General features: G+C 49.9%; 3 protein-coding genes across 5 annotated transcripts; 2 read left to right on the plus strand and 1 right to left on the minus strand.

Moving 5' to 3' along the window:
• Positions 1–7,825: 7,825 nt before the first annotated feature.
• LOC122945674 (nucleoside diphosphate kinase A1) lies at positions 7,826–11,225 on the minus strand. Its single transcript, XM_044304816.1, has 5 exons — positions 11,121–11,225; positions 10,750–10,879; positions 10,346–10,447; positions 9,641–9,753; positions 7,826–8,086 (listed from the first exon to the last, which is right to left on the minus strand). Exons 2-5 carry the CDS (start codon positions 10,876–10,878, stop codon positions 7,966–7,968), a joined length of 465 nt encoding a protein of 154 aa, XP_044160751.1. The 5' UTR covers position 10,879; positions 11,121–11,225; the 3' UTR covers positions 7,826–7,965.
• Positions 11,226–26,258: 15,033 nt separating this feature from the next.
• On the plus strand, positions 26,259–34,428 carry LOC122944688 (nuclear fragile X mental retardation-interacting protein 2-like). The gene is made up of 4 exons (XM_044303235.1): positions 26,259–26,573; positions 31,734–32,729; positions 33,188–33,220; positions 33,671–34,428. Exons 1-4 carry the CDS (start codon positions 26,444–26,446, stop codon positions 33,718–33,720), a joined length of 1,209 nt encoding a protein of 402 aa, XP_044159170.1. The 5' UTR covers positions 26,259–26,443; the 3' UTR covers positions 33,721–34,428.
• Positions 34,429–48,515: 14,087 nt separating this feature from the next.
• Positions 48,516–53,685, plus strand: LOC122944865. 3 transcript variants are annotated; one of them, XM_044303558.1, is made up of 6 exons: positions 48,516–48,659; positions 49,198–49,390; positions 49,666–49,876; positions 51,851–51,989; positions 52,491–52,638; positions 53,515–53,685. In XM_044303558.1, the coding sequence occupies exons 2-6, from the start codon at positions 49,235–49,237 to the stop codon at positions 53,647–53,649; spliced, it is 789 nt and encodes a 262-aa protein (XP_044159493.1). In that variant the 5' UTR covers positions 48,516–48,659; positions 49,198–49,234; the 3' UTR covers positions 53,650–53,685. The 3 variants fall into 3 exon arrangements, with proteins under 3 accessions (XP_044159493.1, XP_044159495.1, XP_044159494.1); XM_044303560.1 differs by lacking the exon at positions 48,516–48,659 and adding an exon at positions 48,665–48,780; XM_044303559.1 differs by lacking the exon at positions 48,516–48,659 and adding an exon at positions 48,720–48,855.
• Positions 53,686–64,537: the final 10,852 nt, after the last annotated feature.

Raw genomic sequence — 64,537 nt, forward strand, 5'->3', positions numbered from 1 at the left:
GTAGAGGAAGCTACTCTAACAAAACCTTTAACATAAAAAGTGGCAGTGACTATATCCGCCATGACACAATGTGTAGAGCAGGTGCTAGTAACCGAGTAGTCAGGAAAATAGGCCTGTAAGCAATCCTCGAGTAAGGAAGGGTAATCTGATAACAAGAAGGGAAAACACAGACAGGGAGAGACAAACAGACAGGGGAAAGACGAGAGACAGACGAAAGGCCGCCTAAGAAGACCACCAAACACAAACCTGACGTGAGGTCAAATGAACCCCAAAATTCAAGTCAGAAGAATCAGGATCAGGATCTTTGACACCAGTCTTCCTCCAGTCAAAAACCTTCTCAGATGCCTGGGTACATGCCATCATAAAAGAAGGACATGCTCTGGAGGTAAAGAATTCTCTGTCTTTTTTAGGAATTTCTGCTCTAAGGCGCTATGGTCAAAGTCCCTTTACATCAAAGAGGTCGGGGTGTTTACTTCAGAGTGTTTGCCGTGCCAAAACCAGAAGGGAAATAGCATCTTATAATCGATCTCACCTACCTGAAATAATATTTTCAAAAGAAAAAAATCAGGATGGAAACCAACAATCTGTCCTGTCTCTGATGAATTGATAATTTTCTTACATCAATAAACTTATTCCAGGCTGCAAAAGTCTCATGAAATGTCTCCATATAGTGGCGGTGACTCCTCAGCAAGTGATTAATCTTCAGTTTACTTACCGTATTTACTGTTTGGGATAGCTTCAGCCCCCAGGCGTTTTACTGAAGTCGCAGAAGTCCTAGCAGCAGATCTCAGGCCCAAGGGCATTTCACTTGTTCTGTACCTAGATGACTGGCTGGTGAGAGCCTCGTGTCATCTCAGTCAAGCTGTTCTTCTATTGGAACAACACAACTTCCTCGTACGTTTGGAAAAGTCTCATCTCAGGCCCGAGCATGGTCAGAAACTCTTGGACCATATTTTGGCCATGTCTAAACCTCATCTAAAGACATAAGGATTTCCATTCATGAAGAAGTCAATCATCTCATGAGCTTCTTTCACTGTCATCAATAGATGCTGGGCCATGGCACATATCAGATCACTCCAACAGAACATATTGGTGGTTTGGGACAGAATTGCAGACCCCCTCAAGATTACTCCATCTGTCAAGAGAGATCTAAAGTGCTGGATTACAAATGTTCTTCCTCTAAAGAAAATTCTCTTTACCAGGGATTATTCTCACTTAGGCTAGGGTGTCCATGTCAAGAATTACTCGGATCACTGCTGATAACCACGAAGGGTTAGACAGTCCATGAGTCTATTGGAACAAGATGTTCACTTGGGTATTCCCTTATGTCCCTCTCCGGATGAGCAAGAAAAAGCCATTGCATCTTTCCATTTTGGCCTTGTAGGACCTAGTTCCCATCTGCATTACAATTTTCCAAGAGGCAGATTTTGAATACTTCCTCTTCAGCAAGACCCATCCAGACTTCATCTCACAACTTGGGGAATGGGGTGGGGGTTCAATCTCAAATCAATAGGTCTTTCTAACACTTTGACAATCTAAAGGCCTCCAGAAGACGTTCTACTAGAAAAATGTATTCTAGAGTTTGGAATAGCTACTCTGTGTAGTGTAGACACAAAAATGTGGTTCTAGATTATTTTCCTTCAGTTCTTTGGTTCCTGCAGGAAGGTTTCCAGAAGCATTTGAGGCCTATTTTTGTTTTTTCATATATTACTAACTCATCACCAGTATTCTAACCCTTTAATTATGGGAACCTGGTCACGTGACCTCAAGTCTGCCCATCAGCTTAGAGCTTGCCTTAATGTGTATAGAGAAACTCTGTCTCTCCCCATGCGGCTGACTACCTTTGAACTACACGATGACATCATCACCTGTCAAATCCTTCCTGTAGCTCTCAGGGCCCTCCCTCTGCACAGATATAAATGTTTCCACTACCTAAAGGACCAGACGGGCAGAAACATAGTATATAGCTGGAGCTATACCTCCTGACTCGCACTGCCTGCCTGTACCATCTGTGTGCTGACTCTCCAGTGTACTTCTATGGGATGTAGTTTCTCACTGGTCTCCCTGCCTTCTGCATGTAAGAGCTGAAAGGGAAGAGGGAGATAACAGGGCAGGCTTAATCTGCATCACACAGGAGAACATGGAGACCCTGCAGTGTGAGGGGACAGCAGTTTTGTCACTCATTTGGCATGGCTGCCATTACACAGGATTCAGGGCAGTGTAGTTTGGTGAGACTCTGCCCACCAGGCATGATTGGAAAAGTAGGATTAATTAGGAAAACTGTATCAGAGGGGAAGGAGAAGGAATCAACATGGCGGACAACCAAGAAATTACACATCAAATAAAACAAGTACAAAGTGGTCCCTCAAGTTCCAGGATGACCATTGTAACTTGGAGTATATAACTCTATGGAAAAAAATACAAAATACATTAATAAAGTATATTACAAAAACTTTTATTATGATATTAGGGACATTTTAGCAAAAATGTATTCAAAAGTTTAGTTACTCTTCTTGAGATTAATGTCTCCACCTTTTCTGCCACTGGACAAAATTAATATGGAGAATTTCTAGAGCTACATCTTGTAGCCATAACCACAGCAAGAAGAGTCGTGAGCTCCAAGCTTAAAGGCTACGTGCACCTTTGGGGGCTTTTTTTAATTAGTGAATTTGTACTCATTATGAGCTAAATATAATTTTTTCAATTGGTTTTTATTGAGAATATGGAGCCCTCTTCTCTGTACAGGGCTGAGATGCTCTGGATTTTCTCTCTTCTCGGTCAGTTGGGGAGCTGACGGGCTCCTTATCTCTGACATTATAAACACTCATTATCTTACTGATAAGAATGTGGCTTAAATAAGTGCTTATAACCTCTTAGTAATTTAGAGATAAGAGTTATTAGATGACCACCATGAAAAAGTGAAAGTAGGATCCCCACAGCTATAGAGTTAATCCTTTGTGACAGAACAGCTTAATATTTTTAATAAAGACCAAATAAAAAAAATATTTTTAGTCTCAAATGAGTAAAATGCAATCATAAAAGAAATTGTTCCCAAAGGTGCCCATAGCCTTTAATCTAAGGAAGCTTACCTTCTGCCGGACTGGTTCTGAGCAGCCTGCAGGGTTCTCTCCCTTCTCCTATAAAGGAGGAGATTGTTCTTTCTGTGCTTTTTGCGGAGACATCTCTGCATCTACAAGATGGACTGAAGAGACTATTCGTTAAGGCCGAATGCACACGGCCGTTGTTCACGGCCATGAGCGGTCCGTGGAACCGCGGCCTGGATTCCTGCTGAGTGCAGGAGCGCACGGCGTCATGGGTTGCTATGACGCCGTGCGCTCCCTGCTGCCGCCACAGTACAGTAATACACTGGTATGATCTATTACCTCCACAGAGACAGACTCCCAGTGTGTTTTGCTGCTGTAGGATGTGGGGTGGCAGATCTCCAGCTTTCCCACTCAGCAATGACAGCATACACACTGTAACATAGTGCTGTGCACAACTATCTGCAGGCATAACTTTACAGACACAGGTAAATGCCACTTGCCACCAGCAGAGGGCAGTGCAGCTCCACCGGTCACCACACATTTATCACACAGCAGAGTGCAGGCTGCATTATCTGATACTTCCAGAAATATAAGGGGCTGTCATTTATTGCTGCAAACTGGTCACTGCATCCGACAGACTGTCCGATGTAAAAGTACAGGAACACCCGGCAAAATCTTCCTGTGTGTGTCTGGGATTTATTGAAGGTTATGAGCAGTTAATCTTCAGATGCCATTATACAGTTTACCCATAGCATAAATCTCCATGTGGAGACACTGCAGCCATACATTACTTATCCTGTACTGATCCTGAGTTACATCCTGTATTATACTCCAGAGCTGCACTCACTATTCTGCTGGAGCAGTCACTGTGTACATACATTACTTATCCTGTACTGATCCTGAGTTACATCCTGTATTATACTCCAGAGCTGCACTCACTATTCTGCTGGTGCAGTCACTGTGTACATACATTACTTATCCTGTACTGATCCTGAGTTACATCCTGTATTATACTCCAGAGCTGCACTCACTGTTCTGCCGGTGCAGTCACTGTGTACATACATTACTTATCCTGTACTGATCCTGAGCTACATCCTGTATTATACTCCAGAGCTGCACTCGCTATTCTGCTGGTGCAGTCACTGTGTACATACATTACTTATCCTGTACTGATCCTGAGTTACATCCTGTATTATACTCCAGAGCTGCACTCACTATTCTGCTGGTGCAGTCACTGTGTACATACATTACTTATCCTGTACTGATCCTGAGTTACATCCTGTATTATCCTCTGGAGCTGCACTCACTATTCTGCTGGTGCAGTCACTGTGTACATACATTACTTATCCTGTACTGATCCTGAGTTACATCCTGTATTATACTCCAGAGCTGCACTCACTATTCTGCTGGTGCAGTCACTGTGTACATACATTACTTATCATGTACTGATCCTGAGTTACATCCTGTATTATACTCCAGAGCTGCACTCACTATTCTGCTGGTGCAGTCACTGTGTACATACATTACTTATCCTGTACTGATCCTGAGTTACATCCTGTATTATCCTCTGGAGCTGCACTCACTATTCTGCTGGTGCAGTCACTGTGTACATACATTACTTATCCTGTACTGATCCTGAGTTACATCCTGTATTATACTCCAGAGCTGTACTCACTATTCTGCTGGTGCAGTCACTGTACATACATTACTTATCCTGTACTGATCCTGAGTTACATCCTGTATTATACTCTAGAGCTGCACTCACTATTCTGCTGGTGCAGTCACTGTGTACATACATTACTTATCCTGTACTGATCCTGAGTTACATCCTGTATTATACTCCAGAGCTGCACTCACTATTCTGCTGGTGCAGTCACTGTGTACATACATTACTTATCCTGTACTGATCCTGAGCTACATCCTGTATTATACTCCAGAGCAGCACTCACTATTCTGCTGGTGCAGTCACTGTGTACATACATTACTTATCCTGTACTGATCCTGAGTTACATCCTGTATTATACTCCAGAGCTGCACTCACTATTCTGCTGGTGCAGTCACTGTGTACATACATTACTTATCCTGTACTGATCCTGAGTTACATCCTGTATTATACTCCAGAGCTGCACTCACTGTTCTGCTGGTGCAGTCACCGTGTACACACATTACTTATCCTGTACTGACCCCGAGTTACATCCTGTATTATACTCCAGAGCTGCACTCACTGTTCTGCTGGTGCAGTCACCGTGTACACACATTACTTATCCTGTACTGACCCCGAGTTACATCCTGTATTATACTCCAGAGCTGCACTCACTATTCTGCTGGTACTGTCTATACAGGACATTATTTACTGCTAAGCATTCTTCTAGTGGCTTTCGGAAACAGTCAGCAATCTTCTTGACAGACTCCCCCTATCAGATTAGTGGAGCTCCTATGGTGCAGTCAGGTTTTCAGTATCCAGAGCCTGATGTAAGGAGAACACTTCCCAGCTCGGAGGCTGCAGAGTGCAGCTCTGGAGGAACAACCTGCTTTGGCAGTAGAGTATTTCTGTGGGAAGATCCTGAAACTTGTAGCTTCCCCATTAGCAGCTGTGGGGGCCCTGTATTACATAATGAGGGTTGTAGTTCATCTAGAGCCACGGTCTGTAACACTTCACTCTCTAGCTGTCACTACAACCTCCTGCCGCCCCGATAGCCTGTGGCTACTGAGGGATGCTGGGAGTTGTAGTTTTGCAACAGCAAACAGAAAAGATACAGGACGTCACACAGCACAGGGTGTGTAGACTTCTGAAAAGTTTTTTTTCATTGCTTGAATGCTAAGATAGTAATATATATAGTCAATAGTATTAAACAGAAACCAATGTCTTGTGTACACAGATCCCATGGGTCTCCATGGTAACAGACTACAAACTAACCCGGTGTAGTCTGATGCCGCAGCCCATTGTTTGGATCCATGGTCTGAGTTGCCAGCTCCCCTCCCCCGCACAGCGTGTACACTGTACATTGCTCAGCAGAGGGCAGCACTGAGTGGTCACTGTGCCGAGATCTGCAGTGAGTGGAGTAGTCCGCCTGGGATGATGAGGGAGTAGTCAGAGCACAGGAATGTATGCTGTGTGTTTTTGGTGGGGGGTCAGGATTATGGGGCTACAGATTTAATAAAATCGGATTAGACCGCCGATATTAATTACCGCAGTGATGAGGATTAACAGGAGAAAACCACTCATTACTTTTAGTGAAAGGACATTTTGGGGTTTATAGGGTTAATCCCGATACCTCGTCGTTCTCCTACAATGGAGTCCTCACCCGTCTTCTCACAGACCCTGAACCATGTGGCCACATCCTCCTCTGCTGCACGTGTCAGTCTTCACTGTGCATTCGACATTCAATTCACGATCTCCCCCCCCCCCATAGTCTTCCTCGATGACTATATGGGAATGTGCTGCAGGACACCAAGTGAGTGACAGTCTGCAGCTGTCAGTGCAAATGCCAAAGCCGAGAGCAGCTGAGTCAACCGCCTGCCCCACCCAATGTGCATACCGCAAGAAGAATCTGCCGTGACTACACCCCGCAGCGTCTGTCTCTGCACCAAGATGGCCGCACACCCTCACCAGGTGCTAGCCTGAGTCCATACACTGACGGGGAACACAGCGAACGACTCCTTGTGCGCCATGTACAGCCTGCATTATACTCCAGAGCTGCCCTCACGGTGAGGCCGGCAGAGCTCATCTTCCATCACGACCTGCATCCTGAGGTGTCATCTGTAGATTTAGCGCCCCACGCACGCGGCCGTTGTTTTGGTCCGCAGTTTTTTTTCAGCTCGGATGCGGACCCACTCACTTCAATGGGGCCGCAAGAGATGCGGCCAGAACTCCGTGTGCCGTCCGCATCCGTTGTTAGGTAGCTCTGCAAAAAAATAACGTCCTATTCATGGCGGTTTTGCAGACAAGAGTAGGCATTTCTACAATGGGCCGCCCATGTGCCTTCAACGATTTACGGAACGGGCGGCCCATTGTAGAAATGCCTACTCTTGTCTGCAAAACCGCCATGAATAGGACGTTATTTTTTGCAGATCTACGGTTTGCGGACTGCAAAAAACGGAATGGGCATGAGGCCCAACTCTGCAGTCAGCTGCTCTATGAACATAAGAGCCCAGCTACGTGGGGGGCTGTCCACAAGCTTTCTGCATCCAAAAACAAATAGAATAGCGAGTGCAGCTCTGGAGCATAGTGTATAGAAGTGGACAAACCTTTTAAGATGCTTGAGACCAGGGTGCAGACCCGGCCTCGTCAGTCACACAGTGGTAAGCACCAGCACTCCACCCCTACCAGGCAGGCGTACGGTAACACATCAGGACTATCTGCACTTCACTACAGGGATAGCCGAGAGTCCGGAAACCACAAGCCTTCCCCTCTTCCAGCGCGTCGCTGTCCGGTCAGATACGGGCACGTGCTCCGCGGCCGCAGTGAGGCAGCTCTGTCTTGCACTACTCACCAGGACCAGGTTTGATAACATGTGCCTCATACCTCAGTGAGGTCCGTTTCTGGTCGCCTTACTTTATAATCCTGTACATGCCCTCAAGGACACCTGAGCCCAGCTTACGAGGCTGGTGCCAACCAGCTGGATGTTCAGGTGTACTGCCCCTCTAAGTGGGCTTCTCTTAGCTCCAGCATGTTGTGCTCCTCTGATGGGGAGCTCTCGGGTGTCTCCCACCCCCCACCCGCTGAAGAGCAGGGGCATCACCTTCATAGCCCCTCATCTACTACAAACCAGAGGATCAGATTGTGCAAACCAGGTCACAGGTTTATTAACAGTGGCAGATTGGTCCCAGCCGGTCGCACAGATGCAGACTGGAGGTTGTAATACTTTTAGTGCGGACAAGTAACGGAACACAATGTGGCGGCGAGCGGGGGAGGGGGCGCTCAGTTCTCGTACACCCATGAGTAGGCACAGCTCTGGTAGTCGGTCAGCTCCTCCGGCTTGAACCACAAGGCAATTTCCTTCTTGGCACTCTCCACAGAGTCGCTGCCGTGGATGATATTCCTGCGGGGAGGAGAGAAGAGTCAGTGATGGAGTCCTGGAGGGGGGGGGGGGGGGGGGGGGGTAGCACCTAGTCAGGTCCATGAAGGAGCACCGACCGCAGCCCAACCTTCACATCACAGGGTAAGCAGAGTCAAGGACCACGTGTAACCCCCGCAGGATGAACGCGGGAGGCACGCCATGGCCAGGAAACTGCATTACGTAATCTTTAATCGAGGATCTGCTCAGCAGGATTGACATATGACAGAAGGTTAATCCACGCTGCGGTCCTGCAGATTACCAGGCTCTGCTGCCGCTACGCGACCTCTGACCTGGAGGATTATTCTGACCCCAGGAAAGCACTGCAACATCAGGTGACCCCGAGCCAGGCTTAAAGGAAACGTCTCCCTTACATTATGGAACTGCACTGCGAGAGACCACATCCATCACGGCCCGAGGCGTCAGCAGAATGCAGGGGATGTCCGCTACCGCAGCGTTTAAAGGGGTGGTCTGCAGTTCGGGTTAAGTTCCAGGAGCACCTGGATCAGGGACACCAATCCCAATATGGAGAAATCCAGCGCCAATAAAAAAATCTATTTGTGCAAAAAGAAAAAATGCTATACACAGACTTCTACATGTCTCAGGTCAATGCACGACCCAAAACGCGTAGATGCCGTCTGTGCATAGCTTTCTTTCTGCATAAACGGACTACGATAGCTGGATTTCTCCATATTTGTGTCAGTCATAGGCGGTGAGGGCACCCAATACCCACCTCCGAGTGATAAGATTGCTCAGTCTATCACCACAATAATCCCTACCTGCACCCCCCATATTATCTGGTACCAAGGTGGAACTATCTCTAACTCCCCCTTCCAGAGCACGACCAACCCAGTCCTGTACATGGTCCATCACTAGGAAATAACGGCTAAATAAGGTGGCTCAATGGCCAATTCCAGAGGGCAACTGACCCCCAACATCCCCTCTGACAGACCAAACCAGAACATATGACGAAGTAAATCAACCGTGGAGGAGTGACAACCAGTACAAGGGTCACCCCAATTTCTATGACTCCACCTATGCCCCATTCACACGTCCGTAGTGCATTGCGGATCCGCAATACACCCAGCACCCCCATAGAACTCCCTATTCCTGTCAGCAATTGCAGACAATAGGACATGTTCCATTTTTTCCTGGAGCCACAGACCGGAAGATCAGCAGCACTCTCCGGAAATGCGGACACCACACTGTGCTGTCTGCATCCCGTCCCCATAGAGAATGAATGGGTCCACACAATTGTGGACATGTGGACCCAGTATAGGAAGAGGCTTCTGCATTATACAAGTTCAGAAGCTTCCTAATCTCTGGTTTAAAAGGCACTTTAAGGACTCCGCTAGCTGTCAGTGAACAGCAGCACTCAACCGATTGTTTCATTTAACTCCAGTCTAGACAATCCTTAAACAGAAGACTAAGGATCAAGTCATTGATAAAGTATCAGAAAGTTTGAGACCCCCTCATGACGATGGAGCAGAATTCACACGAGACCCTTAGAACCAGCAAAGAGTCACACTAGCCTCTCACCTGCCAACCTGGATACAGAAGTCCCCACGGATGGTGCCAGGTTTGGAGTCAGCGGGGTTGGTCTCGCCAAGCATCACACGGCCGGTCTTCACCACATTTAACCCTTCCCAAACCTGCAGGATGCAAACCAGGATTAAAATGTAGGTCCCATAGAGTTAGTTAGGCTCCCTCTCAACATGCCAATGTCACTGAAGGGAGAACAGTGACCCCCCCCCCCCCCCCCATCACACCGCAATATGCAAATACAGCTAGTGTCACATTTCTGGCCCGGCAGAGAATGCCAGGAATCAGCCGACAAACCACAGCGTGCAGCGCTTTCCGTCCGACCGATTCTCAGCATTTCTGCCAGAGCCAGATCACATCGTTAATGGGACTGGCAGGCATTTCGGTTGCACCCGGCAGTGCCGGATCGGGGAACTCTGGCAGGCCGTTCTGTCAAATATGCTGGAAATGTGAAACTAGCGTAAGGACAGTGACCACCTGCAGCCCCCAAGAGAACAGACCCGACACTGAGCTACAATATCCCCCTCCCCAATAGAACGTAAGTGCAGAGCTCCAGGCAGAACGGAGCAGCTGCAGAGAAACAGGCGGTAATAAGAGCCTTTCCCACCTCTTCCCCATGAACCCACCAGTAAAGGTCTAAGATGGATGTCACTATAGAGTCCTCAGCACTTAAACCACCCCCCCCCCCCCCCAGGTACTGACCATGGCAACCACAGGCCCCGAGTTCATGTAGTCCACCAGTCCACTGTAGAAGGGACGATCTTTAAGGTCAATGTAATGCTGCTGCAGATGCTCTTTGCTAGCCTGAAAGTAAGAAAAAGATTCAGATCAATCTTTATTATTCTGCCTCAGAGAAGACGAGTCCACAGGACGGGAGGAGAGAACAGTGGAGGGCGGAGTGCTGAGCCCCACAAGGGGTTAATGCAACTCAAGCACAGAAGTTCCTTCTGCAAACCAGGAAGCAGAGGCGGCATCTGCGGCACCCAGCAAGGTCAGAGGGACCAGAGGAGGGGGTTACAGCCAAGATCAAGGGCCAAAGGGGCCACAACACAGGTGACAAGGCAGCCAAACAGTTAAAGGGGAAGTCTATGGAGACTGGTAGTCACCTGCTGCATCTTCATGCCAACCAGGCGGAATCCTTTCTGCTCAAAGCGCTTGATGATGTCCCCGACAAGTCCTCGCTGCACGCCGTCCGGCTTCACGGCAATGAAAGTCTGTTCCTTGTTGGCAGCCATCCTTAAAGACACAGGAAAGAGCAGGTGAGCAGGAGGTGACACCTCAGGAAGAGCACAGGTAACAAAAGCAGACAGCAAAATACAACAAAAGGGAACCGCCCTGGAGGAGATAAAGAACTACAAGTCCCAGCAGTGAGACTCCAGCACCTCTAGTGCCGCCATCCGGGTCTTTACAGCACCACAGCAATAAAGGTCCCCCACACCCGGCACAGCCCCCACTCCGCCTCCCGCCCAGCACTCACGTATCACTTTCACCAGAGGAGATTGAAGACCAAAGAAGAAAGAGAACCCGGTCCGCTCGTTTTTTATACTCCCCATGACGTCACACGCTGCCCGGCTTCTCATTGGACGAAAAGTGGGCACTGTATGCGCTAGAGCTGGCCGGATGTTACAAGGAATCTGATTGGTCCGTTAGAAAGTGAAACTTTATTGGCTGCAATATTGAATTAGGCGCAGCTGGCTGTGACGCGGTGCATTGTGGATCCCCGGCCAGATACTATATAGTGTGTGGTTGCGGCTGCTTGGAGCTCAGTGCTGACCTGCGGGTGTCCGGCTGCTCTGCTGTGCGGGTGGGGAATATAATATAATATAATAAATATATTTAATTAATTAATTCAAAGGCAAAGCCTGGGTTTTTTCCTAGAGCTTTTCACTAACTGTATGGCCAAGGTCTTGTCTGTCGCTGTGGTGATATTCAGGTTCTCCAATGGTTTCCCCTAAAGCTGTAATGGCTAACCTCCAGCTGTGGTGAAAGTACGACTCCCAAAATGTACATTTCAGCTCCATACAAATGAATGGAGCATGCTGGGAGTCGTAGTTTCACCACAGCTGGAGTGCCGCAGCAGGTTAGCCATCACTGCCCTAAGGCCTCGTTCTTCACACAGCCATCGTGGAGACCTCCATAGATTATAGCCGTATTCCCACCTATGTCTGAAGGAGGGCCCCCTCCCCCTGCTGCATTCACTTCTGCGGGGGTCAACCTTCTGCAGCTGCTTCAGTAAATTCTATGTGCAGCCGCCCTCTGTTCTCCACCTGGCCGTGAAGCGCGTCATGTCCTCGGGGGTCCCCCATTCTGCGAATAGGCACATTATTAAATGCTTTTATTTTAAACCCTCCTATAGCGCAGACGTATTCTGCCGTGTTGTACAGACATTCTCATCACTGTCCCCGATGGAACAGTCTAACAATCTAAAGTCTCCATCAGCGTGTCTCTTGGAGTACGGGAGCATTTCCTGTGGAGTACCCCTTTATGCTGCCTTCCCATCACCGCTACTATTTCTGTTATCAGAGCAGCGGAACGTGGAGGGTTCAGCAAATAACTCAGCTATTTTTGACCAACTCAGTCATGGAAGCCTGTGGAATGCAAAAAGGGAGACGGTCGTGTGCATGAGGCCTTAACCTCTTCAGGACATAGGGCGTACACAGGGTGTACCTGTACGTCCTATGTATTTCCGATCACCGCCGCGCAGGCACCCGGGGTTAATGCGCGGGGGGTCCCCTAACCCCCCTGTGTCGGCGATCGCCACAAACCGCAGGTCAATTCAGACCTGCGGTTTGCGGCTTTTTCATGTTGCGGCGGTGCCATCGGGTCCCCGCGGGGCTGTAGGGGGGACCCGATGGCATGGAAGGCAGCGCGATGCCTTCCTGTGACGAGCCTGTGAGATCCAGCCCCCTGGATCTCACAGGCCGGAAGCTGTATGAGTAATACACACAGTATTACTCATACAGCCAATGCATTCCAATACAGAAGTATTGGAATGCATTGTAATTTGTAAAGGATTAGACCCCCAAAAGTTGAAGTCCCAAAGTGGGACAAAAAATAAAGTGAAAAAAAGTTGAAAAAATAAAGTCCCCCCCCCCCCCAAAATTAAAAGTTTCAAGTAAAAATAAACAAAAATGTAATTTTCCCCAAATAAAGTTAAAAAAATTGGTAAAAAATAGGGAAAAAAAGTTGACATATTATGTATCACCACGTCGTATCGACCTGCTCTATAAAGATATCACATGACCTAACCTCTCAGATGAACACCGTAAAAAATAAAAACTGTGCTAAATAAACTATTTTTTTGTCACCTTACATCACAAAAAGTACAACAGCAAGCAATCAAAAAGGCGTATGCCCACCACAATAGTTCCAATCTAACCGTCACCTCATCCCGAAAAAAATGAGCCCCTACCTGAGACAATCGCCCAAAAAATAAAAAAACTATGGCTCAGAATATGGAGACACTAAAACATGATTTTTTTTGTTTTAAAAAAGCTGTTATTGTGTAAAACTTACATAAATAAATAAAATGTATATATATTAGGTATCGCCGCGTCCGTATCGACCGGCTCTACAAAAATATCACATGACCTGACCCCACAGGTGAATACCGTTAAAAAAAAAAAAACGTTGTAAAAAAAGCAATTTTTTGTCACCTTACATCACAAAAGTGTAATAGCAAGCAATCAAAAAGTCCTACCCTCCCCCCCAAAATAGTGCCAATCAAACCGTCATCTCATCCCGCAAAAATCATACCCTACCCAAGATAATCGCCCAAAAACTGAAAAAACGATGGCTCTCAGACTATGGGAAAACTAAAACATGATTTATTTTTGTTTAAAAAATGAAATCATTGTGTAAAACTTACATAAATAAATAAAAAAGTATATATATTATGTATCGCCGCGTCCGTGACAACCTGGTATATAAAAATACCACATGATCTAACCTGTCAGATGAATGTTGTAAATACCAAAAAATAAAAACGGTGCCAAAACAGCTATTTCTTGTTACCTTGCCTCACAGAAAGTGTAATATAGAGCAACCAAAAATCATATGTACCCTAAAATACTACCAACAAAACTTCCACCTTATCCCGAAGTTTCTAAAATAGGGTCACTTTTTGGGAGTTTCTACTCTAGGGGTGCATCAGGGGGGCTTCAAATGGGACATGGTGTCAAAAAACCAGTCCAGCAAAACCTGCCTTCCAAAAACCGTATGGCATTCCTTTCCTTCTGCGCCCTGTCGTGTGCCCGTACCGCAGTTTACGACCACATATGGGGTGTTTCTGTAAACTACAGAATCAGGGCCATAAATATTGAGTTTTGTTTGGCTGTTAACCCTTGCTTTGTTACTGGGAAAAAATTATTAAAATGGAAAAGTGAAATTTTGAACTTGTATCTCTATTTTCCATTAATTCTTGTGGAACACCTAAAGGGTTAACAAAGTTTGTAAAATCAGTTTTGAATACCTTGAGGGGTGAAGTTTCTAGAATGGGGTCATTTTTGGGTAGTTTCTATTATGTAAGCCTCACAAAGTGACTTCAGACCCGAACTGGTCCTTGAAAAGTGGGTTTTTGAAAATTTCAGAAAAATTTCAAGATTTGCTTCTAAACTTCTAAGTCTTGTAACCAGTGATGGCCAGTTCGCATTGTTCGCCTGCGAGTCCGGCGATGCACAGGTAAGCCCTTACCTGTGCCTGCGCGCGAGCCGGTCATCGGGCTGTTCTCAGGACTGCCTTCTCCCGATGACCGCATTTGATTTCAGACCGGCTCCCGGCACAGGTAAGGGCTTACCTGTGCATCGCCGGACTTGTGAGAAAAGATGGCAGCCCGCATGTGTTCACGGGCGAACAATGCAAACTGGCCATCACTGCTTGTAAAATCCCCAAAAGATAAAATGTCATTCCCAAAATGATCCAAACATGAAGTAGACGTATGGGGAATGTAAAGTAATAACTATGTTTGTAGGTATCACTATGTATTATAGAAGTAGAGAAATTGAAACTTGGAAATCTGCAAATTTTTCCAAATGTTTGGCAAATTTGGTATCTTTTTATAAATAAAAATGATTTTTTTTTACTCCATTTTACCAGTGTCATGAAGTACAATATGTGATGAGAAAACAGTCTCAGAACGGCCTGGGTAAGTCAAAGCGTTTTACAGGTATCACCACATAAAGTGACACTGGTCAGATTTGCAAAAAATGGCCTGGTCCTTAAAGGGATTCTGTCACCTCCCCTCAGCCAAAAAACGATTTAAAAGCAGCCATGCAGCACAGCTTACCTGGATTAGGCTGTGCTCTTTTATCTTGAAATCCGTCCAGCAGTTACTGCAAAAAACGACTTTGATCGATATCTAAATGCGTCCTGAAGGTGCCCAGAGGGGCGTTTTTTTCTTCCTAGTGAGCCCAGTACCGCCCCTCTTACAGTGCCCAGCCCGCCTTCCTTGTACTGTCTAACCGCCGCCTCCAGCCTGCCACAGCCTCTCCTCCCCCTCCCTCACGCCAAACGAAGTCTCGCACAGGCGCAGTACCCACTGAGGGCTGCGCCTGTGCGATCATCAGGAGACTGAGGGCGGCAGCTTCATCCTCGTCACTGGACATGCGCCGAGCCCAGTGACGTCCGATGCTCGCTCTTCCCTGCTGACTGAGGGAGGGGGAGGAGAGGCTGTGGCAGGCTGGGGGCGGCGGTTAGAAAGTACAAGGAAGGCGGGCTGGGCACTGAAAGAGGGGCGGTACTGGGCTCACTAGGAAGAAAAAAACGCCCCTCTGGGCACCTTCAGGACGCATTTAGATATCGATCAAAGTCGTTTTTTGCAGTAACTGCTGGACGGATTTCAAGATAAAAGAGCACAGCCTAATCCAGGTAAGCTGTGCTGCATGGCTGCTTTTAAATCGTTTTTTGGCTGAGGGGAGGTGACAGAATCCCTTTAAGGTGAAATAGGGCCGTGTCCTTAAGGAGTTAACCCCTTCACGCATTATGACGTAATTGTACGGCATAATATGTGAAGGGTTGTATGGAGCGGGCTGGCTCCATACATGGCGGGTGCCGGGTACACTGCACATCTCCCATCATTTAACTCCTGAGGTGCCACTGCCTCTGCCTTCCGATCGGAGCCCCCGCAGTGAAATCACGGGGCTCTGATTGGTTGTCATGGCAGCCTGGACGCTGCTGAAGCTCTCCAGGACCGCCATAGCAATCTCCATACTGAGCTGTGCAGGAGGCAGAGCTCATAATGGAGAGAGTAACAATCCTATTCACCCTTAGGCCTCTTTCACACGGGTGTTGCGGGAAAAGGTGCGGGTGCGTTGCGGGAACATGTACCGATTTTTCCGCGCGAGTGCAAAACATTGTAATGCGTTTTGCACGCGCGTGAGAAAAATCGGCATGTTTGGTACCCAAACCCGAACTTCTTCACAGAAGTTCAGGCTTGGGATCGGGGTTCTGTAGATTGTATTATTTTCCCTTATAACATGGTTATAAGGGAAAATAATAGCATTCTCAATACAGAACGCATAGTACAATAGGGCTGGAGGGGTTAAAAAAATATATAATAATTTAACTCACCTTAATCCACTTGATCGCGCAGCCGCCATCTCCTTCTGTCTTCATCTTAGCTGTGTGCAGTAACAGGACCTGTGGTGACGTCACTCCGTTCATCACATGGTCTGTCACATGATCTTTTACCATGGTGATTTGACCATGTGATGAGCGCAGTGACGTCACCACAGGTCCTTTTCCTGTGCACAGCAAAGATGAAGACAGAAGAGATGCGGTCTGCACGATCAAGTGGATTAAGGTAAGTTAAATTTTTATTTTTTTAACCCCTCCAGCGCTATTGTACTATGCATTCTGTATTCAGAATGCTATTATTTTCCCTTATAACCAGGTTATAAGGGAAAATAATAATGATCGGGTCCCCATCCTAGCAACTGTGCGTGAAAATCGCACCGCATCCGCACTTGCTTGCGATTTTCACGCAGCCCCATTCACTTCTATGGGGCCTGCGTTGCGTGGAAAACGCACAATATAGAGCATGCTGCGATTTTCACGCAACGCATAAGTGATGCGTGAAAATCACCGCTCGTGTGAACAGCCCCATAGAAATGAATGGGTCGGGATTCAGTGCGGGTGCAATACGTTCACATCACGCATTGCACCCGCATGGAAAACTCGCCCGTGTGAAAGAGGCCTAATGGAGATTTACTAGGGTGAATAGGAAAGGAGATCAAAAGATCCCATGTACTAGCACCCCATGGGGCCTAATAGTTCTAAAAAAAAACAAATAAAAAAAACAATATATTAAAAGTTTAAATCACCCCCTTTCCCAATTTTACATATAAAAACATATATAAAATAAACATATTCGGTATCGCCATGTCTGAACAATTATGAAAAAAAAAATCTTGTGCAGCTTTTATTTTTAAAAAAGTAGTAAAAAGAAAAACCTATACAAGTTTGGTACCTCTGCATTCGTATTGAGTTGCAGAATAAGGACGTCGGGTCATTTTTAGCGCATGGTCAACGCTGTGATGTCAAAAAACCCAAATCCTTGGCGGAATTCTGTTTCTTTTTTTTCAATTTTGCCGCACAAAGATTTTCTTTCCCGTTTTCCAATACGAGACATGGTAAATGAAATGGTGGCATTAAAATAATGCATCGTGTCCCGCAAAAATAATGTGAACGGAAAACTAAAAGAGTTATGGTTATTGGAGCGTGGGGAGGAGAAAATCCCAAATGCAAAAATAGGCCTTGACTCCAAAAGGTTAAAGGGGTTTCCTGAGACTTTTAGGGCTCATGCACATGAACGTATTTTTTTTCGATTCCGTCCCGTTTTTTTTTTTGCAGAGCCATTTATTTCAATGGGTCCGCAAAAAAACGAAGTTACTCCATGTGCATTCTGTTTCCGTATGTCTGTTCCGCAAAAGAATAGAACATGTCCATGTCCGCATATTGTCCACGTTACGGACAAGGACAGTACTGTTCTATTAGGGGCAGCTATTCCATTCCGCAAACTATGGAATGCACGCAGACATCACCCATATTTTTTGCTGATCCGTGTTTTGCGGACTGCATGAGCCCTGTGGGGATTCGCTCTGGTAGACAGGACAAGCGGGTGCAGTATAGAGGCAAAGACGCGTTTGTAGCTCAGAAACTGCAGTGTTTATTCCCACTAGTTGCAGGTTCACAGTATGACGGCCCATTTTCAGTATTGCTGTTAGTTCACACCCAAAACAGTTCATACAGAAAACCATTCTCCTTTGATCCTGGGTGTTTAATCCACACCCGGCTGAATGCTCACCTGCAGGCTTTAGGCGGCCTGCTCACCGACACACAGACCTCAGATCTCAGCAAAGTTTCACATAGCTCCAGTGTCAGAGAGGAGTAATCCACCCACCTGACACTGCTGGCTGTTTTTTATAGGCCTGTCAAAACCCGGCCTGGACCGTGGGGAGTAGTCACCCACCCAGCACTTTGACTACTCCCAGTAAGAGCCGTCCCGGATCAGCTATTACAGCCATACTAGATAGCAAGGTGTCACACAGCAACTGCTGCTGACACATGAAAACCGGCTCTTACTCCACCGAGGCCAGGAACCTCGGTGACACGTACCTATCATCCACGATGATTCCTTGTACCTTCTTACAGCCCTTATTACACTGATGGTCCTCCTGGTCACCAATGAGACGACGCTTAGTTTACTTGCTGGGATTACTGAGCATGTTCGGAGGATGCTAGCGCACGCTGTATGATGATGTCATAGGAGCCATTGTAGGGTCATGAATCCCGATGCAGGCCGACCTGACCTTATTCATGCTATGACCATAGTTTGAGCTCCGTTCACCCACAGAGGAAGGCGTTTTAGTATTAGAATGATTATAATGGAGGATCCGGTCACTTTTATCACATGATGGTTTTAGGGAAATGAATCAGGTGTTGGTTACATCCGCAACTGGAGGATTCATTAAGAGTGATGATGTCACTGTCGTTGCACATGTGTTTTATATGCCTCACAGAGAGGGTTATTCTCTGGCCTGTTAGAAAGGTAGGTGATGTTATCTGTAGTGAATGTGTCTGTATTTGTAACCAACATCTTATGTATGGACAGGGAGTCAGTTTCTCTATGTATTCCTATGGAATTCTCAATGTCAGTCTCATAGGAGAATGAATAGGGAAGTAAGTGACTTCCTGTTCTGTGTCAGTTGGAGATCAGAGAGTTGGTCACGTGACACAGCTGAGGATCAGAAGGGAGGTTATAACTCACAAATACAGTCATTGGTGAGAACATTACCTTCAGTACAGCTTTCTGTATTTTTCAGACTATAAGACACACCTAGGATTTGGAGGAGGAAAATAAGAAAAGAAAATTCCCATCAGACCCCAAAGTCAGACCCCCATTCTTCATCAGACCTCAGATCAGACCCTCATCAAACCCTCAGTCCTCATTAGACCCCCATTCTTCATCAGATCTCAGATCAGGCTCCAAAATCAGATCTCAAAACTCCATCAGCCCCAGTCAGACCCCTTAACCTCTATCTACCTCAGAACAGAAACCCCCCCAGCCTCCATTAGCCTCAGATCAGCCTCCCATCAGACCCCCAGCCTCCATTAGCCTCAGATCAGACACCCCAGTCTCCATTAGTCTCAAATCAGCCTCCCATAAGACCCCCAGCCTCCATTAGCCTCAGATCAGACAGCCCAGTCTCCATTAGCCTCAGATCAGCATCCCATCAGACCCCCAGCCTCCATTAGCCTCAGATCAGCATCCCATCAGAGCCCCAGCCTCCATTAGCCTCAGATCAGACACCCCAGTCTCCATTAGTCTCAGATCAGCCTCCCATCAGAGCCCCAGCCTCCATTAGCCTCAGATCAGACACCCCAGTCTCCATTAGCCTCAGATCAGCCCCCATCAGACCCCCAGCCTCCATTAGCCTCAGATCAGACACCCCAGTCTCCATTAGTCTCAAATCAGCCTCCCATAAGACCCCCAGCCTCCATTAGCCTCAGATCAGACACCCCAGTCTCCATTAGTCTCAAATCAGCCTCCCATCAGACACCCCAGTCTCCATTAGCCTCAGATCAGACACCCCAGTCTCCATTAGCCTCAGATCAGCATCCCATCAGACCCCCAGCCTCCATTAGCCTCAGATCAGACACCCCAGTCTCCATTAACCTCAGATCAGCCCCCATCAGACCCCCAGCCTCCATTAGCCTCAGATCAGACACCCCAGTCTCCATTAGTCTCAAATCAGCCTCCCATCAGACCCCCAGCCTCCATTAGCCTCAGATCAGACACCCCAGTCTCCATTAGTCTCAAATCAGCCTCCCATCAGACACCCCAGCCTCCATTAGCCTTAGATAAGCCCCCTAGTCCCCATCAGACTCAGACCAGCTCACATCAGACCCAATCAGCCTCAGATCAGTCCCACCAGCCCCCATCAGCCTCAGATCAGACACCCAATCAGACCCTATCAGCCTCAGATCAGATGTCTTTTTCCGGGTCCCGCTGTGTACTGTGACCTGACGGCGCACAGGTGCCTATGTGCATTACGTCCAGCCACTGTACGCGGTCAGGACTTCACAGCAGGACCCAGAGGAACCCTGGTGAGGTGAGTAGAGCCATCACAGCGCTGCCCTCACCTCCCCCTGCCTCCTGCATGCTAATGACAGCTTCCATAATGGAAGAGATCATTAGCATTTGGACGATAAGACGCACTGCCATTTTTTTCCTCCATTTTTGGAAAAAGTCAAAAAAATACGGTACATCATATACCTTTCTAACAAGTCAGAGAATAAACATGTTTGTGGGAGTTCTTCTTTAATGAGAAGTCCGGCTATAGGGATTTCTGGAGGTGACCTCCGCTGGGTGCTGTTTGTGCAGTGTCCCACTCATGTGCTATATGTGGGCACTTTACTGCTAAATGTCATATTTAATGTATTTAATATATTGTATTTTCCTAATATCAGGCTGGCATTGTCATTATATTATATTCAGTACCTGAGTGCAAAACTACTTAAAGGGAACCTGTCACCTCAAAAAGGCATATAACACGGCCAGCATGACCTCATAGTAGCCCCCAGTCTGTTAATAATCATATGTTTGATCCTTTAGTCTGATGCTCCATAGGTTCAACAAACGATGTTTTAAGCGCCATCAGCGCTATCCTGCCGTTCAGCTTAAAGTCAAGGTAAGCGCGCTCCCTAACCGTCCCCTCTCTTGTTAGATTGGCAGCCTGCAGCGCGGCCAGGATCGCATAGGTCTCGCGCATGCGCAGTGCGCTCCTTGGTAAGGTACTTTCCTGTCTCTGGCTGCCGCTGTTAGCCGGGTTCCAGCGGTGCACTGCGCATGCGCGAGACTTATGCAATCAAACATATGATTATTAACAGACTGGGGGCTACTATGAGGTAATGCCGGCCATTTTATATGCGTTTTTGAGGTGACCGGTTCCCTTTAAGCAAGAATTCTGTCATTCTGCCTGTTAAAGCCAATGTATTAAGAGAACTCCTCAACTGACAATGGCCAGACCTGTATTAGGGAATTTAAGCGAAAGTAACACCTGGATTATTACCTTTGCTATATTGATGAACTGTAACAACTGTCCTGAGACCATTGATTTTACAACAACTGACTCCTCATCCTTTCTACTATTACTCTCAACATTGGCACCTTACGGTGCTGGCGTCACGAACACAGGGGCCCAGCCACCAAAGCACCTTAAACACCTACACCATCCAGGGCACCTCACCTTCCATCTGGCTGGTGTTCCCTGCAGTAGAGAGTGCCCCGGAGGATTTCGTGCTGTCCTTCCCATCACTGCACGCCGGCCCATGGAGGCTCTGCTAACCGTGAGTAAAGGAACTACTACCCCCATCGGCCCACCGTAACTCATGTGTTGCCCCTGCTTATCCTGTCCGCTGCATTTAATTTTGGCGTCACGAACAGGATAAACTCCTCTGCGCCTTATGAGAATAAGCCCCACTTGTTTACTTGAGAGACTGTATATGTGCTTTAATACTCTGGAAACTGTAAACATCTATATTTAGCTGAAGAAGTGTTTTTGTGAATTACAAACTGCATGTTAATAACATACAAGATCCCCTCTGCAGAATTGCATTGTTAAAAGTGGAAAAATCACGTATTTTTGTGTCACTAAGACTGTTTGCTGTCAGTGAATGGATTCTCATTTTGTACTTAAAATGGCCGCTGGAGAGCTTCTTGGAATATTTGCTGCGCCATCAATTGTAGAGATACGCCCTATAGCGCGGGAACATTGTGTTTTACCCCCTTCAATGCGGGAAAAGTTAAGCCAAGCCTATTATGCAAAAGACCTAATCTATATTGCTTTGCTAACGCTGTTACAGGTATTGAGAGGCCGACGCCGCCCCCCCCCCCCTGTATGTAAACTGACCTAGTGGGCGAGACAGTGAGGTCAGAGATGACGCGTGTGCGCACACTGAGTACACAGAAGAGAAAGACAAAGAGAATTCAAACATGGCGCACCCTGAGCGGTCCCAATGGAGAATAGGATTGCCAGAGCCACCGCAAGCCTCCGAAAGAGAGTCACCAGTAAGTCCCGCACTGGCTGGTGTGGTGGAAGCGGCCGGAACCAATACTTCGCCGCCCAGGAGGATTAACGGGATCGTTTTCCCACCAGTGGGCCCACGGCCGACGATATGCCCGCACCCGATAAGAGAAGTGCGGCCCATCCGGATCAGCGCAACCGCGCAGCTCGTCCCGTGGGGTTCAACTACCCGATTGACTCAGTTGAAAGCCCCGGTACCTGAAGCCGTGGCTGAAGAGCCGACGGTGCACCAGAGCGAGGGGGAGGGCCTGGTTCGCAGCGCCCAAGTGCGACCGGGAAGTTTGGCCCTGGCTCCTTGGATGTACGGGGAGGATGATAGACTCATTTGGGAGGCCACCAGGAGTACGTGGCGCGCCATCATTCTTATTGGCCCCAGACTTCACCCCCCCGATCCCGGAGGAGATTCTTGCCGACCGGAATGGCGTTGAGGAAGATCAAGTGGTGCCCAACCCAGCAGGAGCATCTGGAGAAGGGTCAATGGATCAGGACCCATCTCTGCGGCAAACTGGTCGCGGTCAAGCCCCGAATCGCTTACAGGGGCGAGAAAGATTCCGGACCATCAGGAGGAAGAAGCCCCACCAGAAATCAGACCCTTACACCTAAATAGGACTTCTTTATATGGAGCAGGAGCCACAGTTTAGAGAGGACTTCTCTTATTGTTTTTGTTTTGATACCCTCTCTTTGTTAAAAATAGGACTCCACCATGGACTCCAGGGAATACAATTCAGAAAAACTCCCAGTTGCGCCCTTGTTTTTGCTCCATTTTATTCCCTTTTTACCCCCTTCTCAGGTTTTCTGGGACTTTAAATTAAAAGTTTATGCAATGTTTAAGAAATGTACCCGGAAAGACTGTGCCTTAAAAACTTTTGCACCTTAACCTATTGGATTACAAATTATTTATACCCCAAATCAGAGGTGGACTTTGTCTCAGGACTGTGCCATGGACTGTATTGCCCCTATGTGAGATCACCGCCCATTTTTGTCACCGTCAAGCACCGAAGATTACAACGCCCCAATTACAACGCAGAAACCAAGAAAAATGTATATGTGATGATGCCTTAGGTGTATTGTTATGCATAACCCTTTACTCACAGGAGGTTACCGAAGTGCCATCATAGTACTCTGCATTAAAAATATGCATATTAGTGTTTGTGGCGAATGTTTTATATATTTCAGGTGACGGCGTAGAGATCCACAGCGTCCCGCAAGTCAAACGTCGAGGACGTCTAATCCTTAAGCAGTTGTGTATGCAGTGTCCCACTAAATTGCTGCTAAATGTCATATTTAATGTATTTAATATATTGTATTTTCCTAATATCAGGCTGGCATTGTCATTACATCTTTTCGCCCCTAGGTGGTGCTGGCGCCACATAATATATATAGTTTGGGGTGTGCTAGAACAGGAAGTGAAGTAGTTAGTTGGAGAGAGAGGAGAAGGAAGTTGATGGAGGAGGAGAACAGGCACGTTCCACCATGTAGCTGCCTTTCTTTGCTCTGGGCCCTGATCATGTCTGGAGATGACAGACCAAGGAGTCACAGCAGCCCAGCACAAGACAATAAGTCGATGTATGGATATAAAGCAAGTCTAGTGAAGATTAGAGCTAAGGCTAGCCAAGGGACTTCACAAGCACCAGTGACCCGGAGGAACTTAAAGGTACCCGGACACAACTGGATAATTAGTGCACAGAATTGTCCTATTTCACTAAATGCCTTCTGGGAACATAATGAACCTGAATATTTCAGGAGAGCATCCTGCATCAAATAGTGTAGCAGAGAGTTTGCCTGTCACGAGGGGGAACGCCCTTATTGGATTGCTCAAAATAAATAGGAAAACATTATATTCAGTACCTGAGTGCTAGAAAGTGGACTTAGTGCAAAACTATTTAAGCAAGAATTCTGTCATTCTGCCTGTTAAAGCCAATGTATTAAGAGAACTCCCCAACTGACAATGGCCAGACCTGTATTAAGGAATTTAAGCTAAAGTAACATCTGGATTATAACCTTTGCTATATTGATGAACTGTAACAACTCTCCTGAGACCATTTATTTTACAACAACTGACTCCTCATCCTTTCTACTATTACTCTCAACATTTGCACCTTACGGTGCTGGCGTCACAAACGCAGGGGCCCAGCCACCAAAGCACCTTAAACACCTATAACATTCAAGGGCACCTCACCTTCCATCTGGCTGGTGTTCCCTGCAATAGAGAATGCCCCGGAGGATTTAGTGCTGTCTTCCCAATCACTGCACGCCGGCCCAGGGAGGCTCTGCTAACCGTGAGTAAAGGAACTACTTCCCCCATCGGCCCACCGTAGCCTCACGTGTTGCCCCTGCGGTCCGGTCCGCTGCATTTGTGTGGATGAAAACCAGCATCGTTCATGTAAATGAGGTTGTTCTGACGGAAACACGTGGTTGTGTAATGCCCTAGGATAGAACTATTAGATTGGTGGGGGTCCTACCGCTGGGACCCCCATTGATCACAAGAACAGCGACTCCATACCCCCCAAAGTGAGCAGACATTCGGGCCTGCGCACATGTCCTCGGCTATCTCCGGAACTCACATATAAACCAATATAACGGCTGCGCACATAGCCGACCCGCCAATCTGCTCATTTCAGGGGGCTCCAGGGGGGTATGGAGATCCTGTTCTCGCGATTGGTGGGGGCCCCAGTAGTAAGACCTCCACCAATCTAATAGTATCCTATGGATAGGGCATAATTTCACACAACCTGAATACCCCTTTAAGGTCTTTTTACACATATTTTCTGCCTGTTAAACAAGCGCCAATCATTGCCCATTGGGGTTTGTGCTAGTTTTTCTAGTTTTCAAAACAGCACCTGGATCTGAATACTTTTGCAATTGCATGTAATTAAAAATTTCAATAGCCGCTGAGTTCCTCAATAAAATCTATTCGCATAGCTCCACCTGCGGTAAGTGTGATGGACGGGGGTCTGCAGGATCCGCTGTGCAGTTGTCAGCACATCCCTGTTCACACGCCGGGCGCTGTGCTGCCAGCAAAGGTTGATTTTCAAAGCCATATAAAGGATGTGATCGCCCAATAAATGAGTGATTGGCGGTGCATTTACACTGGAGTCGCCATCTGCCATCATCGACATCGCGGCACCCGGGAGCGACTCTGCGCCGTCACCCTGCACATGAGGGGACTGCGCCCCCCGAGCGGAAGGAGGTTTCTTATTCTCATCATTTGTATCTTTTTAAAAAATAAAATAAAATAATGAATTTTTTGGAGAATTTATCTCCAGTAATAAATCAGCAGCAGCGAGCGTCCTGAGGAAGGTGGCAAGAAAACCAAACCGACCGGCACCAAACGGGCCATCAAAGTGAGCGCCAACGAGCGGGATTTAAAGGGTTAAATGAATTTGGGCCACTGACCTGGCCCTGCCAGCATACAGATGCCTCGAGTACAGGTTCTGGGCGTCCAAGTGAAAACAGTCGCTGCACGTAAAGCAGCGTTCACACTGCGCCTTCAGTGGAAGAGAAAAACGTAAAATACCAATGTGAGCCTGACCGACGCCAGGTGAGTGGAGAGTCTGCCTGCGCGGAGCCGGGGCTAGGACCTGTTCGGGCTGATCTCGATGGGTATGAGGCGGGGCGCCACCCTCTGTCAGCTGGCAGCGCAGGGTCAGTACCCCAGACTTCCCCCCTGCTCACTGCTGCCGGTTTTATTACAAATTCATAAAAATAAAAAAAATACAAATACAAATAATGTGGATAAGAAATTGAATAAGAATCTGCCTTCAGCCTCCTCATTTTTACGTAATTCGCCCCCTGCGGCTTCAACAGACACCCAGCTTGCTGCTCATGCGCCCAGGCTGTGTGTAAGGCGCCCCCTCTTAGACAGAGGGCAGTACTGAGGCGTTTATCGGACACGTGTCCTTCTTCCGCCACGTTTTTTTTTTACATATTACGTCAGACGTTTTTCCACCAACAAGATGGCGGAAACTCCTGGCGGCGACGCACGTAGGGCACGTAACACGTCCTAAGCCTCCCACACGACGTAACCCCGCCCCGGCAAGCTCCTCCCCCCGGGCCGGAGCGGGCGACCTCTGTCTCTTCCTGCTGCCGCCTGTGTGGGTGAGGTTGTCCGCGTCCGGGGCTGCGCTCTTCCGTCTCCTCCTCATCCGTTATCGCCGCTTCCTCCAAACACCGGAGTCCGAATCCTCCGCCGCCCGAGCCCCGCACCGTGATTATTATGCACAAGGAGCACCTGGCCCAGGATGAGAACAGCAACCCGCGGGAGGGCCCAGTGAGCCGGAGGAAGGAGAGGCTGAGCCCCAGCGAGCACGACATGAACCAGCTGAACCGCAGCCGCCCCAAGACAGGTGAGGAGGGTGGGGGGCGAGGACTAATGCACCCGCCGGAGGGGGGAGGGGGTGAATATATATACACTGCTGTATACAGGGGGGGTGAATATATATACACTGCCGTATACAGAGAGGGGGGGGGGGGGTGAATATATATACACTGCCGTATACAGAGAGGGGGGGTGAGTTTATATACACTGCCGTATACAGAGAGGGGGGGTGAGTATATATACACTGCTGTACACAGGGGGGGTGAATATATATACTGCTTTACACAGGGGGGGTGAATATATATATACTGCTTTACACAGGGGGGGTGAATATATATACACTGCTGTACACAGGGGGGGTGAATATATATACACTGCTGTACACAGGGGGGGTGAATATATATACACTGCTGTACACAGGGGGGGTGAATATATATACACTGCTGTACACAGGGGGGGTGAATATATATACACTGCTGTACACAGGGGGGGGTGAATATATATACACTGCTGTACACAGGGGGGGTGAATATATATACACTGCTGTACACAGGGGGGGTGAATATATATACACTGCTGTACACAGGGGGGGTGAATATATATACACTGCTGTACACAGGGGGGGTGAATATATATACACTGCTGTACACAGGGGGGGTGAATATATATACACTGCTGTACACAGGGGGGGTGAATATATATACACTGCTGTACACAGGGGGGGTGAATATATATACACTGCTGTACACAGGGGGGGTGAATATATATACACTGCTGTACACAGGGGGGGTGAATATATATACACTGCTGTACACAGGGGGGGTGAATATATATACACTGCTGTACACAGGGGGGGGTGAATATATATACACTGCTGTATACAGGGGGGGGGTGAATATATATACACTGCTGTATACAGGGGGGGGGTGAATATATATACACTGCTGTATACAGGGGGGGGGTGAATATATATACACTGCTGTATACAGGGGGGGGGTGAATATATATACACTGCTGTATACAGGGGGGGGGTGAATATATATACACTGCTGTATACAGGGGGGGGGGTGAATATATATACACTGCTGTATACAGGGGGGGGGTGAATATATATACACTGCTGTATACAGGGGGGGGGTGAATATATATACACTGCTGTATACAGGGGGGGGGTGAATATATATACACTGCTGTATACAGGGGGGGGGTGAATATATATACACTGCTGTATACAGGGGGGTGAGTGAATGGATATACACTGCCGTATACAGGGGGGTGAGTGAATGGATATACGCTGCCGTATACAGGGGGGTGAGTGAATGGATATACGCTGCCGTATACAGGGGGGGGGGTGAGTGAATGGATATACGCTGCCGTATACGGGGGGGGGGGGGTGAGTGAATGGATATACGCTGCCGTATACAGGGGGGGGGGGGTGAGTGAATGGATATACGCTGCCGTATACAGGGGGGGGGGGGTGAGTGAATGGATATACGCTGCCGTATACAGGGGGGGGGGGGGTGAGTGAATGGATATACGCTGCCGTATACAGGGGGGGGGTGAGTGAATGGATATACGCTGCCGTATACAGGGGGGGGGGGGTGAGTGAATGGATATACGCTGCCGTATACAGGGGGGGGGTGAGTGAATGGATATACGCTGCCGTATACAGGGGGGGGGTGAGTGAATGGATATACGCTGCCGTACACAGGGGGGGGGGTGAATGGATATACGCTGCCGTATACGGGGGGGGGGGGGTTCCTCCGGTGTTGTCCGGTCTGTTACTTGGCTCCGCGGCCGCGGCCTCACCGTGTGGCGGCACAGCGCCCGCTGCAGGTATCGGGGGTGTAAGCTGTATGGCCATCTTAAAGGGGGGCGTACATTATAGGAGTTACCTCTGTGTCCTGCTGATGAAATATTTTGGGGATAAACACCGGGACAATCACTCCCATCAGTGCTGTCGCCCAAGTATGAAACCTGTTGATAGACTTTATGTTCACGACCTCTGCTTGCTGTCAGTGAACCCTAGTAAAAACCCGCACAGCAGATGAATTTATCCCTGTATCCAGCCAGGGGTTAACCCCGCAGCAGCTGCACACATCAGTCTGTTACAATGTATCAGTAGAGTTGTCTAGCCTGGATACATTGTAACAGGAAGTATTACCTGTAGGCCGGGTTTCAACATTCAGAATTTATCCATTCACTGACAGCAAGGAAAGGTACTGCAAATGGTGAGGAACTGAAATACTAAAGGTGTCAGTACAGAGAGTTGTCAGGATACCGGATTTTTTTTATTTGATTTTTGGTACCACGAAAAAGGATTGTGATACTCGATACCACGCAAAAAATACCCCCAGGAGGATGAGGTCCTGGATGGGGGTCACCTACTAATAACGCGAGGCACATGGAGGTCTAAACTGCTGAAACTACGTGCCTCACATTAATAGTAACCCCATCATGTGCCTCCTCACATAATGGACAACTTGGGGGATGGGAGGTAGATGATGGGAGTACTTACTGTTGGGGCTCATTCACACATCCGTCTGCATCCGTTCCGCAGTTTTGTGTAACTGGTGCCGACCCGTTCATTTTAATGGGGCCACAAAAGGTACAGACAGCACGCAGTGTCCTGTCCGTGGTTCTGTGGCCCGCTAAAAATATAGCGCGTGTCCTGCGGACGAGAGGAGCTTCTATCTTGGGTCTGAATGCACACGACCGACACCAGTGTTTTGCAGATCCGCAAGTGAATGTAGCCTTACCGTGAGGCACCTGGTTTTAGGAACTTGGACCCCTGTAACCCCATCAAGTGCCTCACATTAACCCCATGTTGTCCACCTTGTTGGGATTACCATCATTTTTGCCCAATAAGTTTTTGAAGGAGGAAAATAAGAAATTATTTTTTTCATTAGACCTCAAATCGGAGCCCCAGTGTGAATGACCCCCAATCGGAGCTCAAATCGGAGCCCCAGTGTGAATGACCCCCAATCGGAGCTCAAATCGGAGCCCCAGTGTGAATGACCCCCAATCGGAGCTCAAATCGGAGCCCCAGTGTGAATGACCCCCAATCGGAGCTCAAATCGGAGCCCCAGTGTGAATGACCCCCAATCGGAGCTTAAATCGGAGCCCCAGTGTGAATGACCCCCAATCGGAGCTTAAATCGGAGCCCCAGTGTGAATGACCCCCAATCGGAGCTTAAATCGGAGCCCCAGTGTGAATGACCCCCAATCGGAGCTTAAATCGGAGCCCCAGTGTGAATGACCCCCAATCGGAGCTTAAATCGGAGCCCCAGTGTGAATGACCGCCAATCGGAGCTCAAATCGGAGCCCCAGTGTGAATGACCCCCAATCGGAGCTCAAATCGGAGCCCCAGTGTGAATGACCCCCAATCGGAGCTCAAATCGGAGCTCCAGTGTGAATGACCCCCCAATCGGAGCTCCAGTGTGAATCGGAGCAGACAAAAAATAAACCGCCTGCCCTGTCCCGCTCCGTTCGCCGCTCCTGAGATCCAGCACTATTCCTGGTTTTCTTGCCGCGCTGTGCTGTGACCCGACCCCGCAGAGCGCCGATGTCCTCGCCCTGTGCGCAGGTCACAGCGAGCGGAGCCCTTCTGGAGAAGACTGGGAAACGGCGAGTACAGAGTCTGCACAGCAAGCGCTGCATTCACCGCTCCCCCGTCCTCCTGTACTAGTGAGCGCTTCCGTATTGGAAACACATTAGTATCACCCCATAAGACGCGTTGACAAAGTGCGTCTTATAGGTTGAAAAATACGGTATTAGACTTCATCCAAGTCAGATTTTTTTTTTATTTTGGGGCTTTGTTTGGACCTCTGTGCCTCACACTAAGGCCTCCTGCACACACACTTTTTTTTTTAGTTTAGGTTCCATTTTTTTGTGTTCCGTATACAGAACCATTTATTTCAATGGATCCGCAAAAAAATGAAGCTACTCCGTATGCCTTCTGTTTCCGTATTTCCGTTACTTTCAAAGATAGAACATGTCCTATTATTGTCCGCATAACGGACAAGGACAGTACTGTTCTATCAGGGGCCAGCTCTTCCGTTCCGCAAAAAACGGAATGCACGCGGACTTCATCCGTGTTTTTTGCTGACCGCAAAATACTGAAAAAGCCATACGGTCATGTGCAAGAGGCCTACATTAACCCCATGTTGCCCATTATGTGAGGTTGTACATGATGGGGTTAGTATTAGGCCTCTTGCCCACGAATGTAAGGGCTCCGTGCCTGTGCTGCGGACTGACTGTGGGGCAGCCGCATGCGGATCGCGGACCCATTCACTTGAATGGGATCCGCGATCTGTCTGTACCGCAAAAAGAACAAGTTCTATTTGTTTTTGCATAAAGGGAGCACGAAACGGAACTCCGCGGAACCATTCTGTAGTGCTTCTGTGGGGTTCCATGCATCCATTCCGCACCGCATCTCCAGATTTGTGGGCCCACGTGAATGCACGTGCCTGGTGACCCGTGTAATGCAGAACCGCCGCATGCGGTCCGCAGCGCGGAGCCTTTGCGTTCGTGGGCAAGAGGCCTTAATGTGAGGCATGTGTTATTACCTTGGAACCTCCATGTGCCTCATGGTGATGCCTTCATTAAGCCCTTGTTGCCAATTATGTAAGGAGTTACATGATGGGGTTACTATTACTGTGAAGCCTAGGGAGGCACTAAAGTAATGAGGCGCTGTGCCTCACATTAGTCTTCTGGCTGTTGAAGGCTAAAGGACCTGTGATGATGTAATCACCATGTGACCAGTAACAAGTGGGTGGTGTTGGTCACATGGCGATGACCTCATCTAAGGTCCTTTAATCTGTGAGGACTGCAGTGAGTTGCCCGGCTATTCTCCCCCATCGGCTGCTCATTTATTGAATTGGTGGCAGTGCTGGGGGGCCGGTGTCGCAGTGCTGGGGGGCCGGTGTCGCAGTGCTGGGGGGCACGCTCCCTCCTCCTCCACTGTGCTGCCGCTTGTTTTCTGATGGGTAATTATGCTATGCGCTGCAGAACCGAACCGGGTCAAAAAGTATTGAGAATTCGATGCCTGGTGCAACCCTAAGCAGAAGTATATTGGGGCCCCTTCTGGGGGGGCCCCACTCTATGGAACGTGTCATGCTCTGGTGCCTTCCCCTCTGTGACTCGGGTCGGGGATCTCTCTATTAATTTTTTCTTCTTTTCCCCTTCAGGCTCCTGGGACTCAAACGGATTTGGTCCAGAAATCGAGGCGCTGGCCGGCCGCACCGAGGAGAGCGTCCCCCTTAGCCCTTCAAACTCTCTGAACCTGCGCCACCTGCGAGGCTGCGAGAAGGACTCCTCTGGGCGAGGGCTGCAGAGACCACCCCCTGCCCAGTACCACCCGAACTACTACCCCACACACCACCATCACCACCACCGCACCTCCTATTCCGGACACCGCAAAGGCTATTGGGACTATGAGAGCCAGTACCGGGATGGCAAACGTAAAGCCTGGGTGCCCCGGCCCGGAGGGGGGCCCCACACACAGCGCCCCAGGAACCGCGAAGCCTTAAACTCCACAGAGAGCCCGTGTGCGGCGGATATGAGGCCTGAGCAGACGGCAGGGGACAAAAGCAAAGCCGTCTCCCGCCAGCCCTCTCCCCCCGCAGAGAAGGAGCCGGCCGCCGACAGCTGGCTGCTCTTCAAGCCTCTGCCCGTCTTTCCTGTCGACAGCAGCAGCGCCAGGACGCTGCCAAAGATCAGCTATGCCAGCAAGGTGAAAGAGAACCTGGACGGCAAAGGACTGGTGCCCAGCTCTGCCCTCCGCACCTCCACTACCCTCCCCAACTGCCTGCTGAATGCTGCACAGACGGGAGCGCAGGGCGACGCTGCTGCGCACACCGGCTCTCTGTCCTCCTCCTCTTGCTCCTCCCTCTCCTCCTCCTCCCCACCCTCCCCCGTCAGCCAGGAGAACCTGGGGGCCATTTTTCAGAACGAGTGGGGGTTATCATTCATCAATGAGCCTGGAGCTGGCCAGGCGGTGCCTGCAGAGGCCAGGGAGCCCCAAGAGGAGACCCCTGGAGGGGTGGAAGGTGGTGGCAGTGAGGAGGCCCCTCCTGTGATGGTGCGCCTGTCCCATGGCTTCTTCATTGAAGGTGCTGATCCCGAGATGACTGCCATGGAGAATCCTAAAGACTGGGAGGCCATGGTCACCTACAGCCTGCAAGGTGAGTCCTGCCCCTGTGTGACCTATAACCACCTAATGTGGACTTCAACCCCCAATATCCACTCCAGACTGGCACACCGATGAGACTCGTACATGGTGTCCTGCAGTCAGAAAGCTGGGTGACAACCATTGGTGCCCTCATAGCAGTTGTCAGACAGCATTCCCTGACCCCTGAATGGAAATCCTGGCTATACGTCATGGCTGCTACGTGTGTTCAGCAGATCAATAGCCTTTCATAGCTGCTTGCTGTCAGTGAATAGATTGGTGAACAGGCATTTTCCTACTGCTGAGGGTTTGTTGTATTGTACCAGTCTAGGCAAAGACATCTGTAGCTCGCTGCTGACAGTGTTAGTGTGTCAGTCTGAGGATTCTCCATACTGCTGAAGTTCTGTTACTTTGTGTGGTGTTGTTACTTTCCATTTTTAGTTTTTTCACGGTTTTCTTTGCTTTATTTTTCAGAGTGGAATTGTGTCTGGAACTTACACAAGAAAGGTAAGAGGATGGGTGTAGTAGTGCTGGTACTGTGACATGAGTAGTTGATGCCTTACCCCGGAGCCGCTGCAGGCACGGACGCAGTGGGCTGTCTCTGCTCAGATGTTTGCGGTTGGCCCGGCGGTGGAGTCGGCCATGTTCCTCCACACTATATATTTTTGAGATTTCTGCTTGATATCTGAGGAGCTGAAGACATGTGCAGACCTGACAGCTGAGGGTTCGCTGCAGTTGTAACCAGTCTGAACAATCTTCTCCGGTTGCTGCAAAATCAGGCTGATACATTGTAACAAACCCTCTGTGCAGGTTTTCAGCCTCTGAACCTAAACTAGAAGGTTTACTGACAACAAGCAGAGGTCCTGGAAATAGTGAGGAGGGCACACAGTCCATTAGTCCTGATGTAGAGCCGCCCTGCGGACCCCTGGCACTGACCTGTCGCCTCTTCTCTTTTAGATCCCTCCCGTGTAGTCGTATATGCAGAAACCATGGACGGAAAGGGTTAACAGCCTCACACCCCACGGAGCAGCAGACACCCCCCCAGCCTCCTGAGTGAGGCCTGTCCCTTCCACCCCAACCCTGCCTCCCCTCGCAACACACGGTCCGCAGAGCGGCATTCAAGACGCCCCACGAGAGACTGCTTTATACCCTCCTTCTCTGTGACCTCTGTGCAGGAAGGGGTTAAGGTGGCATTTCCTGGAGAACCTTCTTTAGTTTGATTTTACTTTGTGTCTTTCCCGTACCCCCCCCCCCCCCCCCCCAGCGTCTTATCAGATGGAGAGTCCTGTATTTTCTCACAGGGGGGCCCGGTTGCCTCCTGCGTTCTCTGGCATCCCGTCTTGTGTGGATTACCGGCCTCAGCCACGCGGTGGCGCTTGGACTCGCCCAGAGTTGCGCTTCCTCAGCTCTTCCTTTTGCTTTTTACCCCCCTCCAGTGAAGTGAGAGGCGCCTCCCCTGCGGCACAGCCGCTAGCAGACGAACCACTGTGCAGCGCGGCTTCTCTGCGGCTCAAGGGGGAAGGGTTCTCTACCGGAAAAGCATTTACCCCCACCCCATTTATTTTAAGAACTCGCTAAGCACCTTTCTTTTTATTTTTTGCATCTTATTTTAATCCTTTTCACGCTAAGTTGTGGCTGAGGCACCAAAACCCAAACTGGCGATTGGTTGAAGTCCAGGCCTGGGAGATATTGTCATTAAAATCTGTTTTATTACCCTCCTGCCTGCTGGACCCTGCATTATTTCTCTGCACAGGGTAAAGAGTCTGACTATCCACATCAGGTTGTTTTAGGTCCAAAATGACGGTATCTTTATAGCAGAAAGCAGTTTTTCTGATAGACTGTTTTGAAAGTAACAATCTGCCTACTGCCACCACTAGAGGGCGCTCAGTACCTACAGATTATACAGCAGCCACTAGGGGGAGCTCACTACATACAGATTATACAGCCACCACTAGAGGGAGCTCACTACATACAGATTATACAGCCACCACTAGAGGGAGCTCACTGCATACAGATTATACAGCCACCACTAGGGGGAGCTCACTGCATACAGATTATACAGCAACCACTAGGGGGAGCTCACTGCATACAGATTATACAGCCACCACTAGGGGGAGCTCACTACATACAGATTATACAGCCACCACTAGGGGGAGCTCACTATATACAGATTATACAGCCACCACTAGGGGGAGCTCACTATATACAGATTATACAGCCACCACTAGGGGGAGCTCACTATATACAGATTATACAGCCACCACTAGAGGGCGCTCACTACATACACATTATACAGCCACCACTAGGGGGAGCTCACCACATACAGATTATACAGCCGCCACTAGGGGGAGCTCACTGCATACAGATTATACAGCCATCACTAGGGGGAGCTCACTGCATACAGATTATACAGCCACCACTAGGGGGAGCTCACTGCATACAGATTATACAGCCACCACTAGGGGGAGCTCACTGCATACAGATTATACAGCCACCACTAGAGGGAGCTCACTGCATACAGATTATACAGCCACCACTAGAGGGAGCTCACTACATACAGATTATGCAGCCACCACTAGAGGGAGCTCACTGCATACAGATTATGCAGCCACCACTAGAGGGAGCTCACTGCATACAGATTATGCAGCCACCACTAGAGGGAGCTCACTGCATACAGATTATACAGCCACCACTAGAGGGAGATCACTGCATACAGATTATACAGCCACCACTAGAGGGAGATCACTATATACAGATTATGCTGCCACCACTAGAGGGAGCTCACTACATACAGATTATACAGCCACCACTAGAGGGAGCTCACTGCATACAGATTATACAGCCATCACTAGAGGGAGCTCACTATATACAGATTATACTGCCACCACTAGAGGGAGCTCACTACATACAGATTATACAGCCATCACTAGGGGGAGCTCACTATATACAGATTATACAGCCACCACTAGGGGGAGCTCACTGCAGGTGGACTGTACAGGTCCCAATGACCTCTCCCTATGCATTATGTCAAGTGGTAGAGGGTAGGGATCGACCGATTATCGGTTTTACCGATATCGGCCGATATTCAGGATTTGGACCGTTATCGGGATCTGTATCTATTTTGCTGATATTCCGATAGCGTATGGGGAACACAGATCGCGCTGACCTCGGCGCTCTCCGTGTTCCCTCAGCAGCACAGGGGAGAAGGAAGCAGCGTCTCCTCCCCCTGTGCTGCTGCTGCCAATGAGGAGACAGAAGAGGAGGGGAGGGGCTTTGGCCACTGCTCCACCAATGATGTTAACTAAGGGCTCTTTCACACCTGCGTTCTTTTCTTCCGGCATACAGTTCCGTCGTCGGGGCGCTATGCCGGAAGAATCCTGATCAGTTTTATCCCAATGCATTCTGAATGGCGAGAAATCCATTCAGGATGCATCAGGATGTCTTCAGTTCAACGTTTTTTGGCCAGAGAAAATACCGCAGCATGCTGCGCTTTTTGCTCCGGCCAAAAATCCGGAACACTTGCCGCAAGGCCATATCTGGAATTAATGCCCATTGAAAGGCATTGATCCGGATCCGGCCTTAAGCTAAACGTCGTTTCGGCGCATTGCCAGATCCGACGTTTAGCTTTTTCTGAATGGTTACCATGGCTGCCGGGACGCTCCAGAGTGACGTCCGGGCACCCCACGCGCATGGATCACGTGATCACATGGCACGTCATCCATGCGCATGGGGCGCTCTGACGTCATTCTGGAGCGCCCCGGGAGCCGCACGGATGGTAAGTATACCGCTCCCCACTACTACTATGGCAACCAGGACTTTAATAGCGTCCTGGGTGCCATAGTAACACTGAAAGCATTTTGAAGACAGATCCGTCTTCAAATGCTTTCAGTACACTTGCGGTTTTCCGGATCCGGCGTGTAATTCCGGCAAGTGGAGTACACGCCGGATCCGGACAACACAAGTGTGAAAGAGACCTTATTCATTCAAATTGAACAGGAGGCGGTAGCTGCGATCTGCAGTAGTTAACCCCTCAGGTGCTGCAGATCGCAGCTACTGCTCATAGAGGTCGGGAGCCGGCTATGTGATTCTGCAGCTCCCGCCTCCTGTATATGAATGAATGAGAGCTTTATGTTCATTGGTGGCGCAGTGCGCCCCCCAGTTTTAATCATTGGTGGCAGTGGCCACAGGGTCCCCTCCTCCGATCGGAGCCCCAGCAATGTAATCCTGGGGCTCCGATCGGTTACCATGGCAGCCAGAACGCTACTGAAGCCCTGGCTGCCATGATAAGCTCCATGCTGCTGTGTGCACAAAGCACAGGGACAGTGAGAGCTCCTATTCATCCTGATGGAGATCTATCAGGGTGAACAGGACAAGGGTTCTAGTCCCTAAGGGGGCTAAAAGTTGGTAAAAAAAAAAACCCCCACCAAAATATTAAGTATAAATGAAAGAAAGATTTACAAAAAAACAAAACTACACATTAACAATAAAAATATTCATTTTCAGCAGATTTGTGTAGGATTTTTTTTTTTCCAATTTCACAGAATACCGGTATAAATTATCAGCCTGAAAGTTCACAAATTATCGGTATCGGCCCCAAAAAAAAAAATCAATATCGGTTGATCCCTAGTAGAGGGCGCTAAATCCGAAGGTTTATTGGAAATTAAAGGGGTTGTCTGGGTTCAGAGCTGAACCCGGACATCCCTCCATTCCCCCCTCCCTTCCCGGCAGCCCCTCTGACATGAGCATCGGAGCAGTTCATGCTCCGATGCTCCTTTGCCCTGCGCTAAATTAGGCAGGGCAAAGGCATTTTTTTTTGGAGTTCCGGTGACGTACCGGGGCTCTCCATGGGGCTGCCAGAAACCCCAGTGACGTCACTGGCACTGATGGGCGGGATTTAGCTCTGCCCTAGCCAGTAAAACGGCTAGGGCAGAGCTAAAGCCCGCCCCTCAGAGCCGGTGATGTCACCGAACACACTGCCGGGCGGAAGTTACTGCTCGGCAGTGTGTTATTAAAAACAAAAGAGCGCAGGGCACGGGAGCGCATCGGGGCATGAGATGCTAGCCTCAGGGGGGCTGCCGGGGTGAAAATAAGGGTGTGTCCGGGTTCAGCTCTGAACCCTGACAACCCCTTTAACACTTTTGCTACCAGTGCTGTATATGTACATTGTGTACTATGATCTCCCTGTAGTGGTGACTATATACACACACAGCGCTGCCCATAATTATTCATACCCCTGGCAAATTTTGATGTAAAGTTACTTTTATTCAACCAGCAAGTAATTTTTTTGACGGGAAATGACATCGGTGTCTCCCAAAAGATAAGACGATGTACAAGCGGCATTATTGTGGGGAAAAACATTTCTCAGCTTTTATTTACATTTCAGCAAACTTGCTGGTTGAATAAAAGTAACTTTAGGTCAAAATTTTGCCAGGGGTATGAATAATTATGGGCAGCACTGTGTGTAATCGCTGCTCGGACTGTGTGTTAATGAGTGATGGTCGGCCGGGTCAGAGTCCTGTAAGGTCTTTGCAGGGAATAGTCAGGTGAGGCCCGCTGATCACATGGTTCGGCGGTGGTCATGTGATTGAATGCTGCTAGCTGATTTGCTTAGACCTTGTGACCAAAGGTTTTGCTGCAGCCCCGGGATCTCATCATCTCATACGGGTCGTGTCCATTTTGGGGAGAATTCACACGTGGCAGATTTAGGCTACTTTCACACTTGCGTTCAGAACGGATCCGTCTACATAGTACATAAGGCCGAAAAAAGACATTTGTTCAGCCTGTCATCCTGCAAGTTGATCCAGAGGAAGGCAAAAAAAAAACCCTGTGAGGTAGAAGCCAATTTTCCTCACTTTAGGGGAATAAAAAATTTCTTCCCGACTCCAATCAGGCATCAGAATAAGGCCTCATGCACACGACAGTTTTTTTTCACGGTCCGCAAAAACGGGGTCTGTGATCCGTGACCGTTTTTTCGTCCGTGGGTCTTCCTTGATTTTTGGAGGATCCACGGACATGAAAAAAAGTCGTTTTGGCGTCCGCCTGGCCGTGCGGAGCCAAACGGATCCGTCCTGAATTACAATGCAAGTCAATGGGGACGGATCCGTTTGACGTTGACACAATATGGAGCAATTGCAAACGGATCCGTCCCCATTGACTTTCAATGTAAAGTCAGGAGTCCCTTTACTTTCACACTTGCGTTCATATAATGCAGACGGTGGCTCCGTTCAGAGCGGATCCGTCTGCATTATATTGTTACAACATTTCTAAGTGTGAAAGTAGCCGCAGACGGATCCATCCAGACTTTACATTGAAAGTCAATGGGGGACGCATCCGTTTGAAAATTGAGCCACAGTGTGTCATCTTCAAACGGATCCGTCCCCATTGACTTACATTATAAGTCTGGACGGATCCGCTTGCCTCCGCAAGGCCAGGCGGACACCCGAACATAACTTGAAGCGTCCCCATCACCATGGGAACGCCTCTACGTTAGAATATACTGTCGGATATGAGCTACATCGTGAAACTCATTTCCGACAGTATATTCTAACACAGAGGCGTTCCCATGGTGATGGGGACGCTTCAGGTTAGAATATACTGAAACTGTGTACATGACTGCCCCCTGCTGCCTGGCAGCACCCGATCTCTTACAGGGGGCCGTGATCCGCACAATTAACTCCTCAGGTGCCGCACCTGAAGGGGTTAATTGTACTATCATATCCCCCTGTAAGAGATCAGGGCTGCCAGGCAGCAGGGGGCAAACCCCCCCCCCCCCCCCCTCCCCTCCCCAGTTTGAATATCGTTGGTGGCACAGTGTTCGCCCACCATCGGGCCCCCCCCTTCCTCCCTCTATTGTAATAAATCGTTGGTGGCACAGTGTGCGCCCACCATCGGCCCCCCCCTCTCTCTATAGTAGTAACAACCATTGGTGGCAGTGTGCGGCCTCCCATTCCCCCCCCCCCCCCATGACTTGGAAGCGCCATCGCAGATTCCAATGATGGCCACCATGCTAGAACCTGACAGACCCCATTATAAGTTAGCAGGGTTCGCCTGTGTCATATGGCGGGTCTGGCACTCTGGCATCGTCAGCCCTCTGTTCTTATCATGGCAATAACGTTATAACCACTGGGGCACATTTATCAAGCTCCCCCCCCCCCCATCATTGGTGGCAGCGGAGTTCCGATCGGACTCCCAGTTTAATCGCTGGGGCTCCGATCGGTAACCATGGCAACCAGGAAGCTACTGCAGCCCTGGTTGCCATGGTTACTTAGCAATAGTACAATAGTAGGAAGCGATGGCGCTGCCAAGTCATGGGGGGGGGGGGAATGGGAGGCCGCACACTGCCACCAATGGTTGTTACTACTATAGAGAGAGGGGGGGTCGATGGTGGGCGCACACTGTGCCACCAATGATTTATTACAATAGAGGGAGGAAGGGGGGGGCCCGATGGTGGGCGCACACTGTGCCACCAAAGATATTCAAACTGGGGGGGGGGGGGGTCTGCCCCCTGCTGCCTGGCAGCCCTGATCTCTTACAGGGGAATATGATAGTACAATTAACCCCTTTAGGTGCCGCACCTGAAGGGGTTAATTGTGCTATCATATCCCCCTGTAAGAGATCGGGTGGTGCCAGGCAGCAGGGGGCAGTCTTGTACAAAGTTTGCAGTGTATTCTAACTAGAAGCGTCCCCATCACCATGGGAACGCTTCTGTGTTAGAATATACTGTCGGAAATGAGTTTTCACGAAGTGAAAACTTAGATCAGAAAAAGCTTTTATGCAGACGGATCTTCGGATCCGTCTGTATGAAAGCAACCTACGGCCACGGATCACGGATGCCAATCTTGTGTGCATCCGTGTTCTTTCACGGACCCATTGACTTGAATGGGTCCGTGAACCGTTGTCCGTCAAAAAAATAGGACAGGTCATATTTTTTTGACGGACAGGATACACGGATCACGGCCTCGGCTGCAAAACGGTGCATTTTCCGATTTTTCCACGGACCCATTGAAAGTCAATGGGTCCGCGAAAAAAAACGGAAAACGGCACAACAGCCACGGATGCACACAACGGTCGTGTGCATGAGGCCTAACTCCCTGGATCAACGACCCCTCTAGGAGCTATAGCCTGTAATATTATTACGCTCCAGGAATACATCCAGGCCCCTCCTGAATTCCTTTATTCTAATCACCATCACCACCTCCTCAGGCAGAGAGTCCATAGTCTCACTGCTCTTACAGTAAAGAGTCCATAGTCTCACTGCTCTTACAGTAAAGAGTCCATAGTCTCACTGCTCTTACAGTAAAGAGTCCATAGTCTCGCCGCTCTTACAGTAAAGAGTCCATAGTCTCGCCGCTCTTACAGTAAAGAGTCCATAGTCTCGCCGCTCTTACCGTAAAGAGTCCATAGTCTCGCCGCTCTTACCGTAAAGAGTCCATAGTCTCGCCGCTCTTACCGTAAAGAGTCCATAGTCTCGCCGCTCTTACCGTAAAGAGTCCATAGTCTCGCCGCTCTTACCGTAAAGAGTCCATAGTCTCGCCGCTCTTACCGTAAAGAGCCCATAGTCTCGCCGCTCTTACCGTAAAGAGCCCATAGTCTCGCCGCTCTTACCGTAAAGAGCCCATAGTCTCGCCGCTCTTACAGTAAAGAGCCCACAGTCTCGCCGCTCTTACAGTAAAGAGCCCACAGTCTCGCCGCTCTTACAGTAAAGAGTCCACAGTCTCGCCGCTCTTACAGTAAAGAGTCCACAGTCTCGCCGCTCTTACAGTAAAGAGTCCACAGTCTCGCCGCTCTTACAGTACAGAGTCCACAGTCTCGCCGCTCTTACAGTAAAGAGTCCACAGTCTCGCCGCTCTTACAGTAAAGAGTCCACAGTCTCGCCGCTCTTACAGTAAAGAGTCCACAGTCTCGCCGCTCTTACAGTAAAGAGTCCACAGTCTCGCCGCTCTTACAGTAAAGAGTCCACAGTCTCGCCGCTCTTACAGTAAAGAGTCCACAGTCTCGCCGCTCTTACAGTAAAGAGTCCACAGTCTCGCCGCTCTTACAGTAAAGAGTCCACAGTCTCGCCGCTCTTACAGTAAAGAGTCCACAGTCTCGCCGCTCTTACAGTAAAGAGTCCACAGTCTCGCCGCTCTTACAGTAAAGAGTCCACAGTCTCGCCGCTCTTACAGTAAAGAGTCCACAGTCTCGCCGCTCTTACAGTAAAGAGTCCACAGTCTCGCCGCTCTTACAGTAAAGAGTCCACAGTCTCGCCGCTCTTACAGTAAAGAGTCCACAGTCTCGCCGCTCTTACAGTAAAGAGTCCACAGTCTCGCCGCTCTTACAGTAAAGAGTCCACAGTCTCGCCGCTCTTACAGTAAAGAGTCCACAGTCTCGCCGCTCTTACAGTAAAGAGTCCACAGTCTCGCCGCTCTTACAGTAAAGAGTCCACAGTCTCGCCGCTCTTACAGTAAAGAGTCCACAGTCTCGCCGCTCTTACAGTAAAGAGTCCACAGTCTCGCCGCTCTTACAGTAAAGAGTCCACAGTCTCGCCGCTCTTACAGTAAAGAGTCCACAGTCTCGCCGCTCTTACAGTAAAGAGTCCACAGTCTCGCCGCTCTTACAGTAAAGAGTCCACAGTCTCGCCGCTCTTACAGTAAAGAGTCCACAGTCTCGCCGCTCTTACAGTAAAGAGTCCACAGTCTCGCCGCTCTTACAGTAAAGAGTCCACAGTCTCGCCGCTCTTACAGTAAAGAGTCCACAGTCTCGCCGCTCTTACAGTAAAGAGTCCACAGTCTCGCCGCTCTTACAGTAAAGAGTCCACAGTCTCGCCGCTCTTACAGTAAAGAGTCCACAGTCTCGCCGCTCTTACAGTAAAGAGTCCACAGTCTCGCCGCTCTTACAGTAAAGAGTCCACAGTCTCGCCGCTCTTACAGTAAAGAGTCCACAGTCTCGCCGCTCTTACAGTAAAGAGTCCACAGTCTCGCCGCTCTTACAGTAAAGAGTCCACAGTCTCGCCGCTCTTACAGTAAAGAGTCCACAGTCTCGCCGCTCTTACAGTAAAGAGTCCACAGTCTCGCCGCTCTTACAGTAAAGAGCTCCACAGTCTCGCCGCTCTTACAGTAAAGAGCTCCACAGTCTCGCCGCTCTTACAGTATAGAGTCCACAGTCTCGCCGCTCTTACAGTATAGAGTCCACAGTCTCGCTGCTCTTACTGTAAAGAGTCCACAGTCTCGCTGCTCTTTCAGTGTAGAGTCCACAGTCTCGCTGCTCTTTCAGTACAGAGTCCACAGTCTCGCCGCTCTTACAGTACAGAGTCCACAGTCTCGCCGCTCTTACAGTACAGAGTCCACAGTCTCGCCGCTCTTACAGTAAAGAGTCCACAGTCTCGCCGCTCTTACAGTAGAGTCCACAGTCTCGCCGCTCTTACAGTAAAGAGTCCACAGTCTCGCCGCTCTTACAGTACAGAGTCCACAGTCTCGCCGCTCTTACAGTACAGAGTCCACAGTCTCGCCGCTCTTACAGTAAAGAGCTCCATAGTCTCGCTGCTCTTACAGTACAGAGTCCATAGTCTCGCTGCTCTTACAGTACAGAGTCCACAGTCTCGCTGCTCTTACAGTATAGAGTCCACAGTCTCGCTGCTCTTACAGTATAGAGTCCACAGTCTCGCTGCTCTTACAGTACAGAGTCCACAGTCTCGCTGCTCTTACAGTAAAGAGCTCCATAGTCTCGCTGCTCTTACAGTACAGAGTCCATAGTCTCGCTGCTCTTACAGTACAGAGTCCATAGTCTCGCTGCTCTTACAGTACAGAGTCCACAGTCTCGCTGCTCTTACAGTACAGAGTCCACAGTCTCACTGCTCTTACAGTATAGAGTCCACAGTCTCACCGCTCTTACAGTATAGAGTCCACAGTCTCACCGCTCTTACAGTAAAGAGTCCATAGTCTCACCGCTCTTACAGTAAAGAGTCCATAGTCTCACCGCTCTTACAGTATAGAGTCCATAGTCTCACTGTTCTTACTGTAAAGAGTCCTCTTCTGTTTGTGTACAAACCTTCTTTCCTCCAGACGCAGAGGATGTCCCCTCGTCACAGTCCTGGGGATAAATAGATGATGGGAGTGATCTCTGTACTGACCCCTGATATATTTATACATAGTAATTAGATCTCCCCTCAGTCGTCTTTTTTCTAAAGTGAATAACCCTAATTTTGATAATCTTTCTGGGACCTGTAGTCCTCTCATTCCAGTTATTACTTTAGTTGCCCTCCTCTGGACCCTCTCCAGCTCTGCTATGTCTGCCTTGTTTACAGGAGCCCAGAACTGTACACAGTCCTCCATGTGTGGTCTGACTAGTGATGTGTAAAGTGGTAGGACTATGTTCTTATCACGGGCGTCTATGCCCCTTTTGATGCAACCCATTATCTTATTGGCCTTGGCAGCAGCTGCCTGACACTGGTTTTTGCAGCTTAGTTTGCTGTTTATTAAAATTCCTAGATCCTTTTCCATGTCAGTGTTACCGAGTGTTTTACCATTTAGTAAGTACGGGTGACTTGCATTATTCCTTCCCATGTGCATTATATTTCAGAAAAAATTCTAAGTGTGAAAGTTGCTCAGACGGATCCGTCCAGACTTTACATTGAAAGTCAATGGGGGACGGATCCGTTTGAAATTGAGCCATATGGTGTCAACTTCAAACGGATCCGTCCCCCATGACTTACTCTGGACGGATCCGTTTGCGTCCGCCTGCTGAGCGAAGGCCAAACGCTGCCAGACTGAGGCATTCTGAGCGGATCCGCATCCACTCAGAATGCATTGGTGCCGTACGGATGCGTTCGGGGGCCACTTGTGAGAGCCTTCGAACGGAACACGCAAGCGGAGCCCCGAACCCTAGTGTTAAAGTAGCCTAAGTTTCAGACATTAACTTGTCTGATTGGGGCTTGCTGGAATCCATGTCCCTGAGCTCTACGGAACTGGTTGTCGCAGAAATCGCTCCAAAATCGTTGTGTGTGAACAGACCCTCATAGGGGTTTTCCATCCTGTAAAGTGAGATCGGTCTATTGTGAGCCGTTGCTGTGGGGCCCCCATTAATCCTGAGAATGGAGGGGATGCTACACCCCCCAATAATGTGCATCTCCCCAATCATGAGGAGCTGTTGCCACCTCTAGTGACCCCACATATACACTGGGTATTCACATGGCACAATGTGCCGCAGAGCGGGCAGAGGATTCCACTCTCAGTCTGCAGTCACTGTTTATTATTTTTATTTAAAATAGCGCAGCCAAAAGCTGCACTGCGCACCCCCGGCTGATTTTTCTAGTGTTTCCTGCATTTATCTTTACTGATGCAGCGCTGTCCACAGCCATCAAATCCAAGGGGGACACCAAATTCTAGATTTACCCCTCAGGGTGAGCGGGGAGACGATGGGCGGATTCAAACCCAGAGCCGCAAGGGACCCGTACAAACCATGGCGCGGCGCGGCGCAATATAAAACTGCTAAATAACCGCGCTGTGTCTGCATGAGGCCTTACAGCTACTCAAACACTGCCCCCTTGTGGAGAAGACTAAGACCCCTGTAATGCTGCCCCCTTGTGGAGAAGACTAAGACCCCTGTAATGCTGCCCCCTTGTGGAGAAGACTAAGACCCCTGTAATGCTGCCCCCTTGTGGAGAAGACTGTATGACCCCTGTAATGCTGCCCCCTTGTGGAGAAGACTGTATGACCCCTGTAATGCTGCCCCCTTGTGGAGAAGACTGTATGACCCCTGTAATGCTGCCCCCTTGTGGAGAAGACTAAGACCCCTGTAATGCTGCCCCCTTGTGGAGAAGACTAAGACCCCTGTAATGCTGCCCCCTTGTGGACAAGACTAAGACCCCTGTAATGCTGCCCCCTTGTGGAGAAGACTGTATGACCCCTGTAATGCTGCCCCCTTGTGGACTAGGATGTTCTTGTCTATAGGGGACAGTGATCAGACGCATCTGACACCCGGCGGGCTGTGATACGCAGTTGTCGCCGTCAGTCTCCAGGATACGAGCGGCAGGAAGCGCGGCTTTCATTGCTTCCTGGTTACGGCTTCCTGCATTCCTTTTAGAGGGGGAAATGAACGGCTGTAATCCCAGGGAACGTGAATAGTCAGCGGTGGGGCGGCCGGCGATTAATGGGTCACCTGCCTGCGCCGCCCGGCCCCACGCAGAAGAGAACAACTCGTGGCAATCAGCGAAAACGGCAGCAGCTGTGAGCCCGGCTCTGTTTCTATGGGAACTGCAGCCACTTCATCTAAAAATATGAGTGGGCCAGGAGGTAGAGGGTTAATAAAGAGCTGTCCCCGCACAACCTGCTGCGCCCAGCGCCTCCCGAGGTCATCCAGATATCAGGGCAGCACCGCCAGCTTCCTGGAGCCTATCCCATGTGCGCTGAACCTGGGGGGCAGAACCAGCTACCGGAGCACCCGCCACATGGCATGGCGGCGACTGCCGAAACCTGCCCGACCGGAGGAATGGCGTCCTGCGCAGGGGCATGTGGTGCCACACAATAGGATTAGATACACAGCTCAGCAGGCAGTATCACACATGATATGATTAGATACACAGCTCAGCAGACTGTATCACACAGGATAGGATTAGATACACAGCTCAGCAGACAGTATCACACAGGATAGGATTAGATACACAGCTCAGCAGACAGTATCACACAGGATAGGATTAGATACACGGCGCAGCAGACAGTATCACACAGGAGAGGATTAGATACACGGCTCAGCAGACAGTATCACACAGGATAGGATTAGATACACAGCTCAGCAGACAGTATCACACAGGATAGGATTAGATACACAGCTCAGCAGACAGTATCACACAGGAGAGGATTAGATACACAGCTCAGCAGACCGTATCACACAGGATAGGATTAGATACACAGCTCAGCAGACAGTATCACACAGGATAGGATTAGATACACAGCGCAGCAGACAGTATCACACAGGAGAGGATTAGATACACAGCTCAGCAGACAGTATCACACAGGAGAGGATTAGATACACAGCTCAGCAGACAGTATCACACAGGATAGGATTAGATACACAGCGCAGCAGACAGTATCACACAGGAGAGGATTAGATACACAGCTCAGCAGACAGTATCACACAGGAGAGGATTAGATACACAGCTCAGCAGACAGTATCACACAGGAGAGGATTAGATACACAGCGCAGCAGACAGTATCACACAGGATAGGATTAGATACACAGCTCAGCAGACCGTATCACACAGGATAGGATTAGATACACAGCTCAGCAGACCGTATCACACAGGATAGGATTAGATACACAGCTCAGCAGACAGTATCACACAGGATAGGATTAGATACACAGCTCAGCAGACAGTATCACACAGGACAGGATTAGATACACAGCTCAGCAGACAGTATCACACAGGATAGGATTAGATACACGGCTCAGCAGACAGTATCACACAGGATAGGATTAGATACACAGCTCAGCAGACAGTATCACACAGGATAGGATTAGATACACAGCTCAGCAGACAGTATCACATAGGATTAGATACACAGCTCAGCAGACAGTATCACACAGGATAGGATTAGATACACGGCTCAGCAGACAGTATCACACAGGATAAGATTAGATACACAGCTCAGCAGACAGTATCACACAGAATAGGATTAGATACACAGCTCAGCAGACAGTATCACACAGGATAGGATTAGATACACAGCTCAGCAGACCGTATCACACAGGATAGGATTAGATACACAGCTCAGCAGACCGTATCACACAGGATAGGATTAGATACACAGCTCAGCAGACAGTATCACACAGGAGAGGATTAGATACACAGCTCAGCAGACCGTATCACACAGGATAGGATTAGATACACAGCTCAGCAGACAGTATCACACAGGATAGGATTAGATACACAGCTCAGCAGACAGTATCACACAGGACAGGATTAGATACACAGCTCAGCAGACCGTATCACACAGGATAGGATTAGATACACAGCTCAGCAGACAGTATCACACAGGATAGGATTAGATACACAGCTCAGCAGACAGTATCACACAGGATAGGATTAGATACACAGCTCAGCAGACAGTATCACACAGGACAGGATTAGATACACAGCTCAGCAGACAGTATCACACAGGATAGGATTAGATACACAGCTCAGCAGGCAGTATCACACAGGATAGGATTAGATACACAGCTCAGCAGACAGTATCACATAGGATAGGATTAGATACACAGCTCACCAGACAGTATCACACAGGACAGGATTAGATACACAGATCAGCAGACAGTATCACACAGGATAGGATTAGATACACAGCTCAGCAGACAGTATCACACAGGATAGGATTAGATACACGGCTCAGCAGACAGTATCACACAGGATAGGATTAGATACACGGCTCAGCAGACAGTATCACACAGGATAGGATTAGATACACAGCTCAGCAGACAGTATCACACAGGACAGGATTAGATACACAGCTCAGCAGACTGTATCACACAGGATTAGATACATGCCCCAGCACACACACTATCACAGGTGACAGGGTTAGATCGCTGAGCAAATGGTATCACAGGTGAACAGCTTAGATACACAGCCTGTGGTTCCCGCTCTCCCCTCCCGGAGCAGTACCGGGCTGTAAGCAGTGATCTGATTGGCTGCTCTGTCTGTGGGGCTCACACCGCGGCGGGAGCTTCTGCTTATTTGTCTCCCATTTCGGGATAATAAACCGCGGGACTGGTCACAGGAACCATAGCAATGGCCGCCTTTACAGTTGAAGGCGACACTTAGACTGGAACGCAGGTTGGCAGTTTCCATGGTAACCCTAGAACACGTGGACATCCGTTTAACCGTCCCCGCCGCTCGGGCGCCATTTTGTTGTAGCTCAGCATTTGCTCGGAGGAAGAGAGCGCCGAATCCAGGAGCCTGCTGCCGGCTGCATATGGGGTACCTGAGGGGGGCGCCATGGTGACAGGGGGAAGTTCTTCGGCATCATGGGGCCATCGACTTGATCACAGGACCTCTAGTCCCAGAATGCTTTGCGCCCCCCATTGTTTATTAGGCATCAGTGGCTTCTAGTTAATGAGCTCTCCATAGAGGAACCACAAGTCCCAGCCAGCACCTCAGTACAATGAATAAAGTAGTGAGTAAATGGATGTGTGCCTCTGGGAAAGCCAGGTGACAACCCGACCCCTGAATAGTGACAGGGTTATACCTTTATGGCCTGTACAAGTCCAGTCCCCCCAAAAAGACCCCCCCCCCCCCCCCGCCAGGCCACACTGTAATCTGCGTATAACGGGGTATGATTGGCGCCCTGGGCGGAGCGCGGTTGTCACATGGCGCTGTATGGCGCCCTCCATGCTCTTCTTGTTAGTTGTGATCCCCAAAAAACATTGATGTGTAATGTGCTTCAGTGGGGGTGGAGCCTGACACAACGTCGTCATGACGACAGTAGCCGGTAACCTGCGCCTCTCTCACGCTGCAGGTGATCCGGTGGAGGCCGCGGCTCCGGGGAGGTCTCCATGGGTTGTCTGTTTTGCACAGGGTTACGCCTCTGCGTGCGCCATCACCCGCCATTAGTGACGTTCTTCCTGTGCCTGCTGACGCTCGCCGCCACCTTCCTGTGTTATGGAGTCTACATCCGCACGTATCCGGTGCAAGACGCCGACTTCACTCAGGTAACGGAGACGCCGCGATGCCGCTTTCAGTTCCTCAAGGTCCCGGTTTGCTGTCTGTGAATGAGAACATTCTTGTTTGCTCCTGACCTAATGCTTCTCACATCTGAGGGTTTGTTACAGTTGTATCCAGACAGATGCGTTACCTGCACTGATACACCGTAACAAACTATCAGAACGGGGAGAGATCTGTGCTGCAGAGGATGGTCTGCGCTGATCCATGGTGACAAACCTTCAGCTGTGAGCGCAGTAACGTCCTCTTCTCCGGTTTTCCCCAGGATGTTGACACGGTCCTGCAGACGCTGACGGCCAGTAAGATATGTCCCCAGAAGAACGGGACTGCCCCGACGGTGCAAGCTTCGTCTGCGGATCGTAGCGATCTCGCCAGTGTGTCGGTCCTCGCCAGCGTTACGCTGTCTCCATGGCAACCATCAGTCAATCACAGCGGCCTGCACATACATGCCACAGCAAGCCAGCTTGGGATGACAGGTCAGTGGAGGGGGTCATGTAAATATCCCCTGAAGTGGAAAGCTCCGAAACCTTCTCAGTGCGGCTTTGCAATTTGTGTCCCTCGAATCTAAAGCGGAGCCCCCCCTGTGTTCTTGGGGAGGGAGTCCCAGTTTACTTTCTACCTTCACTGCCACCACCACGACCCTTCCTGCCACCCTCACCATCTCTGCTACTTTCATAGCAATTCACCACTATTACCACCACCACCTTCTCCACTGCCACCAACGCCAACTACACCATTACTACCACCGCCAACTTCTCCACTGCCACCAACTACACCATTACTACCACCGCCAACTTCTCCACTGCCACCACCGCCAAACTCTCCATTACTACCACTGCCATCTTCTCCATTACTACCACCACTCCACTGCCACCACCGCCATCTTCTCAATAACTACCACCGTCAACTTCTCCACCGCCAACTACACCATTACTACCACCGCCACCTTCTCCACTGCCACCACCACCAACTTCACCATTTCACCATTACTACCACTACAACCTTCTTCACTGCCACCACCGCCAACTTCACCATTACTACCACTACAACCTTCTTCACTGCCACCACCACCAACTACACCATTACTACCACCGCCAACTTCTCCATTACTACCACCGCCAAACTCTCCATTACTACCACTACAACCTTCTCCACTGCCACCACCGCCAACTTCACCATTACTACCACTACAACCTTCTTCACTGCCACCACCGCCAACTACACCATTACTACCACCGCCACACTCTCCATTACTACCACCGCCAACTTCTTCACCACCAACTACACCATTACTACCACCGCCACCTTCTCCACTGCCACAACCGCCACCTTCTCCACTGCCGCCACCGCCAACTTCACTAATACTACCACTACAACCTTCTCCACTGCTACCACCGCCTACTACACCATTACTACCACCGCCAACTTCTCCACTGCCACCACCGCCAAACTCTCCACTGCCACCACCGCCAAACTCTCCATTACTACCACCGCCAAACTCTCCATTACTACCACCGCCATCTTCTCCATTACTACCACCGCCATCTTCTCCATTACTACCACCGCCATCTTCTCCATTACTACCACCGCCATCTTCTCCATTACTACCACCGCCATCTTCTCCATTACTACCACCGCCATCTTCTCCATTACTACCACCGCCATCTTCTCCATTACTACCACCGCCACCTTTTCCACTGCCACCACCGCCAACTTCACCATTACTACTACGCCACCTTCTCCACTGCCACCACCGCCAACTTCACCATTACTACTATGCCACCTTCTACACTGCCACAACCGCCAACTTCTCCATTACTACCACCGCCACCTTCTCCACTGCCGCCACCGCCAACTTCTCCATTACTACCACCTCCACCTTCTCCACTGCCACCACTGCCAACTTCACCATTACTACCACCACTACCTTCTCCACTGCAAACACTGCTATCTTCACCATTACTACCACCGCCACCTTCGCCACCGCCACCTTCTCCACTGCCACCACCGCCACCTTCTCCACTGCCACCACCGCCACCTTTTCAACTGCCACCACCGCCAACTTCTCCACTACTACCACCGCCACCTTCTCCACTGCCACCACCAGCAACTTCTCCACTACTACCACCGCCACCTCAGGTCAGTTTACACTGCCAGCACTAATGTCTTCACCATCACCACTGCCACCATTGTGAACTTCACCCCTATTACCTTCATCAACAACTCCACCACCATTACCCTCTCCTCCTCTGTTCACTTTATGGCAAAGACTGTCACTATTCCCACCTTCTCCACTGCTACATTCTCTACCACCACCTTTTCCCTCAGTGTCACCACCGCCAACTTCACCATTACTGCAGACACAGGTAAGTTCTCCACATTGCCGGCACTACCTTTGTGGTTGTCTCGGTGTCGTTTCCCCGGTCTCCCTGTTACTTCCTCCTCCGCAGGTCCAGGCGCGGACTCCCCGCTGCTCATCACGGTGACGTCCAGCTGGTGGTCAGCGCAGTGTAATGACAGTGATGCCGAGTGCTCGGGAAAGTTCTGTGTCACAGTCAGCGGTCTACCGGCCGTTCTGCCCCAGAGCTGGTGAGTTTCCTAGCCGCTTCATCATATACACAGATTGCCAGCCTTCTGGGCACAGATATAAGGGCTTTACCAGGCCCTGCTGATGGGATCCTTCGGTGGCCCGGCAAACCTCACAAATCATCAGATGGACTTGTCCTGCAGGACCCTGGAGATAAGTAGAGCCAGAGATGCTGCTTATCTCCCCCTGTTTTACTGATATGTACAGCCTTAGGGCTCATCCAGACGACCGTAGTGTTTTGCGGACCGCACACGGCTGGCACTATGATAGAAAATGCCTATTCTTGTCCGCAATTGCAGACAAGAATAGGACATGCTCTATGTTTTTTGCGGGGCCGGAAAAACGGAACAGCAGATGCGGGCTCATTCATACTGTCGTTAAGCAGAACATGTAAAAATAATGACATTGTCCCCGAATTGTTAGCACAGTCCTCATCAGAATATCTGTCACCATAATGATACGTGCTAGGCTCAGGCCATTCATCACTGACCATCTCCTTGCAGGTCGTCCCTCCAGTGTAATACAGCAAACGGCAGCGGACAGCAGCTACGTCCGGAACTGTATGTGGTGGAGGTGGAGACTGACGACCCCCAAAAGTGTTATAGTCTGCAGTATAGAGGAGACCCTGATCTGAAGGCTGTGATATCTCAGGTCAGCCCATATCATGTGGACACTTGGGGTGCAGGGTAATGACACTGACACTTGGGGTACAGGGTGATGACACTGACACTCGGGGTACAGGATAATGACACTGACACTCGGGGTACAGGATAATGACACTGACACTAGGGGTACAGGATAATGACACTGACACTAGGGGTACAGGACGATGACACTGACACTAGGGGTACAGGACGATGACACTGACACTAGGGGTACAGGACGATGATACTGACACTAGGGGTACAGGACGATGACACTGACACTAGGGGGTACAGGACACTGACACTCGGGGTACAGGACGATGACACTGACACTAGGGGTACAGGACACTGACACTCGGGGTGCAGGACGATGACACTGACACTCGGGGTGCAGGACGATGACACTGACACTCGGGGTGCAGGACGATGACACTGACACTCGGGGTGCAGGACGATGACACTGACACTCGGGGTGCAGGACGATGACACTGACACTCGGGGTGCAGGACGATGACACTGACACTCGGGGTGCAGGACGATGACACTGACACTCGGGGTGCAGGACGATGACACTGACACTCGGGGTGCAGGACGATGACACTGACACTCGGGGTGCAGGACAATGACACTGACACTTGTGGTGCAGGATAATGACACTTGGGGTACAGGACGATGACATGCTGACACTTGGGGTGCAGGACGCTGACACTTGGGGTGCAGGACGCTGACACTTGGGGTGCAGGACGCTGACACTTGGGGTACAGGACGATGACACTTGGGGTACAGGACGATGACACTTGGGGTACAGGACGATGACATGCTGACACTTGGGGTGCGGGCTGTGATGTGCGGATGCTCAGGGCCATCTTGTGTTCTTCATCAGGAGGATCGCGCCGTCTCCTCAGGACGCCTGCTGACTGCGGCGGTGTTTTGCCTCCTCGTTGCTCTTCTGCTCCTTGTGGTCAGCGGCTGCTGGACTCTTCCCATCAAGGACAAGCGGACTCCTGGAGCGCTGTGACTGCGGACATTGCAATAAAACGTTTCTCACCCTGGAGCGGCAGTGACTGGTCTGTCCAAAAGAGGCTTAAAGATGTGTTCTCATCATGGGATAAGACATAGCCCCACCTCTGGGTCCTGCATCTGAGCTACCTCAACCCCCTGTGTCCTGTTGGGGGCCATGGCTGCATATCATCAGAGTTCCCGGCCCCATCCACTGCAGAGGAAGACACGCGGGGGTCCCTCATTCAGTATCTCCTTCTATACCCCACTCCACCCCTTAAATTAATTTTACTATTTGGGGACACCTTTGAACAACTAGAGGTGGTCCGGAAACACATTACATGGGGCTCGTCGGCAGAACCCCGGGATTATGGGGCTTGTCCTGCCAAAGCCAGGAAAGATAATAGTTGATACGTGTCTGTTTGCTGGTGGTCTGACCTCTGCTCTTTGAATGGGGAGACGCTCATGCCCTGCTGCTCCGTTCCCATGGGACCCCCATTCCAGCAGCAGGACCCCCAGTCATTTAAGTTGGATGATCCCTTTAAACCATAAGCCAGAAAGCAGGTTCAGTGGAGCAGGAGACAGTGTCTCCCTTTGATATCATCTGGTGGAGTCTGAAGGCCACCTCCTATCTCCTCATAAGCTTCTGCTGCTGCTCTGTCCCTCTGCCATGCTTTACACTGCAGTTTTACTTCTGACTGGCTGATGTGTATTAGAACAAGCTTGCCACTAGCCTGTCATTACATGGGGATGATGAGGGTAATGTTGAGATCTCATGGACCATCACAAAAGGTTAACTAGGGGCTCCTTCCAGTGCAGGTCTACACCAATCATTCCTGGAAAGGAGAACTACAACAACCTTGCTAGTTTGCAAATGTGTCTGTGGAAACAGGTAGCCGGGGGGAGGATAGGGTCAAACTGCGCTGAGCCCCTCCGGCCATTTAAATGTGGCAAAGAAGCCAAGAGCGTTATGTGAAAGTGTCTTCCAGGGAAATAAAAAATAAGTCGTAGTTATCCTCCCGATCCCCCGCCGCAGGTCCGGCCCCCGCCGCTCTCCATTTCCTGGCCCCGGTTCACGGCAGAAAGGCTCGCTCTGCTAATTGCTGTGGGACCTGACCAGTATGGTGGGCTGGACCAGTGGATAGGGAGCAGTAATGGTGATTGTGGAATTTTTTTAAACCATTGGTGGCCCTTTAAATTTTTTTAAATGTTATTTCCCCAAAAAGGGATCCACCGAACCCGACTGGAATTCTAGTAATATGTTGGAATATGCCCTGTGTAATGAAAGATAGGCACCTACCTATGGTGCTCCAATGCCGAGGGTCCCATCCATGAGCTTATACAACCAATTATATTGAGTCCCATTATACTGACCACTTCCCGTGTGCTGTGCTGGCTTGGTGGGTATATAAGGTGTGTGATAGGCTGTCTGCACACATATCCCTCGGTGGGTATATAAAGGTGTGTGATAGGCTGTCTGCACACATATCCCTCGGTGGGTATATAAGGTGTGTGATAGGCTGTCTGCACACATATCCCTCGGTGGGTATATAAGGTGTGATAGGCTGTCTGCACATATATCCCTCGGTGGGTATATAAGGTGTGTGATAGGCTGTCTGCACACACATCCCGTGGTGGGTATATAAGGTGTAATAAGCTGTCTGCACACATCCCTTGGTGGTTATATAAGGTATGATAGGCTGTACACATATCCTTCGGTGGGTATATAAGGTGTGTGATAGGCCATCTGCACACATATCCCTCGGTGGGTATATAAGGTGTATGATAGGCTGTCTGTGCACATGTCCCTCGGTAGGTATATAAGGTGTAATAGGCTGTCTGTACACACATCCCTCGGTAGGTATATAAGGTGTAATAGGCTGTCTGCACACACTTATCCCTCGGTGGGTATATAAAGTGTGTGATAGGCTGTCTGCACACATATCCCTTGGTGGGTATATAAGGTGTGATAGGCTGTCTGTACACATATCCCTCGGTGGGTATATAAGGGTTGTGATAGGCTGTTTGCACACATAGCCCTCGGTGGGTATATAAGGTGTAATAGGCTGTCTGCACACATATCCCTCGGTGGGTATATAAGGTGTGATAGGCTGTCCGCACACATATCCCTCATTGCTGTCATGGGTAAAAGCGATTTATCAGTTACAGGAAGGGATGATTATTGGTTTTTAGGCTCCATGTGGCGGTATTTCTGACACTGCGCAGTGTAGACTGGAGCACCACGAGCTATTGATGTGAGATGTGAACGTCAGCTATGAAGGTGGAAGACACCCTACAGGGGAGCAGCTCACCTCCAGAGTGAACCCGGGGGCCCCAGACGTGTAAACCCTATTGTGTATGGGGCTCCGGAGCAGACGGACGGTCACTGCACCTCTGAGGATCGGACCTCCGCGCTGATTGGTAAGGGGTTGTCTTCTCCGAAGAGTCCCGTTTTCTGCTTCATTGAACGGATGGACGTTGGCGAGAAACATCAGAGAGGTAACGCCCTGCAACCATTGCTGGAAGTACACAAGCTGGTGGGGGCAGCGTCATGGTCGGGGGAGGTTTTCCTGGCCTTCTCTGTTTTGCGGACAAGAATAGGCATTGTTATATGGGGTCCGCCAAAAAGAATGAATTCAACATGGACGTAATCCATATTTTTTTCAGATCCGCATTTTGCGGACCGCAAAATACATACGGTCATGTGAATGTACCCTAACCAGAATACCCCTTTAATTAACACTATCGCGTGTCAAGAACCTATTTACCTGCCCTGCTGCCTCCTGAATTCAACTACACTGACGAGCAAAAGGGTAACAACGCTTAGAACTTTTTACTCTCAGGCTCCATATCTCACCATCCACTACAACTTCAGACGGAAGACTCCCATCATTTTACAGACAACCATCTTGGCTATCTCATAATAAATCGGACTTGCACCTACTTAGCATATAATTAGTTACGCAGATTCTTCTCATGTAACTGCAGTGTTACTGTTTTGCTCCTAAAATTCAAAATTTTTGTAATCCACCTTTAGCTTTCAGCACCGCTCTCGATCAGATTCCAGCATGTCTCAACCAAAATCTGTTCCCAGGTTTCTTCTACACATTCCCACTGTTGGTCACACTGGTCGACTCACCTGGGGACAAATACAGCTTTTTCTTCAACTCTGCCCAAAGGTGTTGGATATGGGTTGAGGTCTGGGGACTGTGGGGGCCGATCCGGCTCCTCTACTTCATTGTCACTGAACCGTTTCTTCACCAATCCTGGCGTATGCTTCAGGTCGTTGTCCTGCTGGAACACTATATCTATCCTCCTTTTCATACTCTTAGTGTACGAAGTAACTTGTCTTGTAGGATACTCACTTATGGCTCAGCATTGGGGCCACCGTCGATCCTGGTCAAGTATCCAACGCCTTTGACTGTGAAACAGCCCCATGTCATCAGGCTTCCTCCACTGAACTTGACAGGTCCTTTAATTTCGCGATCCGTTTGCCTCCATCAGACCCCAGTCTATTGACTTTCTTATCATCGTTCCAAATCACCCGTTTCCAATCTTTTACTGTCCACTGTTGGTAGTTTTTTTGCAAACTCAAGACGATACTTCTTACAACGATATTGAAGTTGAGTCTTCTTCACCTTTTTTCGGGCCACCATTCCAGACTTCTGTAATGCGTGTCGCACAGTACTCGCATGGACGTCTGTGATCTCACTAATACGAAGCTTACGAGCCGCTTGATAGACATTGTGATGAGCCGACTTGTTGACTCCGATATTTTGCCTGGATGTCCACCTCTTGGCTTTGGAATGGACGGACGGACTTCGTTTCGTATTTTTCCAGCTGTCGTGGCCTCACATGATGCAGTTTGGCGGTTTTCTTGGCCGAGATACCGCTATCGATGAGCTGGGTGACGCTGTTTCTCTTTTCTTGGGAAATCTTCTTCATGGCGGCTCCTGTATTCGGACCGGTGACCTTTCACTTAGGAATCAACCTGATAACGCACTGAGCTATACGGGTATGTGAGGACAGGTGGTAATTTGTAGTCTACAAGAAGATGGTTCCACCACCAGGTGCAGAACAGTAACACTGCAGATACATGAGAAGAATCTGCAGAACTAATCAGATGCTAAGCAGTCCAATGTATGTATGAGATAGCCGAGAGGATTGTCTATAGGATGATGGGAGTCTCACATCTGAAGCTGTAGTGGATGGTGAGATATGGAGCCTGCAAGTCAAAAGGTCTGAACATTGTTACATTGCTCGTCAGTGTATATTGCCATCCTGAGGCAACTGGAGTAGGAAGACGGAACGTGGGATCTGGCGCCGGCTACTACGGAAGCTTCTGGGGAAGTAATTTGGTGCTGCACTGTGGTATTTGGTTCTGCTGGGGCAGTATTTTGTGCCACAATATGGTATTTGCTGGACCCGGCTAATTGTGTTTCTTCTGCCTTTTTGTCGGTTTCGACCTGCCTACAAGACGGAGCCACTTTTAGTTTTTTTCAGGGCCAATTTAATTTCCCAGTCCGTCCCTTGAGCAGATTGTGGTGGGAGTCAAACAACACTGGCCGAGGTTTATTCAGACTGGTTAAAACTGCGTCATTCTGCATGGGGAGAAAATGCATGTGGTTTTTGACGCACTTACAGTTTTTATAGGTGAAACCTGAATAAAAACCACAGCTTTATAAAAAAAAACAGAGAAAAACACGTGATTTTTCTCATGTCGTTTTATTGATAATAATCTTTATTTTCATAACACTAAGAGGAATGAGGGCCCTGCTCACAAGAGCTTACAATCTATGAGGAGATAGAGGTGACACAAGAGCTTACAATCTATGAGGAGATAGGGGAGACACAAGAGCTTACAATCTATAAGGAGATAAGGGAGACACAAGAGCTTACAATCTATAAGGAGATAGAGGAGACACAAGAGCTTACAATCTATGAGGAGATAGGGGAGACACAGCTTACAATTTATGAGGAGATAGAAGAGACACAAGAGACAGAGATAAGGAGGAGATGTAGGGGTGCAGCACTGTGGAGAGCAGGGGTAGGGGGTAGACAGAGATGAGGAGGAGATGTAGGGGGTGCAGCACTGTGGAGAGCAGGGGAAGGGGGTAGACAGAGAAGAGGAGGAGATGTAGGGGTGCAGCACTGTGGAGAGCAGGGGTAGGGGGTAGACAGAGAAGAGGAGGAGATGTAGGGGTGCAGCACTGTGGAGAGCAGGGGTAGGGGGTAGACAGAGATGAGGAGGAGATGTAGGGGTGCAGCACTGTGGAGAGCAGGGGTAGGGGGTAGACAGAGATGAGGAGGAGATGAAGGGGTGCAGCACTGTGGAGAGCAGGGGTAGGGGGTAGACAGAGATAAGGAGGAGATGTAGGGGTGCAGCACTGTGGAGAGCAGGGGTAGGGGTAGACAGAGATGAGGAGGAGATGTAGGAGGTGCAGCACTGTGGAGAGCAGGGGTAGGGGTAGACAGAGATGAGGAGGAGATGTAGGGGGTGCAGCACTGTGGAGAGCAGGGGTAGGGGGTAGACAGAGATGAGGAGGAGATGTAGGGGTGCAGCACTGTGGAGAGCAGGGGTAGGGGGTAGACAGAGATGAGGAGGAGATGTAGGGGTGCAGCACTGTGGAGAGCAGGGGTAGGGGATAGACGGAGATGTAGGGGTGCAGCACTGTGGAGAGCAGGGGTAGGGGGTAGACAGAGATGAGGAGGAGATGTAGGGGTGCAGCACTGTGGAGAGCAGGGGTAGGGGATAGACAGAGATGAGGAGGAGATGTAGGGGTGCAGCACTGTGGAGAGCAGGGGTAGGGGATAGACAGAGATGAGGAGGAGATGTAGGGGGTGCAGCACTGTGGAGAGCAGGGGTAGGGGGTAGACAGAGATGAGGAGGAGATGTAGGGGGTGCAGCACTGTGGAGAGCAGGGGTAGGGGGTAAACAGATGAGGAGGAGATGTAGGGGGTGCAGCACTGTGGAGAGCAGGGGTAGGGGGTAGACAGATGAGGAGGAGATGTAGGGGGTGCAGCACTGTGGAGAGCAGGGGTAGGGGGTAGACAAAGATGAGGAGGAGATGTAGGGGTGCAGCACTGTGGAGAGCAGGGGTAGGGGGTAGACAGAGATGAGGAGGAGATGTAGGAGGTGCAGCACTGTGGAGAGCAGGGGAAGGGGGTAGATAGAGAAGAGGAGGAGATGTAGGGGGTGCAGCACTGTGGAGAGCGGGGGTAGACAGAGATGAGGAGGAGATGTAGGGGTGCAGCACTGTGGAGAGAAGGGGTAGGGGGTAGACAGAGATGAGGAGGAGATGTAGGGGTGCAGCACTGTGGAGAGCAGGGGTAGGGGGTAGACAGAGATGAGGAGGAGATGTAGGGGTGCAGCACTGTGGAGAGCAGGGGTAGGGGGTAGACAGAGATGAGGAGGAGATGTAGGAATGCAGCACTGTGGAGAGCAGGGGTAGGGGGTAGACAGATGAGGAGATGTAGGGGTACAGCACTGTGGAGAGCAGGGGTAGGGGGTAGACAGAGATGAGGAGGAGATGTAGGGGTGCAGCACTGTGGAGAGCAGGGGTAGGGGGTAGACAGAGATGAGGAGGAGATGTAGGGGTGCAGCACTGTGGAGAGCGGGGGTAGACAGAGATGAGGAGGAGATGTAGGGGGGCAGCACTGTGGAGAGCAGGGGTAGGGGGTAGACAGATGAGGAGATGTAGGGGTGCAGCACTGTGGAGAGCAGGGGTAGGGGGTAGACAGAGATGAGGAGGAGATGTAGGGGTGCAGCACTGTGGAGAGCAGGGGTAGAGGGTAGACAGAGATGAGGAGGAGATGTAGGGGTGCAGCACTGTGGAGAGCAGGGCTAGGGGGTAGACAGAGATGAGGAGGAGATGTAGGGGTGCAGCACTGTGGAGAGCAGGGGTAGGGGGTAGACAGAGATGAGGAGGAGATGTAGGGGTGCAGCACTGTGGAGAGCAGGGGTAGGGGGTAGACTGAGATGAGGAGGAGATGTAGGGGGTGCAGCACTGTGGAGAGCAGGGGTAGGGGGTAAACAGAGATGAGGAGGAGATGTAGGGGGTGCAGCACTGTGGAGAGCAGGGGTAGGGGGTAAACAGAGATGAGGAGGAGATGTAGGGGGTGCAGCACTGTGGAGAGCAGGGGTAGGGGGTAGACAGATGAGGAGGAGATGTAGGGTGTGCAGCACTGTGGAGAGCAGGGGTAGGGGGTAGACAAAGATGAGGAGGAGATGTAGGGGTGCAGCACTGTGGAGAGCACGTGTAGGGGGTAGACAGAGATGAGGAGGAGATGTAGGGGGTGCAGCACTGTGGAGAGCGGGGGTAGACAGAGATGAGGAGATGTAGGGGTGCAGCACTGTGGAGAGCGGGGGTAGACAGAGATGAGGAGATGTAGGGGTGCAGCACTGGAGAGCAGGGGTAGGGGGTAGACAGAGATGAGGAGGAGATGTAGGGGTGCAGCACTGTGGAGAGCAGGGGTAGGGGGTAGACAGAGATGAGGAGGAGATGTAGGGGGTGCAGCACTGTGGAGAGCAGGGGTAGGGGGTAGACAAAGATGAGGAGGAGATGTAGGGGTGCAGCACTGTGGAGAGCACGTGTAGGGGGTAGACAGATGAGGAGGAGATGTAGGGGGTGCAGCACTGTGGAGAGCGGGGGTAGACAGAGATGAGGAGATGTAGGGGTGCAGCACTGTGGAGAGCGGGGGTAGACAGAGATGAGGAGGAGATGTAGGGGTGCAGCACTGTGGAGAGCAGGGGTAGGGGGTAGACAGAGATGAGGAGGAGATGTAGGGGTGCAGCACTGTGGAGAGCAGGGGTAGGGGGTAGACAGAGATGAGGAGGAGATGTAGGGGTGCAGCACTGTGGAGAGCAGGGGTAGGGGGTAGACAGAGATGAGGAGGAGATGTAGGGGGTGCAGCACTGTGGAGAGCAGGGGTAGACAGAGATGAGGAGGAGATGTAGGAGTGCAGCACTGTGGAGAGCAGGGGTAGGGGGTAGACAGAGATGAGGAGATGTAGGGGTGCAGCACTGTGGAGAGCATGGGTAGGGGGTAGACAGAGATGAGGAGGAGATGTAGGGGGTGCAGCACTGTGGAGAGCAGGGGTAGGGGGTAGACAGAGATGAGGAGGAGATGTAGGGGTGCAGCACTGTGGAGAGCAGGGGTAGGGGGTAGACAGAGATGAGGAGGAGATGTAGGGGTGCAGCACTGTGGAGAGCAGGGGTAGGGGGTAGACAGAGATGAGGAGGAGATGTAGGGGGTGCAGCACTGTGGAGAGCAGGGGTAGGGGGTAGACAGAGATGAGGAGGAGATGTAGGGGTGCAGCACTGTGGAGAGCAGGGGTAGGGGGTAGACAGAGATGAGGAGGAGATGTAGGGGGTGCAGCACTGTGGAGAGCAGTGGTAGACAGAGAAGAGGAGGAGATGTAGGGGGTGCAGCACTGTGGAGAGCAGGGGTAGGGGGTAGACAGAGATGAGGAGATGTAGGGGTGCAGCACTGTGGAGAGCAGGGGTAGACAGAGAAGAGGAGGAGATGTAGGGGTGCAGCACTGTGGAGAGCACGGGTAGGATGGTAGACAGAGATGAGGAGGAGATGTAGGGGTGCAGCACTGTGGAGAGCACGGGTAGGATGGTAGACAGAGATGAGGAGGAGATGTAGGGGTGCAGCACTGTGGAGAGCAGGGGTAGGGGGTAGACAGAGATGAGGAGGAGATGTAGGGGTGCAGCACTGTGGAGAGCAGGGGTAGGGGGTAGACAGAGATGAGGAGGAGATGTAGGGGTGCAGCACTGTGGAGAGCAGGGGTAGGGGGTAGACAGAGATGAGGAGGAGATGTAGGGGGTGCAGCACTGTGGAGAGCAGGGGTAGGGTAGACAGAGATGAGGAGGAGATGTAGGGGTGCAGCACTGTGGAGAGCAGGGGTAGGGGGTAGACAGAGATGAGGAGATGTAGGGGTGCAGCACTGTGGAGAGCAGGGGTAGGGGGTAGACAGAGATGAGGAGGAGATGTAGGGGTGCAGCACTGTGGAGAGCAGGGGTAGGGGGTAGACAGAGATGAGGAGGAGATGTAGGGGTGCAGCACTGTGGAGAGCAGGGGTAGACAGAGATGAGGAGGTGATGTAGGGGTGCAGCACTGTGGAGAGCAGGGGTAGGGGGTAGACAGAGATGAGGAGGTCACCTAGAAACCGTGCGTGAAAATCGCACCACATCCGCACTTGCTTGCGGATGCTTGCGACTTTCACTCAGCCCCATTCACATCTATGGGGCCTGCGTTGCGTGAAAAACGCACAATATAGAGCTTGCTGCGATTTTCACGCAATGCGCAAGTGATGCATGAAAATCACCGCTCATGTGCACAGCCCCATTGGAGTGAATGGGTCCGGATTCAGTGCGGGTGCAATGCGTTCACCTCACGCATTGCACCCGCGCGGAAAACTCGCCCGTGTGAAAGGGGCCTTATGGTCTATTCACACGTCCATAGTGTATTGTGGATCCGCAATACACCTGGCCGGCACCCCCCATAGAACTGCCGTGTACTGTCCGCATCCGTTGCTCCGTTCCGAGGCCCTGCAAAAAAAATATAGCATGTCCTATTCTTGTCCGTTTTGCGGACAAGAATAGGCAAGTCTACAATGGACCGCCCGTTCCGTAAATTGCGGAAGGCAAAAAACGGAACGGCCGTGTGCATGAGGCCTAAGAAAGCGGCGGATTCTAGAGATGGTTTTGAGGTGCAGGCGGTATGAGCGGGCAAGAGACTGAATATAGGGGGTGAAGGAAAATTCAGTGTCAACCATAACACCGAGACAGCGGGCGTGGTGCCCAGGAGTGATGGTGGTGCCCCACACTGAGAGGGAGGTATCAGGTTAAGGCTCCATTCATAGGTCCGTAGAATGTGTCCGCACCTGTTCTGCAATTATCCAGAATGGGTGCGGACCCATTCATTCTCTAAGGGGCAGGAATGGATGCGGACAGCACACAGTGTGCTGCCTGCATCCGCATTTCCGGAGCGCGGCCCCGGAAAAAAATAGAATATGCCCTATTCTTGTCCGCAATAGCGGACAATAATAGGCAGTTCTATGGTTCCGTATGCCTTCCGTTTCGGTTCCGTTCAAAGATAGAACATGTCCTATTATTGTCCGCATTATTGGACAAGGATAGTAGTGTTTTATCAGGGGCCAGCTGTTCCATTTCGCAAAAAACTGAATGCACGCAGACGTCATCCGTATTTTTTGTGAATCCGTTGTTTGCTGACCGCAAAATACTGAAAAAGCCATACGGTCGTGTGCAAGAGGCCTCCGGTGGGTTAGTAGATGGAGAAAACACCAGAAGTTCAGGACTGAGCCCTGAGGAAATCCAACACCAAGAGGGAGAGGATGTCGTGTTAGGGCTCGTTCACACGACCGTATGGCTTTTTCAGTGTTTTGCTGGCGGTTTTTAATGAATCCGTTTTTTGTTTCAGTAGTGTTTCCGGTTCCATTCCGTTTTTCTGTATGGCATATACACTATACAGTAATTACATAGAAAAAATTGGGCTGGGCATAAAATTTTCAAAAGATGGTTCTGCAAAAACGGAACGGATACAGAAGACATACGGAGTACATTCCGTCTGTGTTCCGTTTTTTTTTTTTGCAGGACAATGACTTGAATGGAGCCACGGAACGTGATTTGCGGGCAAAAATAGGACATGTTCTATCTTTGAACGGAAAAACGGAAACAGAATGCATACGGAGTACCTTCCATTTTTTTTATGAACCATTGAAATGAATGGTTCCGTTTACGGAACTAAAAAACGGCCCGTATACGGAACGCAAAAAACGTTGGTGTGAACCAGCCCATAGCCTCACTAAATCATCATCTGAATACAGCCTTAGGGCTCGTGCACATGAATGTCTGCCGGCCCACCATACACGGGCACCAT

This window comes from Bufo gargarizans, chromosome 8 (genome assembly GCF_014858855.1).
Source record: "Bufo gargarizans isolate SCDJY-AF-19 chromosome 8, ASM1485885v1, whole genome shotgun sequence".
Lineage (NCBI taxonomy): Eukaryota > Metazoa > Chordata > Amphibia > Anura > Bufonidae > Bufo > Bufo gargarizans.

Coding starts and splice junctions, on each gene's coding strand:
- LOC122945674 (XM_044304816.1), bottom strand. CDS start 10,878: ATGGCTGCCAACAAGGAACAGACTTTCATTGCCGTGAAGCCGGACGGC. Junction 10,448..10,749: donor TTGGCATGAAGATGCAGCAG/GTGACTACCAGT, acceptor TCTTACTTTCAG/GCTAGCAAAGAGCATCTGCA. Junction 9,754..10,345: donor CGGGGCCTGTGGTTGCCATG/GTCAGTACCTGG, acceptor TGCATCCTGCAG/GTTTGGGAAGGGTTAAATGT.
- LOC122944688 (XM_044303235.1), top strand. CDS start 26,444: ATGCACAAGGAGCACCTGGCCCAGGATGAGAACAGCAACCCGCGGGAG. Junction 26,574..31,733: donor CCGCAGCCGCCCCAAGACAG/GTGAGGAGGGTG, acceptor TTTCCCCTTCAG/GCTCCTGGGACTCAAACGGA. Junction 32,730..33,187: donor GGTCACCTACAGCCTGCAAG/GTGAGTCCTGCC, acceptor TTTATTTTTCAG/AGTGGAATTGTGTCTGGAAC.
- LOC122944865 (XM_044303558.1), top strand. CDS start 49,235: ATGGGTTGTCTGTTTTGCACAGGGTTACGCCTCTGCGTGCGCCATCAC. Junction 49,877..51,850: donor AAGCCAGCTTGGGATGACAG/GTCAGTGGAGGG, acceptor CCTCCTCCGCAG/GTCCAGGCGCGGACTCCCCG. Junction 51,990..52,490: donor GCCGTTCTGCCCCAGAGCTG/GTGAGTTTCCTA, acceptor ATCTCCTTGCAG/GTCGTCCCTCCAGTGTAATA.